The sequence below is a fragment of the Lathyrus oleraceus genome, chromosome 3, assembly GCF_024323335.1.
Source record: "Lathyrus oleraceus cultivar Zhongwan6 chromosome 3, CAAS_Psat_ZW6_1.0, whole genome shotgun sequence".
Lineage (NCBI taxonomy): Eukaryota > Viridiplantae > Streptophyta > Magnoliopsida > Fabales > Fabaceae > Lathyrus > Lathyrus oleraceus.
This window is the reverse complement of record NC_066581.1, coordinates 208225073-208297161: the sequence shown is the minus strand read 5'-3', so window position 1 is coordinate 208297161 and position 72089 is coordinate 208225073. Positions and strand designations below refer to the sequence as shown.

The window sequence follows — 72089 nt, the reverse complement described above, 5'->3', positions numbered from 1 at the left end:
ACAATGGTTATGATGTCATCTTTAATCAAAAGTCATGTAAGGTTGTTAGTCAGAAAGATGGTACAATCCTTTTTAATGGAAAGAGAAAGAACAACATTTATAAAATTAGACTTTCTGATCTTGAGGATCAAAATGTAAAATGCTTAATGTATGTTAATGAGGACCAATGGGTATGACATAGACGTTTGGGCCATGTTAGCATGAGAAGGATTTCTCAGCTAAATAAGCTTGGATTAGTTAGAGGCTTACCCAACCTGAAGTTTTCTTCAGATGCTCTTTGTGAAGCATGTCAGAAAGACAAGTTTTCTAAAATATATTTCAAAGATAAAACTGTTGTTTCTACCTCTAGACCGTTAGAACTTCTGCACATTGATTTGTTTGGGCCAGTGAAAACTTCCTCTATCAGTGGTAAGAAGTATGAATTGATCATCGTTGATAACTATAGTCGTTGGACATGGGTAAAGTTCTTGAAACACAAGGATGGGTCACATTCTGTGTTCTCTACCTTCTGCTTACAAGTGTAAACATAAATGAATTGCAAAATAGTCAGAGTCAGAAGTGATCATAGTGGCGAATTTGAAAATGAACATTTTGAAAATCTTTTTGATGCAAATGGAATTTCCCATGATTTCTTCTGTCCTAGAACTCCACAACAAAGTGGGATTGTAGAAAGGAAGAATATGACTTTGCAAGAAATGTCCCGCACCATGATCCAAGAAACTTATATGCCTAGGCATTTTTGGGCAGAATCAGTTAACACAGCTTGTTATATTCAGAACAAGATTTCTATTAGACCTATTATGGGTAAAACTCCCTATGAATTATGGAAAAATAGAAAGCCCAACATTTCTTATTTTCATCCATTTGGCTGTGATTGTTTTGTGTTGAACACTAAAGAGAATCTTGACAAGTTTGATTCTAAGGCACAATAATGCTTATTGTTAGGATATTTTGGATGCTCAAAAGGCTACAGAGTCTTTAACATTGAAACACAAATTGTCGAAGAATTAATTCATGTTAGACTAAACGATAAGCTTGACCCTGAAAAGTCAAAGCTAGTTGAGAAATTTGCAGATATGAAGATTAATTTCTCAGAATCTGAAGATAAAGACTTAGAAGGCAAAGCTAAAGAATCTGAAGCAAAAGACTAAAAAACGACTCAACCAGAAGTTGTTGCTGGTCTAACTCATCAGAAGAAGAGTAGACCAAGAAATTCTCATTCTAATGAAATGATTCTGGGAGATAAAGACGCATCAGTCAGAACTTGATCTTCATTCAAACCTTCTGAAGAAACTCTTATGGGTTTGGTATCTCTGATAGAGCCCACATCTATTGATGAATCTCTTCTGGATAATGAATGGATTCTGGCTATGTAAGAGGAACTAAATTAATTCACGAAAAATAATGTTCGAGATCATGTTCAAAAACCAAAGGGTTTCCATGTCATTGGAACCACATGGGTATTCAGAAATAAGCTCAATGAGAAGGGCGAAGTAGTCAGAAGCAAGGCTAGATTGGTAGCACAAGTTTATAGTTAGCAAGAAGGTATAGACTATATAAAAATCTTTGCTCCTGTTGTCAGGTTAGAGTCTATTCGTCTTTTAATTTTGTTTGCAGTAAATCATAACATCGTTCTTTATCAGATGGATGTTAAGAGTGCATTATTAAATGGATATATTTCTGAAGAAGTGTATGTACACCAACCCCCTGGTTTTGAAAGTTCTCAAAACCCTGATTTTGTTTTCAAACTGAAAAAGTTGTTATATGGTCCGAAACAATCTCCTAGAGCTTGGTATGACAGACTAAGTAACTTCCTTTTGGAAAATGATTTTACCAGAGGTAAAGTGGACACAACTCTCTTTTGCAAAACCTTTAAGAATGATATTCTGGTTGTGCAAATTTATGTTGATGATATTATTTTTAGTTCTGCTAATGCTTCGTTGTGCAATGATTTTGCCAAGTCAATGCATGTAAAATTTGAAATGAGTCTGATGGGAGAACTCACGTTATTTCTGGGGATTCAGATTGATCAACGTTCAGAAGGAACGTACATTCACTAGAGCAAGTATTACAAGGGAACTTCTGAAAAAGTTTAACTTGTCAGAATGCAAGCTAGAAAAAACTCCAATGAATCCTACATGCATTCTAGAGAAGGAAGAGGTAAGTATTAAGGTAAGCCAAAAGCTTTTCAGAGGTATGGTAGACTCTCTCATTTATCTAACCGCTCCTAGACCTGATATCTTATTCACTTTCTATTTGTGTGCCCGCTTCCAATCAGATCCTATAGAGACTCACTTAACTACTATGAAGAGAATCTTTAGGTATCTGAAAAATACTACTAACCTTGACTTGTTTTATAGAAAATCAAGTGACTTCAAGTTAGTAGGTTATTGTGACACTGACTATGCTGGAGACAGAATAGAAAGGAAAAGTACTTATGGAAGTTATCAATTTCTATGTCACAATCTGATCTCGTGGTCTAGCAAAAGGAAGTCAATAATTGCGCTTTCAACAGCCGAAGTTAAGTATATCGCAGCTTTTGGATGCAGCCCTCAGATACTCTGGATGAAGGGTCAACTGAAAGATTATCAGATATTTGAGAGTAACATTCTTATTCTCTGTGATAATACTTCTACTATTTGTTTATCCAAGAATCCTATCTTGCATTCTAAGGCTACACATATTGAAATTAAACATCACTTTTTACGTGACTATATTCAGAAGGGTATTTTTCATTTAAAATTTGATGAAGATAGATTCGTTTCCATTCTGAAAACTTGTTTATGGACTCTTGTCCAGAATGAAAAGATGAATTTCAGAATGTTAAGCTTCTAGGACTCTTGATTAGGTTCTGAGAATTTATTTGTTGATTCTGAGACATGAGCTTTCTGAAGTGAGTAAGTTTCAGGAATCAGAAAGGTTCTGATCATAAGCAATCTTATCGATTTTTCTTCTTGATTTTGAACAGTTGTTGCATTAAATGATTGTCATTTCGGGTGATATCATGTGGCTCTTAGTGGTGACATTTGTCCCACTTTCTGAGCATGCGTGATGTTGGCGTGACATATTAGGTTTCACATTTCTTGGAATCATGTTAAAATCTCTTACGCTTCCCCCTATGACGGCATATTCCTTTTGTTGTCATCATTACTAATTTTTTTCTTTATATAAACCCACTTCACTCACTTTTTCACATTACACTCACAATTACTCCCACACTTTTCTCTCTTTCAAACCTTTAAACACCCTCTCGGCAATTGTTCTTCTTCATCTTCAACATTCTTAAATGGCCGATCAACAACAACAACAACAACCTCAATCTCTTCCTTATTCAGTCATCGATAAGAACACTCATATCTCCAAGGAAGAAATCTGTGGTAGTAGAATCCCATCATAAAAATATTCTATCTTCACCAAGATTGATCCTCCGAAAGTCTTGGCGTACTACATGGAAAGATGCCTCAAGGATAACATTGGCCCTTTGGTGGATCCCTTCAATCTACCTGATGACTACACAGATCTTCCACCTCCTCCTCCGTCACAAAACCCTTATCTTTTTCAAAATAGTCTTAGCACTTTTGGGTTTTTATTTTGTTTATGTTGTTTTGTGTTTCTGTCTTTTTAACATGATTATACTATTTTCTATGTTCTGGCATATTTCAATGAAATCATGTTTGTCTCTTTACATTACTTTTGTCTATTTATTTTTTATCGATGACAGAGGGGGAGAAACAAATTTAGAGGGAGAAACATAATTGATTTTTATATATCTATATTCGTGAATCAGAATCCAAACATTTTTTAAAGTTTATAATAATAACTACTTCGAAGAATAGTTTGTTAATTATATTTCAGGGAAAAGTCAAAAACATCAGAAGCTCTTGAAATTTTTTAGATCAGAACTTAAGTTACCAGTTTCTGAAGAAATGGTCTACTCTCTGAGTCTGAAGCTTTAGCTTTGCTGTTTGAGAAAGATTTCAACCAGAAATCATAACCAGGCATCAAGTTCTAAGGAATTATTAATTCCATGTTAATCAAAATTGATTCAACCAGGTCCTAAGGTTTATAACAAGGCTCTAGAGCTCTTTAAGAAGAATTTGTAACCAGACTCTGAAACTCTTTCAAAGAGAACCATTCTATGAAGCTTCTTCAAAAGAGTTCAACCAAGCTTCTAAAGTGAAGTTCATCAGAATGTTGATTTTGACAACCAGTGTTCTGGATAAGTTCAAGCAACTTCTGAAGACAAACCAGATTCCGATGGAAGATCATTCTGGTACTTCAAAACGGTTAATCATGAAAGTGATCTTTCATTCTTATTTTATCTTTTTAGGATTATACATCTCAAGGGGAGTTTTGTGCTTCTGTAAGATGTATCTTTCTATGATTATCCTGTACAAAAATGTTCATCAAAATACATGTTTTTCTCATCATCAAAAAGGGGGAGATTGTTATAACAAGATTTGGTTATGCATTTATACCTAGAGTTTTGATGATAATAATGTTGTATTTGTGTGAGAACAATTTTGGTACCCTAATGGTTTGTTATTGTGTAGCTTTAACAACCAGTTCTGATTCTGATTATATGACATACAACATCATCATTTTCTGAATATTTGTTTTGAATTCCGCTTTTGCACTAATCACTCATGAGAAGTTCTTAAAGATGTAAAGTTGATGTTGCAATGTTCTTTCTACTTCTGTTCTGATTCACTCCTAAGAAGTTCTGGAAAGACGATATATTGTTGTTACAATATTCTCTCTGCTTCTGCTTCTTGACGTGACTCTAATCATCTGATAAGGTTGTACCATACCAGTACAATGCTATAATGATAAAGAATGGTCAACAGGTCCCGTTACCTACGACTAGTTCAGTGGTGAGCATTGTTGATGTTACGAAGGTGACCCGCAGTGGTCGAGTGTTTGGGTCGGTCGTCCCAGAAGGTAAAGAGGAAATGATTGTTGGTAAGAAAGTGGAGATACCTAATGTAGAACCAGTTGGCTTTTCAAAGGATAAGTCTAGTGAATCCAGCAACTTGAAAGCCAAGGATGATGATGAGGTACTCCGATTGATCAAAAGGAGTGAATTTAATGTGGTTGAGCAACTGCTTCAGACTCCCTCAAAAATCTTAGTGTTGTCTCTGATTTTGAATTCTGAAGCGCACAGAGAAGCACTACAGAGAGTTCTTGAACAAGCATATGTAGAGCAAGATGTTATTGTTGATCAATTTGATCACATTGTGGCTAACATCACTTCATGTAATAATTTGAGCTTCTGTGACGAAGAACTCCCTGAGGAGGGAAGAAATCATAACTTGGCTTTGCATATTTCAATGAACTGTAAGGAAGATGCTTTGTCAAATTTTCTTATTGACATCGGTTCGTCACTCAATGTGCTTACAAAGTCAACTTTGTCAAAGCTATCTTACCAAGGAGCGCCCATGAGGTATAGTGGGGTAATTGTCAAAGCCTTTGATGGCTCGCGCAAAACGGTTATTGGTGAAGTGGACCTTCCAGTCAAGATAGGTCCGAGTGATTTCCAGATTACTTTTCAAGTAATGGATATTCGTCTGGCTTACAATTGTTTATTGGGAAGGCCATGGATTCATGAGGCGGGGGTTGTTACCTCCACCCTGCACCAGAAATTGAAATTTGTCAAGAATGGCAAGCTTGTAATAGTTAGAGGAGAGAAGGCGCTGTTGGTTAGCCATCTGTCATCTTTCTCGTATGTTGAAGCTGAGGATGAGGTTGGAACTCCATTCCAAGCCTTATCTATTACTGCTAAGAAGAGAGTTAGGGCACCTATGTCCTCGTTGAAAGATGCCAAGAAGATTGTGGAAGAAGGTGTTGTTGATCAGTGGGGGCGCATGGTAGAGGTCTCTGACAACAAAGGCAGAACCGGTTTGGGGTTCCAGAAAGGCTCATCAACTGTTAGATCTGAAGAAATGCAACTTAGCTTCCATAGCGGAGGGTTCATTCATGGCAATGAACAACACTTAGTTGTTGTGCTAGAGGATAGCGAAGAGGAAGACTGCATCAACTTTGTAACGCATGGAAGGACATGCAACAATTGGACTGCCATTGATATTCCTGTTATTTTGCACCGATCTAAGTAATTGCTTTTATATTTTAAAATCCTTCTCCTATGCATAAGGGAGAAGTGAGCATTGTTTGGGCATTTTAAGTTGATCATCAATAAAATTAATTCTATTCATCCACGTCTTTGATGTTTGTTTTTACTTTTTGCTTTATTCTGAAAATGGTAATCACAAAAAACATAAATAAACAATATAATTGTCCATCTGCATAATATTTGGTCACAAATCCACTTCTCTAAAATCAAAATATCAAATCATTATGCAGGTTGATTCCTAACCCCATTGAATACAATGATCCTTCTCCTTCTCCAAATTTTGAATTCCCTGTGTTTGAGACCGAGGAGGAAAGTGATGTAGAAGTGAGTGATGAATTGTCTCGTCTTCTTGAGCAAGATGAAAAGATTATTCAACCGTTTGAAGAGCAGATTGAGCTAGTCAACTTGGGTTCCGAAGATGATGTGAAGGAAGTCAAGATTGGGTCTCGACTGTATCCAGATGCTAAGAAGGGGTTGATTGATCTTCTTCGAGAGTATTCAGATGTGTTTGCTTTGTCCTATCAAGACATGCCTGGTCTGGATTCTGAGATTGTAGAGCATAGATTGTCGTTGAAGCCCGAATGCCCGCCAGTCAAGCAAAAGTTGAGAAGAAAGCATCCTGATATGGCTGTAAAAATTAAAGAGGAAGTTCAAAAGCAGATTGATGTTGGTTTCCTTGTAACTGCTGAGTATCCGCAATGGGTGGCCAATATTGTGCCTCTGCCGAAGAAAGATGGAAAAGTCTGCATGTGTGTCGACTATCGAGATTTGAATAAAGCCAGTCCGAAAGATGATTTCCCTCTACCACACATTGATATGTTGGTAGACAATACTGATAAATTCAAAGTCTTTTCGTTTATGGATGGATTTTCTGGATATAATCAGATCAAGATGGCACCCGAAGATATGGAGAAGACCATATTTATTACACCCTAGGGAACATTATGTTATAGAGTGCTGCCTTTCGGTCTAAAGAATGCTGGTGCAACTTACCAGAGAGCAATGACTACTCTTTTTCATGATATGATGCATAAAGAGATTGAAGTTTATGTCGATGACATAATTGTTAAATCAATTGATGAAGAGGAACATGTTGAGCATTTGTTGAAGCTATTCCAGCGTTTGAGGAAGTATAAACTCCGCTTGAATCCCAATAAGTGTACTTTTGGTGTTCGTTCTGGTAAGTTGTTGGGCTTTATTGTCAGCGAGAAGGGTATTGAAGTTGATCCTGCCAAGGTCAAAGCAATACAAGAGATGCTTGCGCCCAAAACTGAGAAACAAGTTAGAGGTTTTCTCGGCTGCTTGAATTATATCTCTAGATTCATTTCCCACATGACTGACACATGTGCGTCTATATTCAAGCTTCTTCGGAAAGATCAGTCTTGTGATTGGATCGAAGATTGCCAGAAAGCATTTGATAGTATCAAGGAATATCTGCTTGAGCCTCCGATTTTGTCTCCACCTGTTGAAGGAAGACCGTTGATCATGTATTTGACTGTGCTAGAAGATAGTATGGGTTGTGTTCTTGGTCAGAAAGATGAGACTGGGAAGAAAGAATTTTCAATTTACTACCTCGGTAAGAAGTTCACCGACTGTGAGACTCGGTATTCAATGCTTAAGAAGACTTGTTGCGCACTGGCTTGGGCTGCTAAGCGTTTGCGTCAGTATATGTTGAATCATACCACTTGGTTGATATCCAAAATGGATCCAATCAAGTATATATTTGAGAAGCCTGCTTTAACTAGGAGGATTTCGTTGGCAGATGTTGTTATTAGAGTATGATGTCGAATACCGATCTCAGAAAGCGATCAAAGGTAGTATCTCGGCTGACCATTTGGCTCACCAACCAATTGAAGATTACCAGTCAGTGCAGTATGACTTCCCTGATGAAGAGATTTTGTACTTGAAAATGAATGATTGTGATGAACCATTGCTTGAAGAAGGGCCAGAACCTGGTTCCCGTTGGGGCATGGTATTTGATGGAGCTGTTAATCAATATGGAAATGGCATTAGGGCAGTGATTATTACTCCTCAAGGCACGCATCTACCATTTACACCTAGATTGACTTTCAAGTGTACAAACAACATGGCAGAATATGAAGCTTGCATTGTGGGGCTTGAAGAGGCCATGAATCTCAGAATCAAGTATTTGGATGTCTTCGGTGATTCGACTTTGGTTGTGAATCAAATCAAAGGTGAATGGGAGACAAATCAACCCGGTTTGATACCATATAGAGATTATGTGAGGAGGATTTCAACTTTCTTTACAAAGGTTGAGTTTCATCATATCCCTCGAGATGAGAACCGGATGGCAGATGCTCTTGCAATGTTGGCATCAATGATTGTAGTGAAATATTGGAATGAAGTTCCCAATTCATCTGTGATGTGTCTTGATAGGCTAGCTCATGTGTTTGCTATTGAAGAGATCAAAGACGAGAAGCCATGGTATTACGACATCAAATGTTTCCTCCAAAGTCAGATTTATCCGCCTGGGGCATCTTTGAAAGATAAGAAGACTTTGAGAAGATTAGCCGGTAATTTCTACTTGAATGGTGATATATTGTACAAGAGAAACTTCGACATGGTTTTGCTCAGATGTGTGGATAGACACGAAGCAGACTTGTTGATGACTGAGGTGCATGAAGGTTCCTTTGGTGCTCATTCCAATGGACATGCAATGGCAAAGAAAATGTTGCGAGCAGGTTACTGTTGGCTGACAATGGAATCTGACTGTTGCAAATTTGTGAAGAAATGCCACAAGTGTCAAATTTATGTTGATAAGATCCATGTTCCTCTGACACTTTTGAATGTTATCTCTTCCCCATGACCCTTCTTCATGTGGGGAATTGATATGATTGGGATGATTGAGCCCAAAGCTTTGAATGGACATTGTTTCATTTTAGTGGCAATTGACTACTTCACAAAATGGGTTGAAGCGACATCTTATGCAAATGTAACCAAACAAGTCGTTGTAAGATTTATCAAGAATCAGATCATATGTCGTTATGGTGTGCCAAGTAAGATCATTACTGACAATGGATCGAACTTGAATAACAATATGGTGGAAGCTTTTTGCAAAGACTTCAAGATTTCACATCATAATTCTTCTCCCTACAAACCCAAGATGAATGGGGTTGTTGAAGCTGCGAATAAGAACATCAAGAAGATTATCCAGAAGATGGTTGTCACATATAAGGATTGGCATGAGATGCTCTCATTTGCTTTGCATGGGTATCGTACATCCGTCTGCACTTCAACAGGGGCAACCCCTTTCTCTCTTGTATATGGTATGGAAGAAGTTCTCCCCGTAGAGGTTGAGATTCCTTCATTACGTGTGCTCATGGAAGCCAAGTTGGCTGAAGTTGAATGGTGGCAGACCAGGTTTGATCGTCTGAATTTAATTGAAAAGAAGAGATTGACTGCCATGTGTCATGGTCAGTTATATCAGCAAAGGATGAAGAAAGCTTTTGATAAGAAGTCCAAACCTCGTGTATTCAGAGAAGGTGACCTTGTGCTCAAGAAGATTTTGACATTCAAGCCGGATTCCAGAGGAAAATGGACTCCTAATTATGAAGGCCCATAAGTTATCAAGAGAGCCTTTTCAAGCGGTGCATTGATTCTTACAACTATGGATGGTGAAGAGTTCACCCGTCCTGTGAACATAGATGCAATCAAGAAATACTTCTCCTAAAAAAGAAAACAACAACTCGTTAAGTTAAAAAACCGAAAGGGCGGCTTAGGCAAAAATGTGCGTCTCGGTGGATTGAAAACCCGAAAGGGTGATCCAGGCAAAAATTAGAGACATAAAACAGAAAGAATTTCCTGATAAGTTGAGTACCCCACCTTGGGGAAACTTATGCAAAAATTAGGGATTATGGCAAGTAACTGCATTCTGCTGATCTTCAGTGTTTTGAAGACTTGGTTGAGCACAAGGGTTGACATTAGTTCATCTCCAGGAGCGGTCAAGAGCACAGTGGATATCAAGATTTGGTAGAGGGATTAAGGATCATTTGTATTCAATGTAACCTTTTTCCATGTACATTACCATTTTCAACTTTGTAAAATCTATGGAGTCTTGTCATTTACAGACTACCATTCTATTAAATAAAGTTGAGCTTTTATCCAATTGATTCTACTCTTATTTATTTCAGCCAATAGCATTAAATTTTATTATGATCATTTTAAAATTTAATTTTAAATCAAAATCAAGTTTTCTTTAATATATAAAAGCAAGAATTTTTCCAAAGCAAGTAAAAAGAATATCAACAACATTTCAGTAAATAACAAGTCCTTAAGTGTGAAGCATCAGAGGTTCCCCAAGCAGTTAACCCTTTTGGTATCCCTAGACGTTGGTGTTGATTCAGTTCCTTGGTAGTGATTGACCCTCGGTGAAATTTTGTTTTCCCCAACAAAATTTTTGTCGTCCCCAGCGGAGTTTCTGCCTTCTCCATCTAAGCTTGTATCTCCTTTGCAAGGTTGATCTTCAGAGATGTTTGATCTTCCCCAGTATATCGCTTTGGTGTCCCCACCAATCGCCATTTATCTTTGCTCCCAGTCAGAGTTTCCTCCTGGTTTCTGAGTAGCTTTTGTTGATTTATTTCTCTGTAGGGTTGTCTCCCATTGTTTTATGGTGTTGACCTAAAATTCCCCACAGATTGGATGTCCTATCCTCGGCAGATCCCCTCCGTCCTCAACTAGGGTTGAGCCTTTGGGAGGTTGATCTCTCTGTTCTCTGGCAGTTGTCTCTATATTTTGTGGATTGATCGAGGATTGTACCGGTGGTTCAATTTCTTTGCGACACCTCTGTATCCTTTATGATCATTTTGTCAGCATAATCATCATATACACATATACATATACATTCATAAAATTTCATAATTTGCATATCTCGTATCTTCATATTTGATTTGTTTGAGATTCTCATTCTCTATTATGGCGGTACTTTATCCCCATACCAAATCTGGTGTCTATCCTCCTTCAATTGTAGAGTGTCAGCCCCTTAAGCAGAAAGACTTTAACCTTTCTTTGTTTCCCCACTGAGTTTGTTTCCTCGTGGATGGTTGTTATTTCAGTTTCCTCTTTAGTGAATTTTCTGGATGGAATTACTCCCCTTGAGTTATGTCCTCAATAGGTTGAGTTTTGATTGATTGTTTCTTTCTAGCTCTTACCTAGATATATATTTTGGTCCCCTAAGAGTTTATTACCCAGTAACTGGTAATATTCTTCTTAGTTTGCAGTTTGTTACTTCTTTCCCAATACCCGACAAAAGTACCCTTTTTTCTCTTCAGTGGAGTCCCCAGGAAATATATCCTTGATATGTTCATCCTAACCGGTGACAGATATCTTTCTTTCCCCCGCAGGAGTCTCTCCTTGATATGTCCACTTTAACCAGTGACGGATATTCTCGTCTTTGGTATTCTACCCAATAAAAAGGTAGTTGTAATCCCTATTTTGTTCCTCAGAGAGTTAATCCTTGATATGTTCATCTTAGCCGATGACGGGTTTCCTTCTCTTGGTGGTCTTCTATCCAGTAACCGGTAGTTGTAAATCCTACTTTTTCCCCTGTGCGGAGACTATCCTTGAGTGACAGATTTTCTCTTCTTTGGTATTCTATCCAGTAACTGATAGATGTAATCCCTATTTTTGCTCCCCTTTTCAGAGTCTATCCTTGATATGTTCATCTTAACCGGTGACGGATTTTCTCTTTGATTAGTTTTCTACCCAGTAACCGGTAGTTATAAATCCTATTGTGTCCCCTCGCAGAGTTAATCCTCGATATGTTCATCTTAACCGGTGACGGATTTTCTCTCCGACGATTTTCTATCCAGCTTTCGATAGATGTAATTCCTACCCTTTTTGTTCAGTTGTGTCATACGGTGAACTGACTTGGGGTATTTTGCTTTTTATCGCAATGTCGCGGATAGCAAGAGTCGCCACCGACTTTTCTTTTATCCAATAAGGAAAGGTGGAAAAGAACAGGAAAGACCTCAATAGATCTTGGGTTCGGGAGGTACATTATACAAAGGGAAGGTATTAGCACCCTTTGTATCCATGGTTATCCATGGGCTCTTAATTGTTGGATCACTTATATTTTTGTCTGAAAAGTGTTGGTGAATTGTTTAAAAATGTTTCGAAAAGAGAGTTTAACTTTGTAATGATTCTCGTATGAATGTATACAAAGTATTTATCTCGTTTGATTTTGAAAAACAGTTTAGAAAAATATAACTTGGTAATGATTCTAGTATGAATGTATACCAAGTGGTGATTTTCTAGGACTTGCAAAGTGTGAGGGGTGGAAAATGTTTTAGGTTATGATCCAGTAATTGAGAGTTATACCTTCCTAAGGTCGTTATGGGCATTTCCTATCCTTATGAGGGTAAAATTGTCCTTACTATTGAGAAGTAAGTAGTTTTATCCTTTGGATGTAAAAGGGTCATTGTAGGGTCATCGATGGGTCATTGAAGGCAACAGTTGTAAGGATACCTTAGCATTCGAAGGGACGATCATCATTTAACCGTAGGCTACACCGAAGGGTCATCGAGGGACAAAATCGTATTTTCGAAGGCAGCATCCGAGGGACCATGATTTATTTTATGATGATTTAACCGAAGGGTCTTTGCTAAGTGTATCCCTACATTCGCGGGACACGACCGTTATACCGTAATACCGTAGGGCAGCAAAGAGAGGTCCAAGATCACATATTTAAAGGCCGTATTTTACAATCAATTAGGCAATTAGGATGAATCTCCACATTAAAATCAATACATTAAAATCAGCTAAGTAATTGAGGGTGGATCTCCACATTAAAATTAATACATTAAAATTAATTAGGTAATTTAGGGTGAAACTCCACAAAGGGCATCCCACAAATAAAGTGGAATACCTATCTAGCTAGCTTTCCCGGCGATGTGTGAACCTTTGCAAAACTCAGCAAACATGTCAGAATACCAAATCAGGGTGCAATCGAGAATTACACCACAAAAGAAACCAGAACAGCAGTAGGGTCAGATAAACAATGCATGGCTATGATAAAAACATGACAGGTGGGCAAAAGTCAGAACAGAAAAGTCGGCTGCTGTCGCGTTCGCTCCTGCTTCGCCTAGCGAAGTCTTAGCGAACACTCGTTGCATGCTCGCTTAGCGATGTGCTAGCGAGCGGCTGCGGATTCCGGTTTTAATAACGATATAATGGCAGCAAGCTTCACACCTTATAGCATTCATTACAGAGATTATGTGGTTAGACATTCAGATGTTCATGCATACTTAAATTCATATGTAAAACTTAAGATAGTTTCATAAATTCAATCATGATACCATGTGCAAATTAAGAACATAAGGTAGTAATAGCAATGCCAACCTGTTTGTAATCGAATTGTAACCTTGAATTGGCCTATCGGATCGAATTGAGCGGAAGTGACCTTGCTGCCGCCGGCTTTTCCTTCAGGGTTTCCTTTAGGGTTACTCAGAATTCTCAGGGTTAGCCTCCAGGGTTTTCCGTCTGTGAGCGCTAGGGTTTGCTTGCTAGGGTCCTCCTTTCGTCCTTTCTCGTCCTCCCTTTTTCTGACTGGAGTTGTGGTATTTATAATGCCTTTTTCATGACCTAATGGGCTCAGAGTGAAGCCCAGAATTTTCTGTTATCTGCCAGCTTCGCTAGGCGAGCGTGTAGCGAACGTTCGCTAGGCGAGCGTGCAGCGAACGTTCGCTAGGCGAAGGATTTGCTCGCCTAGCGAGCAGGCCAGTTTGGGCCATTTTCTGGATTGGGCCACTCGTGAGCTGGGCCTTTGTTCCTTTAAGATCAGTGTCATAAAAATGAGTCGGAGTGCCCTGAAAAATGTCTTGAAATATTAATGGGCAAATTTTGGGGTATGACAGCTGCCCCTGTTCAATATTCTTGAACGGAGAGAGTCAGAATGGTATGTACGCCATTCGTGGTCTAGAGGTGGAAGATTATTGAACACTTAGGATGCCCCAAAAATTTGCACTTGTCAATTAGTTAGTCTTGATGGAGATGGGTTTAAAGATGTCATCTAGGAAGTTTGATGATGAGAGCTTCAGACTACGTCGTATGTTAGAAGATATCTGAAGTCATGGGTGTCACTGGGTCATACGCTAGACCGTATAGTGAGTCATTCATTAGGCCGTCGACTTCACTGGGGAGTTAGAATGGGTCATACGCCGCTGGGGATAACAGATCAGAATGGATCATACGCTAGATCGTATCTGAGTTGCAGAATGGGCCGTCTGTTAGGCTGTATCTGACGAAAAGTAGTCGTACGCTAGACTACACCTCGGGATGTACCGTACACTAGGTAGTATCTGAGGAGTGAAGATCCGAATGGGTCGTACGCTAGACCGTATTGTTGGAGGAGTAATATGTTGTGCCGAATCAAAATGAGATAAGAATCCGAATGAGTCATACACTGCTGGGGATAAAGGATCAGAATGGATCGTACGCTAGATCGTATCTGAGTTGCGGAACGAGCCGTCCGTTAGGCTGTATCGTTACTGGGGGTGAAGGATCAGAATGGATCGTATGCTAGATCGTATCTGAGTTGTAGACTGAGCCGTCCGTTAGGCTGTACCTGATGATGAAGGGGGTAGTCATACGCCAGACTACACTTCAGAATGTACCGTATGCTAGGTAGCATTTGAGGCCTTGAAGGTCCAAATGGGTCGTATGCTAGACCGTATTGGAGTTGTTGAAGGTCAGAATGGATCGTACGTTAGATCGCATCTGAGTTGAAAGAGTCATATGTTGAGCTGAATCAGAATGAACCGTACGCTAGGCTATATCTGATAGTATTTGTATATGTTGTATTTGCAATAAATGTCTGGGATGGGCTTATAGATGCCATCGTTAGGAGGATGTCAGAATGAATGTTGACATGGAGTATATCTGAAAGATGTAGTTGAATCCTGAACGTAATTGATGAGGATGTCCGTCTGAATGGACCTTTGTTTTGACTGTATCAGGGGAATAATTAACCTGAAAAATAAAGTTATCTTCATGCCATGTCATGATGCATGAGATGTTTTATGCTTTCGAAAATAACTGCGAACGATGTATGCATGCGTATGCTGTGAAATGATGTAATGAATGAATTATGCATCTGAAAAGTTCTTCCAGAGGACTCTACTGGGGAAAACAAATCTCAATCTTCTGGTTGGGAGATACTGGTATTGATGACCCTTTCTTAGCCGGGGATGCTTGATTTTTGTCTGATGGTAGAAATGTTCAACAGAAGCCTGGCTGGGGGTGGAAGAGATGACCCATTTGTCTAGTAATGCCACTCTCTTCTGGGAATGACTGGCTCTGTTGGGGGATAGGATTAGCAACAGATTCATTGGAAAGCATGATTAGACCTTCTCCTCGATCCTGAAGTCTAGTAGTAATCGCTATTTCTATTTTATGCACGCATTTTTCGTAAACATCGATCATATCCAAATGCATATATTAATTCGAATTAAATCAATGGACGCTTATGCAAACAAAACAGAGACAGTAAAACAAAAGCATTTTTTTTTAAACTAAAATTATATTGATTTCGAAAGAGGGCCTATAAACAGGCAATTTGTGTACAAGGAGACAGAAATCCTAGTAAGAGGAAATTGTCAAGAAAACAAAGAGAAAGCTATGCCGAAAACGTCCTATTGACTTTAATTCCCCTACTGTTATTATGTCTTCAAGCCTCTCATCTCCTGCTGTCGGATAGAAGTGATTAGCTTGTTCAGTCCTTTGAACTTGGATGAAGTTGTCTGAGAACGGGACATAGTCATACGCTTTGATCCCTAATTTTTGCCTGGACCGCCTTTTCAGGTTTTCAATCCACCAGGATACCCCTTTTTGCCCAAGCCGCCTTTTCAGGTTTTCGACTTGCCGGGTGCACATTTTTTTATGTTTATCCCTAATTTTTGCCCGAACCTTTTTGGTTTGTCGGGATGCCCTTACTTTTGCCTAGGTACGTCGACCTAGCAGGTCTCTTTTATGCGTAGTATTTTTTGACTATGTCTGCGTTCACGGGATGCGGGAAGTCTTCGCCGTCCATTGTAGCTAGTATCATGGCTCCACCAGAGAATACCTTCTTAACTACAAACGGCCCTTCGTACGTGGGAATCCATTTGCCTCTGGGATCACCCTGTGGTAGAATGATACGCTTTATTACCAAATCGCCAATTCGATATACCTGTCTCTTGACTCTTTTGTTAAATGCCTGGGTCATGCGCTTCTGATATATCTGTCCATGACACACAGCCGCAAGTCTCTTCTCATCGATCAAGTTTATCTGGTCGAGTCGAGTCTGAATCCATTCATCTTCATCTAAGCACGCCTCTTTTATGATTCTTAGAGAGGGAATCTGGACTTCCACTGGTAAAACGGCTTCCATTCCGTAGACTAAAGAGAAAGGAGTTGCTCCTGTCGAAGTGCGTACTAAAGTGCGATAACCGTGAAGAGCAAATGGTAACATCTCATGCCAGTCTTTGTACGTCACCGTCATCTTTTGTATGATCTTCTTGATATTCTTATTAGCAGCCTCCACGACACCGTTCATCTTTGGCCGGTACGGAGAAGAGTTATGGTGTTTTATTTTGAACTGCGTGCAGAGTTCAGTAATCATCTTGTTGTTCAAATTAGTACCATTGTCAGTAATAATTCTTTCAGGGATGCCATATCGACAAATGAGATTATTCTTGATGAATCGTGCCACCACATTCTTGGTGACAGAAGCGAATGAGGCGGCCTCTACCCACTTTGTAAAGTAATCAATAGCAACAAGGATGAAACGATGCCCGTTAGAAGCAGTAGGTTTAATCTCTCCAATCATATCAATGCCCCACATTGCAAAGGGCCAAGGTGCTGTCAACACGTTCAATAGAGCAGGAGGCACATGTACTTTATCCGCATATATCTGGCACTTGTGACAGGTTCTGGAGTGATGATGGCAATCAGCTTCCATGGTAGACCAATAATACCCTGATCTCAGAATCTTCTTGGCCATCGTATGCCCACTAGAATGAGTCCCAAAAATACCATCATGCATGTCTTCCATAATCTTTTCTGCTTCCTTTTTATCCACACAGCGAAGCAAAGTCGAATCATGATTACGTTTGTATAATAATCCATTACTCAAAAAGAATTTAGCGGAGAACTTCCTCAGAAATTTTCTGTCATTGATAGATGCCTCTTCAGGGTATTCCTGAGTTTCCAAATATCTTTTTACTTCGTGGAACCAAGGTTTCTCCTCTACTCCATCAGCGTTAAGTTCATAACAATACGCTGGTTCATCTAACCGTTCAATGGTGATCATGGGAGCTTCGTTGCCCCATCTGACTCTGAACATAGATGACATGGTAGCCAATGCGTCTGCCAACTGATTCTCTTCTCGTGGAATGTGTTCGAATGTAATCTCTTCGAAGTATGGGATTAATGTTAACACCCGCTCTCGATAAGGGATGAGATTCAGATGTTTAGTGTCCCATTCTCCTTTGATCTGACTGACTACTAGGGCCGAGTCTCCATACACCCTCAAAAACTTGATTCTCAGGTCTATAGCAGCCTTAAGTCCCAAAATACATGCTTCATACTCAGCCATATTGTTGGTGCAATCAAAGCATAGTCTGGCAGTGAAGGGCGTATGGCAACCCCGGGGAGATATAATTACAACACCAACACCGTTGCCCAATGCATTAGAAGATCCATCGAAAACCATAGTCCATCGGGATCCAAGTTCGGGTCTTTCATCCGGTCCATGTTCTTCCTGATCAGTAACAAGCATGACATCTTCATCCGGGAACTCAAAATTCATAGATTGGTAATCATTCACCGCTTGATGAGCCAAATGATCGGCTAGCACGCTTCCTTTGATTGCTTTCTGGGTAGTATACTGGATATCATACTCTGTTAAAATCATCTGCCATCTCGCTATTCTTCCAGAGAGGGCAGGTTTCTCAAATATGTATTTGATGGGATCCATCTTAGAAATCAACAAAGTGGTATGATTCAACATATACTGTCTTAGTCGGCGAGCAGCCCAAGCCAAAGCACAGCAAGTTCTCTCGAGCAGTGAGTATCTTGTTTCACAGTCGGTAAACTTTTTGCTAAGGTAGTATATGGCATGCTCTTTTCGACCAGACTCGTCATGTTGCCCCAACACACACCCCATTGAATTTTCTAATACGGTCAAATACATGATTAGAGGTCTTCCTTCAACTGGTGGTATCAGGATCGGAGGTTCCTGGAGATACTTCTTGATTTTGTCAAAAGCTTCTTGACATTCGTCATTCCATATCATCTCTTGATTCTTCCTTAGTAGTTTGAAGATGGGTTTGCAGGTAGCAGTTAAATGGGAGATAAACCGGGCAATGTAATTCAAACGTCCCAAGAAACCTCTGACTTCCTTATCTGTACGGGGCACTGGCATTTCTTGGATAGCTCTCACCTTAGCCGGGTCAACCTCAATTCCTTTACCACTGACAATAAATCCCAAGAGTTTACCGGATCTTACTCCAAAGGTGCATTTGTTCGGGTTCAACCTCAACTTGTATTTCTTCAACCTCTCGAACAGTTTGTATAAATGATCGAGATGCTCTCCCTCAGTATGAGATCTGGCTATCATGTCATCCACATACACTTCTATTTCATGATGGATCATATCATGGAACAAAACCACCATAGCACGCTGGTACGTTGCCCCTGCATTCTTTAAACCAAATGGCATTACTTTATAACAGAACGTGCCCCATTGCGTCACAAACGTAGTTTTCTCCCTGTCTTCAGGTGCCATCTTAATCTGGTTGTAACCCGAGAACCCATCCATGAAGGAGAATACTTTGTGTTGAGCGGTATTGTCTACCAGAACATCAATGTGCGGGAGTGGAAAGTCATCTTTGGGACTCGCTTTATTCAGATCTCTGTAATCGACGCACATTCGTACCTTACCATCCTTCTTCGGTACCGGTACCACATTAGCAACCCATTGAGGATAAGAAGTAACAGCCAGAAAACCTGCATCAAATTGTTTCATAACCTCGGATTTGATTTTCTCAGACATTTCAGGGCGCATGCGACGAACCTTTTGCTTAACAGGACGACACTCTTCCTTCGTTGGCAAACGATGCACTACTATATCAGTATCCAATCCTGGCATGTCTTCATAAGACCAAGCAAAAATCTCTACATAGTCATGTAACATCTGAATCAATCTTTCTTTAATACTGTTTTCCAAGCTTGCTCCTACTTTGACTTCTCTCCTGTCCACTTCAGTACCCAGGTTTACAATTTCGATTGACTCTTCATGCGGCTGTATAGCCCTTTCTTCTTGCAGTAACAGTCTGGCAAGTTCTCCAGGTACTTCACAATCTTCCTCACTTCCATCCTCGGCTTGGTAGATCGTATTTTCAAAGTCATAATGAACAGTAGTAGAACTATTATCAACAGGATCCAGAGTGGGTATGGGTCTGCAATTCGTTACGTGAGTGTGTGTAAGAAAACATAGCTTGTTTGGAAGATGGCAGAAAAGACAAAGAGCGCAATATTTGGATGCAAAAAGTCCATTGATTTATTGAATATGAATATGCTTATGAAAATGACAAAACCCTTAACAAATTAGCTATTGTGCCCCGGGCATAGACACAACGCTTGGAGAAGTTCAATTGTAAAAAAACAAAAATTTGCAACACCAAAATAGACAATAACAATTACTCCTGACTAAAGGAAATCGGGATAGTGTCTTCAGCCTTCCAATTATTGAGTCCGTCGCCAATTGTTGGGAAAATCCAGCTATCCAGGTCGCAATCGCTGTCAGCGTCTTCTACAGCATTAATTTGACTCTTGGCTACCTTCTCAGAGCTAAACCCCAGGCCAAATTTGTCAGACTTGTACGGTACGTCGATCAGTTGACCCCAGCCAGTACAGCCACCATCTTCAACCACAGCTTGAGCGTCCTTCAGGGAAATCATAGCAGGAGGAGTCCGAATAACCTTGGGCACACCGGAAGTTGGCTTAAGGACAGGATTGGTCGGAGGAACTACTTCAAATGACTGACAAGGAGTCTCAATGAATTCACCATCCATCTCGACGTATCTGAAGGCATGCACACTACTGACAATGTACTCTTCTTCTCCACACACGGTGACAATTTTGCCCTCTGTGGGATACCTCAGCTTTTGATGGAGAGACGAAGCTACAGCACCTGACCCATGAATCCAAGGGCGTCCCAGTAAGCAGGAATAGGCAGGACGAATGTTCATTACATGGAAGGTAGTATTGAAGACTTGAGGTCCTATCTTGATAGGGAGGACTACTTCGTCATGGACAACACTCTTCGCACCATCGTAAGCACGTACCACAATGTCACTAGGTCTTAGTTCGATGCTTTTACAGTCCAGCTTATCCAGCACAGCTGTTGGCAGCACATTCAAGGAAGAGCCATTATCGATCAACACATGAGACAAAGTGATTCCCCTACACTCAATGGAGATATGCAGGGCTTTATTGTGATTCTTTCCCGCTGGTGTCAGGTCAGCATCGGAAAAGCCTAGGCCATTGTCAACAGCCAAGTGAGCAACATAATTTTCGAACTGATCGACAGATGTTTCCTGAGGCACATGAGCAGTCTTCAAGAATTTTATCAATGCATTGGCATGAGATTCAGAAGATAACAGCAAGGATAACATCGAGATCTTAGACGGGGTATGCCCCAACTGTTCTACCACATCGAAATCACTCTTGCGGATGATTTTCAGCACTTCTTCCATTTCCTGTTTGGCAACATCTTCGGGAGTAACTTCGACCGGTGTCTCTGACTGAGAAGGATTGACTGGTTCCTTTCCTCGAGTTTCAAGGACAGGAGGTGAGATTTCTGGAGAGAAGATCCTTCCACTTCGAGTAATTTTACTAGTCCCAACGATGCCATTAGGATTAGTAGAATTGTCAATTTGCTTTACGCCATGGACGTAAACATCACCGCCATAATTCCACGGAATAGCTTTGCTTGAGGAATACGGGATCGGGCCAGGTGCAGTAATGATTAGGGGAGCTACCCTGGGCTCAACAGTAATCTTCACAGGCGCCCCTAGTAGCGGTAATCTTCACTGGAAATTTGGACCTAGCAATCACAGATATTTCTTCAATAGGGTTTTCCGCCTTAGGAATCCTTTCGAAGAGAACTGTACGATCATCCATCAGCCGTTGAATACCATTCTTCAATCCCAACAATCATCTGGTTGGAATATACAGAGATTGCAATCTTCAGCACAACCTGGAAATAAACCAGCTTGCAATAAATTCCTCTTTATGATCGGGAGAGGAGATGTTAAGTCCGCCACATTGGAAACGTGATCGTCGTCATCCACGGCATTAACCGTCTTGTCATGATTAGGCATAGGAGCAGTGATGACATTAGGGGTCTCCGGAGGCTCAAACTCAATTTCTCCAGCTTCGATCATATCCTGAATCTTATTCTTCAATGACCAGCAATCGTTTGTATCATGCCCGGGGCTATCGGAGTAATATGCACACCTGGCATTAGGGTTATAACGAGAAGAAGTAGTGTTGGGATTCGTAGGAGGATCTCTGAGGGTGATCAAATTTGCCTTTAGCATTCCCTGCAGTGCCTGTGCCAAGGTCATATTGATCCTGGTAAACTGCCTTCTTGGCCTGTCTTGTTTGGGCTGGAAGTTTTGAGATGGTGGTGCTGCAATCGTAACTGCTCCGATGTCATGGTCACGGTTTTTCTTGTTACGACCCTTTTGACCGTACACAGCATTTGATTCATTCCTCCCCTGATAGGACCTTTTGGTGCTTGCAGAGGCAGCCGCCTGTATCTTTCCACTTCGGATGCCGCTTTCAACACGTTCACCTGTCAATATAAGTTCAGTGAAACCTGATGAAGAACTTCCCAGTAGATGGCTGTAGAATGGGCCGGTCAGTGTGCCCATGAACATATCCACCAATTCTCTGTCAGTCATAGGGGGTTTGACTCTGCCAGCCAAATCTCTCCACTTTTGAGCATATTCTTTAAAGCTTTCTTTAGATCCCATAGTCATATTTGCAGCTGTAGCCGGGTAGGCGCTAGTTCAGAGTTATACTGGTACTGTTTATAGAAAGTTGTTGCTAAATCAGTCCAGGTGCGGATGTCAGAGCTCTCGAGCTGATAATACCATTCCAACTGTGTGCCAGACAGGCTCTCTTGGAAGAAATGGATCCATAGCTTCCTGTCAGTGGTATGCGGCTGAATCTTTCTCACATAAGCTCTCAGATGCATCTGAGGACAGGACGCACCATCGTACTTAGTGAAAGTGGGGATTTTGAATTTGCGAGGAATGGTCACATCGGAGACCAGACCCAAACTTTCGAAATCCAGACCGGGCGCCTTCTGACCCTCCATAGCTAGCATACGTTCTTCCAGCAACTTGTACTTATCATCTCTTGGAGAGTACTGTTCATTTTCATAATCTTCATCGTCGTCCTCAGGGTTGAAAAGATCGACATTCTCCTCTTCTGAATCATTCTCTGTCTCCTCTTCTGGACCATTCGGGATCCCAAACTTGACTCCTGCGCCTGTCCTTTACGCCTTCTTCCCGGGTTAATGAAACTCACAGCTTTCTTGTCTTTCTTCTTTTCGAGCAAAAGAGCCTTCAGTTCCTCCTGCCCCTTGGATAAGCTTAGCATCATCTCCTTGAATTGAGCATTCTGAGTCTGGAGATCTTTGACAGTTTGTTCGAGATCCATTTTTCTGTTTAGAAGGAAGACCGTGAGAACATTGAACTTGTAGAATACCTGTTATGCAGTGTTATGTTATGCTATGCAATGTATGAAATGTTTTCAAGGACTTTTGGAATTTAACTTTGCGTAAATCACCAACAAGAGAGAAATGTTTATTGCTAATTTCTTTGACCAATGTTCATTACAAAAGGAATAATAATAAAAATACAATGAAAGCTCAAGTCTCCCAGGGGCGGCTTCTTTTTGGGCGAAGATACGCATTGAGTCTTCGTTCCTCATTAAGCTGACTGGTAAGTTCTAACACTTTCTTCCTTTCTGCGACGAACTGAGTCTCGAAAGTATCCCTTTCTTCTCTCAACTGGATCCAGGATCTCTTTAGTTCCTCAACATTGGTAGGCATATCTGGATAAGGAATGATCTGAGGAGCACCTCCTTCAGCTTCAGGTTCGACAATCTGAGGTCCGATTGCAAGATATGGCATGACAAGTTCACGAGCTCTGGCGCGTACCCATCTGAGATAAGGTTCCATAGGAATAGAATTTTTTTGTCCTAACGTACCTCTCTTCACCATGCCCCAAGCTCGTACAAATCTTTGACGGAGGCCTTGGGAATCGTTGTCATAGTCGAACACAATGCCTTCGGTGATCATTTCATGTGGACCATCCCTTCGAGCACAACCAAACTGTCGCGGAGCTAAAGCAGGATTATAAGTAATACCTCCTCTTATTCCTAGGAGTGGTACATTAGGGAACTCGCCACAACGGTCAATGATGGTAACATTTTCCTTGAACTGAGGACACCAACAGATGTCTGGGTGGGAGAGCGACATTATCCTTTGAGACCACTTCAAATTCTGCTCGTTCTTCAAGACCGATTGAGGAAGATGCGAAATAAACCACCTAGACAACAAAGGTATGCAGCATATGAGAGTCCCTTGCTTCTTCATGGTACGAGTGTGGAGGGAATGCAAAATGTCTCCCAGCAAGGTAGGTACAGGGTTATGAGTGAGAAATATCTTAATAGCATTCATGTCTATGAATTGGTCTGGATTAGGGAATAACACCAAGCCATAGATTAGCAATGCCAGGATGTCTTCGAAAGCACGGACATTCATAACTTTTAAGAATTCTCGGGCCTTATTTGTCAGGAATTTGGCAAGTAAACCCTTAACTCCACTCCTTGTTATCCAATTAGCTTCAATGTCGGACTTCGTCATGTGTAAAGCTGCGGCAACTTCTTCAGACTTCGGAACCTTTTCTAAACCACTGAACGGTAGTTGATCAAGGATAGGTATCCCAAGCAGTCTGGAGAATTCTTCCAATGTGGGTACCAACTGATAATCTGGGAATGTGAAGCAATGATGTTTAGGGTCGAAGAACTGGAATAAAACTCTCATCATATCTTCTTTGAACCCAGTGGTAACTAAATTGAGAAGAGAACCATGTCTCTTGATGAACTGCGCATGATCGGAAAGTTCTGACACTAAGTTCTTGAGTTGAGGAGAGATTGCTACAAGATTAATCCGGATGGTCTTCCTGGGAGCCATAGCTTTACAAAACAGAGCAAAGTTAAATCCCTAAGTCCTTGAAATGGTTATAATGTCATGATATTATGATGTTATGATGTTATTATGTTATGATGTTATGTAAACAAACACAAGCAAGTCACACAACAATCACTCCTAAGTTTTAAGGCTTGCATGAGTTCCATAGGTAAGTACCCTCCCTACTGAAGTTTGGTTGGTTCAACCTGTCCTAGAATAGTAACCGGGTTCTAAAAGGATCTCCAATCATTGACCTTCCTTCAAGTCCACTTCAGTGCAACACCAAGTGGTTGACCGAAGCTTCCCTAAAGTCCAATCTCAAGGAGTGTAGTATCGAGTCTCAACCAACCCCAGTCGGAACCGAAGTCAGTTATCTCACTACTTTCTAATGGCCAGGATGAGTCAATTAGGGTTCTAAAGGTCTGGTTAATGCTTTAATGACACCACGCAAATGCCAAATTTTTCCTCAAGTAAACATGAGGAACATCAGGACATCCAAAGTGTCACATTAACCGTAGCCATCATTTTAACCATTCCAGTATACGCCGGATAGTCGCGATGATCTATTGCTACTTACCTAAGGTACACTAGATCCGGGTGTAGGATCTTTCACTCAAGAATACCCAAGCAATCCCTTAAAAGTAAATCAGACAATTTTAAATAAGTGATCTTGTTTTTTAAGGTAACCTCTCTTGTAATCGTCCCCAGCAGAGTCGACAGTTGTGTCATACGGTGAACTGACTTGGGGTATTTTGCTTTTTATCGCAATGTCGCGGATAACAAGAGTCGCCACCGACTTTTCTTTTATCCAATAAGGAAAGGTGGAAAAGAACAGGAAAGACCTCAATAGATTTTGGGTTCGGGAGGTACATTATACAAAGGGAAGGTATTAGCACCCTTTGTATCCATGGTTATCCATGGGCTCTTAATTGCTGGATCACTTATATTTTTGTCTAAAAAGTGTTGGTGAATTGTTTAAAAATGTTTCGAAAAGAGAGTTTAACTTTGTAATGATTCTCGTATGAATGTATACAAAGTATTTATCTCGTTTGATTTTGAAAAACAGTTTAGAAAATATAACTTGGTAATGATTCTAGTATGAATGTATACCAAGTGGTGATTTTCTAGGACTTGCAAAGTGTGAGGGGTGGAAAATGTTTTAGGTTATGATCCAGTAATTGAGAGTTATACCTTCCTAAGGTCGTTATGGGCATTTCCTATCCTTATGAGGGTAAAACTGTCCTTACTATTGAGAAGTAAGTAGTTTTATCCTTTGGATGTAAAAGGGTCATTGTAGGGTCATCGATGGGTCATTGAAGGCAACAGTTGTAAGGATACCTTAGCATTCGAAAGGACGATCATCATTTAACCGTAGGCTACACCGAAGGGTCATCGAGGGACAAAATCGTATTTTCGAAGGCAGCATCCGAGGGACCATGATTTATTTTATGATGATTTAACCGAAGGGTCTTTGCTAAGTGTATCCCTACATTCGTGGGACACGACCGTTATACCGTAATACCGTAGGGCAGCAAAGAGAGGTCCAAGATCACATATTTAAAGGCCGTATTTTACAATCAATTAGGCAATTAGGATGAATCTCCACATTAAAATCAATACATTAAAATCAGCTAAGTAATTGAGGGTGGATCTCCACATTAAAATTAATACATTAAAATTAATTAGGTAATTTAGGGTGAAACTCCACAAAGGGCATCCCACAAATAAAGTGGAATACCTATCTAGCTAGCTTTCCCGCGATGTGTGAACCTTTGCAAAACTCAGCAAACATGTCAGAATACCAAATCAGGGTGCAATCGAGAATTACACCACAAAAGAAACCAGAACAGCAGTAGGGTCAGATAAACAATGCATGGCTATGATAAAAACATGACAGGTGGGCAAAAGTCAGAACAGAAAAGTCGGTTGCTGTCGCGTTCGCTCCTGCTTCGCCTAGCGAAGTCTTAGCGAACACTCGTTGCATGCTCGCTTAGCGATGTGCTAGCGAGCGGCTGCGGATTCCGGTTTTAATAACGATATAATGGCAGCAAGCTTCACACCTTATAGCATTCATTACAGAGATTATGTGGTTAGACATTCAGATGTTCATGCATACTTAAATTCATATGTAAAACTTAAGATAGTTTCATAAATTCAATCATGATACCATGTGCAAATTAAGAACATAAGGTAGTAATAGCAATGCCAACCTGTTTGTAATCGAATTGTAACCTTGAATTGGCCGATCGGATCGAATTGAGCGGAAGTGACCTTGCTGCCGCCGGCTTTTCCTTCAGGGTTTCCTTTAGGGTTACTCGGAATTCTCAGGGTTGGCCTCCAGGGTTTTCCGTCTGTGAGCGCTAGGGTTTGCTTGCTAGGGTCCTCCTTTCGTCCTTTTTCGTCCTTTTTTGTCCTCCCTTTTTCTGAATGGAGTTGTGGTATTTATAATGCCTTTTTCATGACCTAATGGGCTCAGAGTGAAGCCCAGAATTTTCTGTTATCTGCCAGCTTCGCTAGGCGAGCGTGTAGCGAACGTTCGCTAGGCGAGCGTGCAGCGAACGTTCGCTAGGCGAAGGATTTGCTCGCCTAGCGAGCAGGCCAGTTTGGGCCATTTTCTGGGTTGGGCCACTCGTGAGCTGGGCCTTTGTTCCTTTAAGATCAGTGTCATAAAATGAGTCGGAGTGCCCTGAAAAATGTCTTGAAATATTAATGGGCAAATTTTGGGGTATGACAAGTTGGTTTATCCTTGATATGTTCATCCTAACCGATGACAGGTATCCTCCTTGGCATTTCCAGGCAAGTTTATCCTTGATATGTTCATCTTAACCGATGATGGATCTTCTTCCCTGTTGAGTTTATCCTTGATATGTTTACTTTAACTGGTGACGGATATTCTCATTTTTGGTCTTCTGCCCAGTAACTGGTAGTTGTAAATCCTATTTCTGCAGTTTCTCCCTAGCAAAGTTATTCTTACCCGGTAACCGGTAATGAATACTCCCTCCTGGTGGTCCACAACGAGTCATCCTTGATATGTTCATCCTAACCGATGACAGATGTTCTCTCTGTCAGATCTTTATTATCTAATTACCCAGTAACAGGTAGTAGATAATAGATTTCTGCTCCTCCTGTGTTGAAGTTCATTTCTGCCCAGTTGAGTTGAGTGCGTATTTCCTTAGTGAAATCGCTTTCCCCTGCATGATTCGAGTACCTCAGTTTTATCCTGACTTATTCGTATCCCCTGCAGATGTTTTTGTTTCCCCGGCTGAGTCTTTCCATTTTGTGTGGAATCCCTCTAGTCCCCCAGTAGTTTTAAGTCGTAGCCTGGCCTATGCATAACTCCTCCCCCCCCCCCCCCCAGAGTCTCTGTCTCCCCAGCATGTATTCCTCAAGGAATGCATTATACTCCTACGGACTTTCGGTCTCTCTGATTTCTTTTTCCTTTGTGGCAATATCTCCCCACAGAGCATTAACTTTTGCATTCATGTCATATGCATCATAAGGTCTCTTAGGGACCAAAATTTATTTCTATATGTTGTTATTTAATCCCATTCTACTGAGTCGAGTCGAAGATTTTAACCTTCACCTCCTCAATTAGAATATCCTTAAATAGGGGCAGCTGTAAGACCCCAATTTTGACCCTAAGATCCCTCATGCAATTTCATCATAAGCATCAACATTGGGATCATGTCTTGGCATCCTCCTTACCCCTCTTTCATTGGGTTTGTTTTGGGAGAATACCAAAAATATGTCTTTGCATTTGCCTAACTCTTTTGTAGGTAGGGCATGATCTCCATTGATTCATGAAGTTCACATCTAGGGTTTGAGACACTCATGAACAAAGGGCACAACCAAGAATTGATTAAAGAATGGTTATGAACATCATATATGAGTCCCAATGATCTCTACATTTTATATTGATCAAGTTTTCTTCAAGAGTTTGAGGGTGATTTGCCTTGGAAACCCTAGTTTGACTGGGTATCTTGAGTAACTTCTCCAACAAGCTATCTCACCAATTGATCAAATTTATCAAGGGACACTTAAAATTTCATCATCTTATGAATATATGATCTACCATGAGCCAAGAAAGTCAGGAGAATTGGAAATTAGCAAGTTGGTTGATGGTGGTTGGCCAGATGAATTCATCTGATCAAAACTGGATCTCCCTAGACCCTATCTCCTACAATTTTCACCATATGAAAATAATTCTAAGATAAAACTTACTCTAAATTACATTCTAAACAACTTTCATGTTGAGACCTAGAGCTAGTTTTTCTTGGAAAAACATTTTCTATGTTGGAACATTATAGGTCATTTTGTCTAAACCCTAATGTGAAAGTCAACTTCCCAAGGCCATAACTTGCTCAATTTTTATGAGATGAAAGATTTCCAAGTTGAAAAATCAAATTCAATGTGTCTACTTCAACTTTGGTTTTTGGAGTTGGAGCTAATTCAACTTTTTTGAGCATGTGTTATGAGGTTACATTATAGGTCACTTTTGACCTATACCATTGATCAAGTGATTTTTCCAAACTTCAAAAATGCATAACTCTATCATTTCAAATCCAAATGACATGAAATTGGTGACCATTTTTAAGGTATTTGAGTAAGCTACAACTTTTATGAATACACATTTCTCATTTGAAGCTCATATAAAAAGTTAAGCAAGGTGGAAGATTGAGACATATGGCTTGACACTTAGAAAAATTTTGATATGTCAAAAATTTCCAAAATTCCACCTCAAATTTCTCCAAGTTCCAAGCTCCAAATGAAAAAGTGTTGAACATGAAAGATGTTCCTCTTGATCTCACCTTTCCAAAGAGCTCAAATTCATTCATTTTTTACAAAAAATGCATATGTTGCGCATGGCATAAACAGGGTGACATCACTTGGCAAGGATCAAACTTCAAACATCAATGCACACTTGCCTTGCAATCCAAGCTTAGTTCAGAGCATCTGATATTCATTTGTGGACCTCAAGCAATCATTTCATGGGCCTATATGCGCCCATGCACACTTGCATCACCATTTGTCAAAATTGGAAAGTAATTTGAAGTGTGCAATTATTAACTGTTTCAACTATAAATAGAGCTTCAATTGCTCAGAAATTCAGACACATTCGCGCCAGCTTTGATCCCCCATCTCAAACCCTCACTTTGCAAAGGATAAGCCTGAAAAATTCTCCTGAATTTGAGCTTGAATTTCCACTGTTTTGAAATTCAATTCTCCAGGAATCCATAGCTTCTTAACCATTCAATCCTTCTTCTGCAAGCAAGTGGAGTGAGATCAAGCACAAGCAAGATGAAGATCAATTGAATCTAGACCTCCATTGAAGGTATTTTCCAGAAATTTTAAACTCTTCGATTCTCTCAAATTCTTGCTCAATTCTATTGATTCTTTAGTTGTTTGAAGTCCTACCAATGTAGGCAAGAAGATTGAGCTGCTTTTAGGCTAAATCGAAGCAACTCGGTTCATGTACCTCAAATTTCAACTCCATGTATCTCTCAATATACTTGGAGTTGGAGTGAATTGAGGTCAGATTCGAGCTCAGTGCCATTTTTTCTTTAAGATCATGTCCTTTTTTTTCATTTTGGTGATGCTTCATGGTGGACCAGTCCGGTGAGGTCCACCGGAGAAGATGACCGGAGCTCTGACTCCGGCGATGAGTTGGCAAGACTCTGAACCACATGATCCGTTCTTTTTGTTTTAATCTTGGACGTTGGTTGTAATTACCACATGTGTAGCAATGTTGACTCAAGACCATGTGGAACGCGCGCTAGGGACCATCTGATCTGCCACCTCAATTAATGAGGGAGATCAGATGGTCCACGTATTTTTGATTTTCTGAATTTTTATTTTAATTGCATTATTTTGAATAATTCATATTAAATTCAATATTGATCCAAAAAATATGGGACTTTCACCAAAAAAATTCAAATATTTTTCTCTTTCATATTCTGAATTAAAATTATTTTTTGGATCATTATTAATATTTTTCATGAATTAATTGATTTTGAATTTGTTTTTAATTGTTTAAAAATATTTTTAAATGTCCAAAAATTAAGAAATTTTTTCTCCAAGGTCCTTTGACCTTGTTTGACCTATGATAAATCTCATGGCCATTTCTTTGGTGTTTTGATGAGATTTTAGGAATTGGACAAACCATATTTGATTTAAATGCACTATTTTATTATTTTTAATTAAATAAATACCAATTATTTTTGTTGACCCCTTGTATTGACTTGTTTGAGTTTGCTTGTTGTTGTTGGGCATTGGTCAAGGTTGATTTGACTTTGTCAAATTAATATCATTGGATTTAGGAGATTGATGGAATGTACATTCCATCTCCCAAAATGAATTAATGATATTAATTTGGTAAAAGTCCTCCTTTGACCAATTTGTGATTTCATTCATCCCCTTCCCACTTCATCTCATTCCTCTTCTTAATTCATTCATTCCATTTAGCCTATGACATCTCAAAGTTCTAATGCTAGTTGATTGAAAAATTGACATGAGTATGGATGAGATTAAGCCACACCTTTTGCATATTCTTTTTTGTGTGTGGTATGTTTCATGAGCATAGTCCATTATACTATGTCTTTAACATGCATTAACACCAAAATTCTATTGCTTGACCTCAAATAGTTGTGACTTCTACATAAGTCCAATTACGATTGCTTAACATGGCGCTAAATTTGTGACATAAAAGGCATAAGCATTCTAGTTAGTGAGATTGTAAGTCTCCCCTCTTTCATGGTATTGTGTGGAAACTTGGCCTTCTTTCCTTCCTTCGGAAGATGTTTTGGTTCAAGGATTCATGTTTGTGATAAGTGGGTTGAGTGTTCTCCAAAGAATGTCTTAAAAAGCAAAAGCAAAACAAAACTAACTTCTAACCTACTAACTACTAACTTTTAATTTCAAGTTTTTACTTTAATGCAATTTACTTTTAGCACTATATTTCATTTGCCATTGTTCATATCATTCTAATTGTTTATGTTAATGTAATTTTCACTTTGTCCATTTGGACCATATTGTGTGATATATTTTGTTTGTGTATACTTTGCTTGTTTGTGTGGTCTTTGACCATTAATGTACATAATAATAACAAAAACCCTAAAAAACTTTTAAGTGGACTGTTGGCTTGATCTTGAGCAATTGGACTTAGAGTCTAGACAACATCTCTATGCAAAAGGACTTGGCCAATGCCAACTATCATGTAACCAAGTACTTGTAATTTGAAAATTCATCTGATACATCTTTGAAGATCTCTCTAAGATTCATCTGCAACATGATCATTGTGAAGTTGTTATTTTAAACTTGTGACTTGTGGAATTCATTTGTTGCATGGGCTATTTTGAAGAAGATCATGGAATGGATAAGCTTGGATGAGGCCATCTTTATTTGATGCCTTGCTCTTCAAGATAGTATAATTGTGCATTTGTGTGTTGCTTGATTCTAAAAGTCCAAGGGAATTCTGGGTTTCTATTGACATTTTTTTCTATTGGATTTCTACTCACTTGGTCAGATCTTTTCAACTCTAAACTTTTAATTTTGTGCATATGATAGTCTCTTCATCTTCTCCCCACTTCTTTAATTTCAAAATCTCTCCCTCCATTTTTCAAAATCTTCTTTGTGTGAACTACTCTTATTCTAAACTTTGACCATTTTTTTTGCAAAAAGATAGAAACTTTGGCCTTATGCCATTGCATTTTCAAACTTATTTTCTTAAATCAAACTTGTAAATAAACTTAACTATACTTGACTTAAACTTTCAAAAAGGCAAAAAGAACTAACTCATTCAAATCATTTTAGGCATTTGTGCCTTTCAAACTTAAATTTTGTAAAAATCAATGCACCCACTTTGAAATTTGTATCATGAACTACGAGGTTTTGATCCCTCATTTTTATGTTGGTACGTAGGCACAAGTCCGAAGGTCTTGTCAAACACAAAAATATAATTAATGAATTCTTTTCTCATCCCTCCATTCTATTTGTTTGTAAACATCACTTTGTACAAAATACATATGCACACAAAAAGGGCTCCCTAGGAGTACCTAGGACACTTTGGGTGCTAACACCTTCCCTCTGTGTAATCAACCCCCTTACTTGTGATCTCTGACTTTTAGTAGTTTTTATTTGAAAACTTCTTACTTTTTGGGTTTTGTTCGTACTTTTTTTCCTTTTTCCTTGGAAACAATAAAAGCGCGGTGACGACTCTTGTTAATTGATCTCTAGCTTGTCAATAGTTTGATGATCATGAATTTCCCGCTACACCTTGGATTGATTGTTAATAATGGTTAGGATTGAATAAAAAAATTGAAAATGGAAGTTGAAATTTGTGTTTGTTTGGTAGGATTTGTGTTAGTTTGTTAATTATGGTAGTTAAGTGTTAATTGTGTAATTGAATGATTGTGGATGCATAGGTAGTTAGAGACAAATGATGTATGGTTTTTGCAAAAGTACCAAGTTGGAATGTATGGCAAAATGTCATTAGTAATTATGCATGAAATTTGGAATATTTGAATGCTTTTGCCTTTGATTTTTCACCATTTTTGCCTTGAATTTTTGGTAAATTATCTCATGATTTTAAGTGCTTTTGAGAAGTGACTTTGTATTGAACATAAACACTTTTGAATGGTGTAAAGTTATGGATTAAATTTTGACTTTTGGGGCATGAATCAATGTTGGGAAGTGTTGAAAAAATAAGTACTTAATTTAATGAATAATGCAGAATTTTCCTTTTGTTTCTTGAGTTTTTCATGACTTTTCCCATGACTTTTTGATGATTTAACTTCATGATATGAATGTCTAACTTGATGTACCTTCTTCGTTGTAGCAAAGTGAGCATTATTGTGGAAGAATGAACTTGAAGCAACATTGAAAAGTGGAGAACAAATCATGAAAGATATAATTTGTTGGAAATTAGCATTATCATAATCATGACATAAGTCATTTTTGATGAATAATAATGAATCATTTGATCAAATGCTTGTAGACTATGTTTAAGAAAATTCAGGAATCAAAATTAAGTCAATGATCAACAGTTGATCAAAGTCAATAGTTGACCAAAAAGTCAACCGGACCCAAAATATGTATTTTTTATCCTCTTTCCTTGTAATGAATTTCCAATAAATGATTGAAATCTCTTTTTCATTCCAACTTTATCATTTTTTTTTTAATTCAAGCAATCTTCTGAATTAAGTAACAATCATTTCAACCCCTGATAACCATGAATCTCAAATAAAAAAATGATATGCACCACAAATGATATGAAAAATAAATCCGAATAACCACCAAATAATATCCGCATCGAAAATCCACTTTAAACTGATTAAATATGTTATTATCGAATATTTGATCCATTGACAGATTATACGAAATGCGATGAATGAAACACTAAAACGAATAATCTAATTGGATAACTCGATAATCATACATACAAATAATTTAAACATTTGTCAGAAAAAAAGAAAAAAAAGGTACAAAATTAGAATATAACATATATCAACTATAATAAATAAGTAAGAAAAGTAAGAAATCTAATGACAATTTCCAAATACTATGTCCACAAATAAAATTTCATATTACTGATATGTTATCCGAATTAAAATTGTTTACATTAACATAAAATCATAAGTACGTTGAATTCTAACATATTATATTAATAATAACATACTCATAAAATATGATAAGTATGTTCAATTCTAACATATTATATTAATAATAAATATTCATAAAATATGATTATTATTAGTTAGTATTTATTATAATTAAAATAAACTAATTTTTTTTACTAACAATTTATAGAATTATATTTTGATATGTGAAATCACAATTGTAACTTAAAAATGGTTACTCATATTTAATTTTTTTCAAATAATAAGATTGTAAATACTCTCACAAAAATGGAGTATATAACAATAAATCAATTAATAATATTAAAAAGTGTTTTTAAATTAAGAATATTATAGAAAATAACAGTATTGTTTTGTATATAATTACACATTCATAATTTCAAAAGGATAGTTAGTTTATATATAAAAAAATTATATGCAATGATCAAGAGGTTGAAAATAAATTATGACTAATTTAAGAGAAATCTGATATTCAATGTTAACTCAATCGAATGAAAAATAAATTAATAAAATAATAAATAAATTGCTAAATTTTATAAATAATCTATTCATAATCATAGCTAGTAAAATAAAAATTTATAAATTCATAACAGAAGAAATCTTTTGGAAGCGAGAAGGAATCCCACGCGCATTCAAGCGCTCAGCCCCAATTACAAAAGGGAATTTATTAATATATTATATAATGTTATTTATGTATTACACAAAAATACTAAAATATTTTTTAGATTTCGAAAATATATCTTCAGATATATTTAATACACACTCAACGTAGACCATTTTAAATGACGCTCTGTTAGTTGAATTTTCTAAATATTTGAGATGTATCTTTGGTATATTTCTGTAAATATATTTTTGTAATGTATACACAGCAGTAACGGAGACAATAACTAAAAACTTGTAATTTAATAAAAATAAAATTAATATTTATAAAAGAAAATAAGCATTACATAGATGATTTCAACATAAAATGCAACATTACGCTTCAATATTCAGGTGGACGCTTCAACACCTTCACAATATTTTTGACCGATCTTGAAATCGTCGCTTCCAACTCAAGCGGAACTTTTGTTTCGAAACATAAATATGTATTCCACATATCCCTTACATCTGCTTTCGTCTTGAGCTCAAAGTTGTTAAACTCAATCTTTCATCCGTTGTCAATCGATGGTGAACGGTACTTGAGCTTCACAATTCTTCGATTGTCTCCATAAGGAGGAGATTATGAATTTCGTATTTAATATCTGCAAGAGATGTGTACTCGTTGAGCTTAAACTTTCTCCTGGGTGTCGCGCCGGAGAAGAAGACATTTGTGACATACCAGATGATGTTTATTTGTGACATTTGAGACATTTTCAATTTGTGTGAAATAAAAAACAAGAGCACATTAATTTATAGAAGTTGTAGACAAATGTGGACCATTCAAAATCTGGCATGCTGATTCCAGATATATATCTTCGGGTCTGCACTCCATTATCTTGTTCCGGAGATGCATATTTGGAACCTCTCATGAACAGGTAGAAAATAAAACCTTTAAAAATAGAATTTAATTGAAGATTTTTTTGACAAATGAACAAATGTTATGGGAAAGATAAAAAATGTATTAAAATATTAAGAAATTGATTATATTACACTTCATTAATATTGAGACACAATTACATACACTTATTTTTCTGGATAAATAGGAAATTAAAATGAATCGAAACATTTGTCGCCCGCTAAATCTATGGGGTACCCCCTTTGACTTTTGTGCATTTAATTCTTTTTCAATGTTGCTCAATTTCTCGAACTCTTGCATCATTTCCATAAAATGGTTCGTCCAAGTCTCGACTTTTGTTGTTGAATAAGTCGTTCACTCCGGTGATGTAAGTGGTATATGACATCCCGGTTTCAAGTAAATTTGAACAGAATACCGTGATTTTGAAAGCCAACCAAACAGATAATACAATCATTTGGATTTTGAGGTGGGGTGGTACATAGTGGGATTTTTTCTTCTGAAAACCTGTATCCTGTAAGATCAACACACACCCTATCATACGTACATGCTATCAGGTGACCATTTTAGAGAAGCGCATCAATTTTGCCTCTGGTGCCGGTTCACCAAGGCAAGGAACAAGAGACTCATAAACTTCATTGAAGTTGTCTTTCTTTATGTACATCTGTGCGTATGATTCTTTATGAGTCATCTCCTCTTGGATAAGTTGATGGCGGACAAGTGTATAATTATCTTCTCCTTTTACGAGTAAATCCAAGACAACTCGATAACCACAATTACAGTCCCCCTCAACATTGATAATCCGCTCGATCTATTTGTGCATAAAAAAGGATATCTCGTTAATGAATAGAAACTTTGGTGGAGGCGGCGTAGGAGGTGGTTTGCTAATGCGAGCTTCTTTGAAAACACATTTTTGAAATTTCGGAGTTGGTGAGTTTGAAAAAACTTTGTCAACATGTTCAAAATACGAAGAAGACCGCACCGTTGAATTGTCACTCGGTGTAGGCTTGAGCTTCTTCGGAGCACCTTTTGTTTTTACCGGTTGAGAGGGTGGTTTCAAGTCGGTGGTTTCCGGATAAGAAATCTTCCTCAATTATTCTTTGATTTGGAGTTTCATGTTGTCACCGGCTTTCAAAAATACATCTTATATCACTTCTCATTCGGTCAAAGAGATATTCGATTTACCGTCTTTCATCACACAATTATCATCAAACCTAAGTCTCTTCAAGTGAGTGAAAACCTCATCCATTCTTATTGGACTACAAAGTTTCTTCTTTTTTGCAATAACACAAGCACATTGAAGACCATATATTTTCACAATTGTGCATCCACACTTTGCGCTATCTAAGCCTACATTAGCAACTAGTTTAGCCTCGTGAAAAATATAATTCAAACTCGCTCGAGATATGTTGCCGACCAACTGAGAATAAAGATTGTTGTCTTTAAATCTCTGTTCAAAAATTGTGATGCTCCGACCAAATAATATTTGTATCTCATTATGCTGGTTTTGAATCATTTGGTTCACGGAGTCACAATCTCTACACAAATCGTGCTTACTATTTTCCAATTGATTCTTCAATTTAGCATGAGCATACTCAAATCGATTAGTTGTTGTATTTCTAAGGTGTCTAATCTGATCAGTCCAAGTACAAACAATTTTCTCCTTCATCTGGCCAAGAATTATGCTTTCAACATATTTCAACAAATCAAAATAATTTTCACAACCTTTTCCTGAAATGAATAATGAAATCAACATATAGTTATTTTGTGGAAGAATTTACTATATGATTCCATGCATCCATTATTTTTTCCACAACCACACTCGTTTTCACCATTTTTCATCTTCGGACTCTATCTGTTTCGTCCTTACCGCAGGTTTAACTCGACTTTTCACATTATTTGTTATGTGATACCTACAAAGTAATGCATAAAAAGTAGGAAATATCTTTGCAACCGAATTTATCAAGGCGGTATCGCGGTTGATAACAATCACTTTATGCATCTTTTCTTGTTCCTTTAACATTGCCCGACACACCTCTAAGGCCCAAGTAACACTCTCCTTTTTTTCGCTCTCTAGCAATGTAAGCCCGACATAATAGGCCTTCTCAATAGATATGACATCAACCATTTCCAATAATGAAAGTCTATACTTATTGGTCTTGTACGTTGAATCAAGTATGAGCACAGTAGGAAACATGATGAAAAGCTTGATGGAATCAAGATGAGTCCAAAATATATATCTAATGGTAACTCCATCCTTACACGTTTGGTACCTAGACACATAATTGTTATCATCCAACAGTTTCAAGAGTTGTTGCATTTCAGTTCTATTCTCCTGCAGCGCCTTGTTAGTTTGATACTGAATATTGTACACTTGTTTGATATTTGAGATATTTTTTGGTCTTTTACGTTTCAAAGTTACAAGTATATTTTTCTATTGAACCAAATTCAATGTCATGTCAGCAACACATTCCTTCTCTTCTAGCATGAGGCAACACGCAATTGGATGATCGACTAACTTTTCACATAAATCATGGTTATGCAAACCACATATGACATTAAAAATCTCCAGTTATTATTTGCCAACATATAACCACACACCTTAAAGGAACACTCACATTTTCTTGAACCAGTGTCATCTCATTTCGGAGATGAGATCTATATTTCCCGTTTCTTTTGCACGTCATTGTCACAAAAACACATTTTTTATCCAAACCATCGGACCTTCTGATAACCACACCAAATCTCAGTTTGGAGGTCTCTATATGAATTCATTGGAGCATGTGATCACGAGATTCAAACTCTTGCTCACTTTTAAATTGGTTGCCAACATCTACCGCCTTCACAACAACACCTTTAGATGTGAGAGACACAAATTATTTGGGAGAAACATCGGGGTACACCATATCTAATGAAAAAAATTACAACAGAACAATAATTAAGCGCTAATGTTGTAAACAGAGCTGAAAAAATAAACTCAGACAGATACCGAAAATGCATTTTCGAGTAAGTTCATACTCCTACCGAAAATGTATCTTCGGACAAAATGTTGGGTTTTCAGACAGAAAAGAAGATTAATGTGAGCAATGAGGCTTGAAATTGTAACACCTCAAAATTTGCCCTCCTCTCTTGGGACTAGCATTAACATGTTACATACATTTTTAGGTCATTAGGCATTGCATATTGCATATCATGTGGTTACATTGTGCAAGTCATTCTCCCAAGTCTTGTTCAGAAGATGAGGAAGTCAAAGAGCAAAGTTAGGGTTTTATTGACTGATCATTGGCCATCTGAGGATGTGGAGGTCCAAATTAGGGTTTCATGGTTCTCAAAGGATATTGGTCTTCATCTTGTTTGGAATGATACATCATCATCATCATGTCTTGGTATCATCAAGTGATTGAAGCATATTCCTTGAGATTATGGTTTTGACCACTGGTCAACCCTAATCAGTTGCATTGGGCCAGTCATGGCATGATCAGGAGATGGGGTCTATGATGTATATGGGGATCATCTTATGGTTTTATTGAGCTTATTGAGGCTAGGGTTTCATCCTTGAGCCATTTCATCAGAGGATTGGAGCTCAGATTGATCTATGCAGTGCCAAATTCATCTATCAGTTGAAAAAGTCAACTGTGGTCAACTGTGCTTGATTTAATGGATTTGGAGGTGGAAATGAGTTGGATACACTTCATTCATGTTGGAACAAGTGTTATTTGACTTTTCAAAGCTTAAGAATGGAGAAAATCAAGTCAGGACAAGAATTGCCAAAAATAGAAAGTGACTTGTAATGGAAGTTTCCAAAAATGGAAAGTTTTTGATCTCAAAATTACATGTCCAAGGAAGCTTCAAATGAAAATTTGTTCAACATGAAAGTTGTAGATCTTGGTCTCACCTTTCCAAAAAGTCCAAGAACTTGAAAATCCCATGTATGGTTGTCAAGATATGGTCCAGTGAATTTCAAAAATGACCCATAATTAGAGGGGCATAACTTCCTCATGGAGTGTCCAAATTGGATGTTCTTTTTATGCACAAACTCCATTTGACATGTACTTTCATGGTGTATAATTGGATTTTCTCAAAAATGGTCAATGCAAAAAGTCAAATTTCAACTGTACAGTTAAAAGTTCAGGGGCAAAATTGTCCAACTTGAGAAATAATGAGAATTTTTGAATGGGGATTTTTGCAACACTTCACAAATGACATTTGAAAATTGTTGGAATGCTCATAACATGCCGAGGCTTCATGGTTTGAAAATTGGCTTTTGAAATGAGCTTGGAAAAAGTGAACACATAGCCATCACATGTGGAAAATGCAAAATACTCATCCAATGAACATGAAACAGGTGGCAACAGCTCATGACAGGTGTTTAGGGTTTGTGTGAGCTGGCATTGAGCTGTCAATGAGCTGGCATATGAAAGTACATTTTTGCCTCTAGCTTGAAAATGACATTTTCACTAATCATATTCCAATTGGTTAATTAGAGTGATTAAGTGTGGATTAATCAAGAGTATATATTCTTAATCACAACCAATTCATAACAGAAAATCACAATTCCCAAAATCAAGATCCAAATTCTCCAAATTCTCCAAATTCTTCAAGAACACATCAAAGCAAAAGTCACAAAATCTCTCTCAATTCTTGATCAAATTCGAAGATTCTTTTTGTGTTGATCTTCATTCCTCTCATACTCCATCTGTTTTGGTAATTCAACAACAAATGCACACCAAATCGCAACTGTTCATACAAGGTGCTTCCATGGTGAATCCGGATTTCGTGCACTAGGAGCAAAATCAATCGAACCTGAGCATTGCATTCGACTTCTTGGAGCTTCTACTACATCTGTTTTGACATTACACGCGCAAAGATCATCAATATCACTACTGCCATATCCAGGTGCTCATATTTCGAATCTCACTATTGCTCCAATGCTTATGTGCGTTTGATAGAACTTTTCATGTAGAATCCATTGATGTGATTAGTTTTAGAAATAGTGAATTGTGGCTCGAGTTAGGTCGATTAGAAGTCTTGAGAGCAAAACCTAAAACGCTCGATCCAGAGAATTTAGGAAGAATTAGGAGAAATCATTGTGATATTTGAGATCCTGAGAGTGAGACCTTTCCAACGGATGTGAGTTTGTCCATTTTCATTGAGGTTTGAGCGAAATCACAATTTGGAAAAAAGGTTGAAGAAGACGATGATTTCTGGATTTTTGCACTGTTTGATTCGTGTGTTCTCCTTGCCAATTTTCAAATCATGTTTCCCGCGGAACCTTAGCCAATAGCGTGCTTCCACTTCAATTAATGAAAACGACTGTGTTTTGGGACCGGAAGAGATAATTACAAAAACGCCATTATTTCTAATTAATTAATAGAACTCTTAAATAATTATTTAAAAATCACATAGATCTTAGAAAAATCAGAAAAAATAATTGGCTTATCCAAAAAATGTGAGGTTTTTTTCTATAGTTCCCATTTTTCCTCTAGTTTTTTATGAGTATGATTTTGCAAATTGTGTTTGGTGAAAAATTGGTTTGACCTAGAGGTGTTTGACTTGTGGTATATTTTGACACCTTTTGCCATTTCTATTGTGAAATACTCATGCTTAAAAAGAAATTCTTGAAAATTTTTGTGGTGATTGTAGACATGCCAATGGTGATTTACATGTAAATTTTGTGAATTTTGGATACCTGGTGATTGAGATATGAATTTTTGTATCTAGGTGTGACAATTTGTGTCACACCTAGCTAGGTCAACTTTCTGGATTTATTTTCATGACCTAGGCTTGTTTAAATGACTTGAAATTTTATATGTGTGATCATTAACATGTTAAGATGTTATGTGAATATTTCTGGATTTTTATGTGGCATTTTCAATTTGATTGGTATTTTTCATCTCTGTTGGTCAAATGTGCAAGTTCATGTGGTACATGTTTGGAATATCTTTGTGAAATGCTCATATGGTATTGGATGATGATGAAATTTGGTATGCTGGTTATAGACACATTGTAGGACATCCCTGTTTTGGTCCCATTCATTTCTTTATTGTTTTCATTGACTTATGAATTTTTGAAGTGAATGCATGTGTTGATGTTGTGATTTGGCTCATATATTTGTGTCTGTTTTTCTTGATTTTCATTGACATAGTTCCTTTTGTCCAATTGAGCTGAAAATTGACATGCTATACCCTGAATATGTCCTGTTTAGGTGTAAATTATTTGAGGATTTTTGGAATTGTTTTGATATGCTTTTGATTGAAGTTATTCTGGTTGGATGTTTGGTGTTATGTTTGACCTAGTTTGGCTTGTTTTGGTCATGAAATGAATATGGTAAATGATATAAGCATGGGACCAATTGCATTTGCTTTTGTTTGGCATTAATTTGATTTTGGTTAAAGATTGCTTGCTGTTTAGATTTTTTTCTCACTTTTTGGACCCTAGGCTTGGCCTAGTGGTCTTGTCTCTCACATTTGCTTGATTTTTCAGGATGAAAAGCACCATGCTTAGGGAGATTGAACCAAGTGGATTAATTGACATTGTTTGATGTTGAGAACTAACATGAATTTGTTTTGTAGGTTGTGAAGCTTGAGCTTGAGCTTATAGCTTGATTGTGTGTTATCTGTATAGTCTGACTGGTTAACATTTGCTGTTTATGATTGTCTGTCTGAGCACTGATAATACTTGATTGTTTTCAGGTACCTTTAGTTGCTTACAGTTCTTTAAGAACTTGCTTGCTGCTGCTTGGTTTTTAAACCACTTGAGGTAGGACTTCTATTCTTCATGTAGTCTGGAGACCCGGTCTGTTATTTGGCCGGGCAAACTGTCTGAAGTCCTCCTTAAGAGGCGATGATTGTGATTGTTTAATATTGTGCCTAAGCAGGTAAAGTCCTTAATCAAGGCAATTGGTGGAAGCCAAGGGATATGCAATCTATCCCCCACTATTCTGTGAGTCGTCCCTCTGCTCACACGGCTGTGTGTTGATGCATTGGGACACGAACCCAAGATCTTGTGCTGTTGCACAATCGAGTCAGAGTCTTTGAGCGTAGAAGGGTCCCTCCATTCTGGACCCACGCTCCTTTGTCAGAAGCTCTCCCTGGTCAGGGATAAGAGCTGTGAGGTCCCATCCTCACTTCACCTTTTCATCTGCTTCACCTTAGCCTCGTAATGGCAAGGTTAAGAGCGAATAATACCCATGTACAGACGACTTGCTTCGGCAGTCAAACCCATTGTTTGAGCCCACTTGATTGGTTATAGTGTGTGCTTTGTGAATATTTGTTTGACATGGTTGTTTGAAATGCTTGATGATTGTATGCTTGTATGCTTGCTTTCTTCCTGGATAGGAGTAGCTTGCAGTTGTGCAAGTAGGTAGAAACCTGAACGTAGGGTAACGATGCATGACAACACTAGGCTCGAGTACAGCTCCCTGGTAGTGTGTCTTCCCTCGGTTTCTGGCTAGATTTTCTTTCCCTTGAGGGGGAACTACATCGCCCTGATCCTTGTTCCAGACGAGGTATGTAGGCAGGTGGTCGTGCGAGACCACTCCGGGCAACCTTTTTTCTTTTTGCGTGTGTTTGCTTGTTATCTGATCGTGTGTTTTGGTTCGGATGCCGACGTAAGCCCAGTGATTGGCAGTCGGGCTCCACGTTTGCCTTTTGTGTGTGTTTTGGTTCGGATGCTGACGTAATTCCATCGAGTGGTTGTCGGGCTCCATGTTTGCCATCTGTTTGTGCGTTTTGTGTTGTTTGGCGTGCGTAAGCCGAATTACAGTGGCTCTGATTCTCGTTCCAGACGAGATATGTAGGCATAGGATGCGATGTCCTATCGAGCTCCCTTCTCTTAACCCCGCCTGCGTTCCCCTGTGTGTGTGTGTGTGATGTTTTAGCAACCTATTCTTTATTTTAGAACGTGGATCCCGTCGAGTACGACGGACGTGAGGGGTGCTAATACCTTCCCCTTGCGTAACCGACTCCCTTACCCTTTCTCTTTGGTCGCGAGACCATTTCCTTTCCAGGTTTCTCTGAGCGTTTCTCCACGTTTGCCTTTTGTGTGTGTTTTGGTTCGGATGCTGACGTAATTCCATCGAGTGGTTGTCGGGCTCCATGTTTGCCATCTGTTTGTGCGTTTTGTGTTGTTTGGCGTGCGTAAGCCGAACTACAGTGGCTCTGATTCTCGTTCCAGACGAGATATGTAGGCATAGGATGCGATGTCCTATCGAGCTCCCTTCTCTTAACCCCGCCTGCGTTCCCCTGTGTATGTGTGTGATGTTTTAGCAACCTATTCTTTATTTTAGAACGTGGATCCCGTCGAGTACGACGGACGTGAGGGGTGCTAATACCTTCCCCTCGCGTAACCGACTCCCTTACCCTTTCTCTTTGGTCACAAGACCATTTCCTTTCCAGGTTTCTCTGAGCGTTTCCTTTCCCTATCTTGGGATAAATAACGCGCAGTGGCGGCTCTGTGTTGTGTTTTTATTTGAGCTTCGCCGGTTGTTTTTTCGCGGATGCGACAGCTGGCGACTCTGCTGGGGATAAGGCAACTAGATGTCGACCTGTGCTGGTCCATCTTTCCCGAGCGAGTCCTTCCTAGCGTTTTAGGATAGTTTAGGTTGCTTGTTTTGTTTTATTTATTGCATTGATTATTCTAACAGTGTATATATTTGCATAAATATTTGCATGCATCATACTATCATGTTGTTGCTGTCCTCTGTGCAGGTGGTTCCTCTGTTTTGGGGTGGGTGTTCTGAGTGGGGCTAAAACCCAGGCCCGAGTATACACCTAGGACTAGTGTGGTCTCATGTCGCCTCTTTCATGTTAAGTCAACATGTGCCTGGCAGCATGATGTACCACAAGCCGGACGAGGTTCATTTGATAGTGCTTGCCTCTGTGGATATTCCGCTTTGGTTGAGTTACTTCATCTAAACTGTTGACTCTGGTGACCGATCATTTCCCGGATCTTTGGTTTAGACGATCTCAGGAGAGCTACAATGGCACACCCGAAAGGGCAAACCCATTGAGTATCTTTGCCCGATTGTCGAGACTATTATCCGCCTTAGGATGACCTGATTAGAATTTACCTGTGAGGGGAGGGTGATTCTTTCAGATGCATGTTCAGATGGTGACTCAGATGGTGACTTTTTGTTCCGTGGATCAGAGTCATATTTATAAGTAGGATTTATGGTCATTTATGTCAGAGACGCCGGAGTGCTGTCCGAGATTTATCAGTGGGGATCCGTTTATTTCAGGATTCCCTGGGCCGAGTTTATCAGTGGGGATCCGTTTATTTCGGGATTCCCCGGGCCGATTCAGATGGTTGTGAGTGTCTGCTCAGAGACTGATGATGATGATGATGTATCTGTCTTCCGTTTATTTCGGAACCCGTGGGTCGGATTTGTGATTGTACATTCTTCAGATGGTTATGATCAGTTCAGAGATCCGAGCCGTGATTCAGAGCAACAGATGATCAGATGGCTTAGAGGATGGCAACGCATTGCATGCATTCATCAGCATCATTACATCTTGCATTAATTACATCTAACACATGTTTATCCATATGCAGGGACATTTTTGATCAAGATCCTGGTTGAGAGACTTCCTGTTCAGATATGAGGACCGGCCGGAAAGACAACATTGCTTACAGTTTCTTCGATCCTGAGATTGGTGTGCTGAAGGATATGATAGCATTGATCACACCCGACCATGTGGGGATGTTCAGAGAGTCATACGGTAGTATCCTGAAGATAGTTTTCAGACTCACTGACAGTGACAGAAGTGCCATCCATACTCTTCTCCAGTTCTATGATCCGGGACTGAGATGTTTTGTGTTTCCAGATTATTTGTTGGGACCTCTGATGGAGGACTATGCTGGCATCCTGGGTATGCAGATTCGTGATCAGATTCCTTTCCATGTCACTAGGACGGAGCCTGATGTCCTTGGGATTTCCCGTGCTCTTTATTTGAGTCCGGGGATGATCAAAGAGGGTTTGAAGGAAAAGGGGAAGTTACCTGGATTTCATTTGAGTTTCTTGGAGGCTAATACCAAGGAACATGCTGCTATGGGTAACTGGAAGACGGTTTGTGCTCTGATTGCTGTGAGCATTTATGGGATTATTCTGTTTCCTAATCAGAAGAATTTTGTGGACCATAATGCTATCAGGTTGTTCCTGCAGAGAAACCCTATTCCTACTCTGATCGGAGATGTCTATTACTCGGTTCATAACAGGAACGAGAAGCGGCGTGGTGGTCTGATCCGGTGTTGTTCTCAGTTGCTCTTCAGGTGGTTTATGGGGTATTTGCCTTCTCGAGGTGCTTTTGCTCATCTTGATCCTTCTGTCAAGTGGTCCTTCAGATTGATGGGTTTGCGGGCTGATGATATAGCATGGACTCACAATGGTTTGGCAGGCCGAGATTTTATATACAGTTGCGGGAGTCTACCTAATGTGCCTCTTGTGGGAGTTCAGGGTTGCATCAATTACAACCCGACGCTTCTCAGGAGACAGATGGGGTTTGCTGTAGAGGGCCTCCTCTCGGGCGAGAGATCCAGGAGTCCTTTTACTTCCCGATTGATGGCAATCAGGCCAAGTTGAGGCAAGTATTGGAGGAGTGGCGAGATATCCAGAGGAAGGGTAAGGTTCCTTATGGTAAGGTCAACTGTCGGTATTTTCCATTATTTGAAGATTGGTTGCGGAAAAGAATTGAGATTACATTTCTACCATTTCCTGGGGGTGATCTTGGGTGTCCTAGGATTGAGGGTCCAAGTTCTTCTGTCAGTATGGAAGAATTCCTCGAGATGAAGAGAGCCAGAGATCAGTTACTTGCAGAGAAAGCTGAATTGGAGAGGAGTGTTGCTCGGTTTCAGACAGCTAACCAGGAGATCAAAGTGAAGATGGAAGATCAAGACAAGCGGCACGCCCTGGAAGCAAAGCGCTTTGAGATGGATACTGCCTATTATGGGAAGATTAGTGAGGCCTTAGCATCGTCCAACAGGGAGCACGACATCACCAAAGAGAGATTGGCTAGAGCTTCAAAAGTCATTGAAGATGAGAAGAGAAGGCAAGTCTTGGTGAAAGAACAGAGGGATAACAGAGTCCGAGTCCTTATTACTGAGTGGGAGGCAAAGCTGAAGGTTAAGGAGTCAGAGAGTCTGAAGATCGTCGCCGAGAGAGATCACTACATGGCAGAGAGAGACCACTACTTCAGACAGATGAAGATTCATCAGAAAGAAGTGGGGAGATTGCAGCAGGAGAACACCGAGCTCAGGTTCGCCGCGGAGTTCGCGAAGATGGAAGACGAGATAGGGCCATCTGTGGGACCCTCATCCAGCTAGTTCTTTCATTTGTTGTGGATTACCGTCAGGCTTGTTGACGGAATTTACTTGCTTGTATTTCTTTCTTGATTCTGGAGGATTGAATTTGAATTTTATCTGATTTGATGTATGACTATGGCACTTATTGTGCACTTTGCTATGTGATGGTATTTTTCATTCAGTGGTTGATCTTCAAGCTTTATTTGCTTTACCGTATGCACTCACACAAGCACACACATGGTCGGGGTATTCCTGCTAAATCATATATCTCTGATATGAACGGGGAAGTCAAATGCTGAATGTCAGAATATTGCTGCCGGATTATTATTTGTCTCAATGAAGCCAGGATCAAGAGACAAAGTGTTCCTCATGTGGATGGACATTGCATTCATGCATAATAACTTGTTTTCTATTTTGCAGGTGTCAGTTTCTAACCTGTTTGATTGACATAGACTGATGAATCCATCCAACACCGACATTCTCGAGCTGAAAGAGAAGATGGGAGAGCTGATCAGTGTCATGCAAGAGTTCGCCTTAGGGCAGAAAGTGATTGCCGAGAAGGTGGGGAGGATTGAAGACTGGTTGAAGGAAGGGAAAATACCAGGAAATGCTTCGTCGTCTGGACCGAAGAAATCCTTTGGTAATGACTAGCGCAAGGATGGGGGTGAACCAAGTGCTGTGTATGCCCAGAGAGGACACGGTAGGGGTCGTTACTACCAGCACACTGCTGCAGTAACCATCCCTGCTGGCAATCAGTCAATCCGACAGCAACATCAGCCAACCTCACAGAGAGCACAGGGAGCTGGGAGCCAAGTGAGAGGAAAGGGGGTCGATCGCCATTTTGACAAGCCGCCCGTGACATATGCTGTTCTGTTTAAAAAGTTGATGGATTTTGGGTTGGTTCAGCCGAGGGCGATGGTTCCGATGAGAACAGATCAGAAGCCTCCTAACTATGATGAGAATGCCCAGTGTGAATTTCATTCTGGAACACCGGGGCATAACATTGAGGGCTGTAGAGCATTCAAGAATGTTGTCCAGGATCTGGTAGACTCCAAGGCTATCAGTTTTGCGCCATCGTCGAATGTTAATGCTAATCCCATGCCGGCGCATGGTCAGGCAATGGTGAGTGAAATTGTTGAAGATTCGGGTCACGCCTGTACAGTGGGTAAAGAAACTGACAGTGACTGGGAGATTGATCAATGGATAAAATCGTGCGTACCAGGAAGCTGGAAGGCCTAACAGATCAGCACTGTCACTCATCCGGAAGAGTAATGATTTTCTATTTTCAGTTGTTATTTGCATGAAAGCCGTACGTGTTGCCCGACACGTAATGGTTCATTGTAAGGGCCTCATGTTTAAATTTGCATTTTCTGCATCATTAATAAATGGATGTTTTTCAGTCAAAAAGCGGTGTTCCCTGATTTTCATTTATTTTTGCAGTTTTAAAACAAATAAAAATGGCAATGTTTATTTTCATTTTTCTTTTTTGATTTGTCTCGTCCCAAAGTCGAAAAATAATTCTCCGGATCTCGTTGATAACAATTTGGTTACACCTCATATGACTTCGACAATCCGAGCAATCAGGCTGAAGAAGAAGACGAAGAAGATTGTGATCTGCTGGGAGATTAGCCAGGTTGTTGAAACAAGAGGAGAAGGTGATTCAGCCGCTCGAAGAGCGAATTGAGATTGTTAACCTGTGTACTGCCGAGGTCAGGAAGGAAAGGAAAATTGGAGCCGCTGCAGAGGCGAGTCGAGAGCAGAATGGTAGCCCTGCGGAAAGAGCATGTGGATACCTTCGCTTGGTCATGTCAGGATATGCCAGGGTCGGATACCGATGTCGTTGTGCACAAGCTACCATGGAGAGAAGATTGTCCTCTAGAGAAGCGGAACGCCGGTGCTACTTATCAGAGAGCTATGGTGACTTTGTTTCATGATATGATTCGCCATGAAATCAAATGCTATGACATGATAGCAAAGTCCCAAACAGAAGAGGGGCATCTGGCAGACCGGGGCAGGTCGTTTGACCAGTTGAGACAATTCAAACTGAGGTTGAATTCAGATAAGTGCACTATCAGAGTGCGGTCCCGTAAGCTGTTGGGGTTCATTGTAAGGGAGGAATCGAGGTTCATCCTGTAACAAAAAAAAAAAAAAAAAAAGCAATAAGAGAAATACCTGAACCGAGAAAGATAAAGAAAGAGGTTCGTGGTTTCTTAGAAAGATTGAACTACCTGTCATGGTTCACATCTTATCTAACAGCCACGTGTGAACCCATATTCAAGATGTTGAAAAAAAATCAAACGGTCAGGTGAAATAATGATTGCCAAGGGGCATATCGAAAAAATAAAAGAATAAGTTGCAGGAGCCTCCGATTCTGTTACCTTCCGTGGAAGAAAAAACCGTTAATCTGGTACTTAACAGCCCTCGAGGGGTCTACGAGGTGAAGTGGGTCAGCATGACGAGTCTCGTCGAAAAGAGCATGTAATTTACCTTAGCAAAAAGTTTACCGACTGTGAAACAATACATTCACTGTTCGAGAAAACCTGATGTACTTTGGCATAGGCTGCTCGCCGACTGAGACAGTATATGCTGGTTCATACCACTTTGTGGATTTCCGAGATGGGTCCGATCGAGTATGTGTTTGAGAAGCCAGCATCGACCGGATGGGTTGTGAGAGTGCAAAATAATGTTGACGGATTTGGGATACTCTCAGAAAGCGATCAAGGGGTATTGTCTGATTACCTCACCCAACGACCCGTTAGGGGTCATCAACCGATGAAGTTTGAGTTCCCTGATAAGGACATCTCGAGGTGCTCAAATCGAAAGATTGTGAGGAACCGATCCCGGAGGAGGGGCATGACCTCGAATCCGAACGGATTCTGATGTCTGATGGGGAGGTTAAGGTTAAGGTGAGTAAGCTTTTGTTGCCCGGATAACATTTGAATGCACCAACGGTGGTGGCTGAGTACGAAGCTTGTATCCTGGGTGTCGAACGTCAGTGCGCACATTTACTGGGGAAACTCCTTTCTCATTGGTATATGGAATGGAGGCTGTATTACCGGTTGAGGTTCAGATTCCCTCTTTGAGAGTCCTGATGGACGTCAAATTGCAAGAGGCTGAATGGGTAAGCACCCGATATGAGGAGTTGAGCCTAATTGAAGAAAAGAGGCTAGCAGCCATCTGCCATGGGCAGTTGTATCAGCAAAGGATGAAGCGTGCTTTTGACAAGAAGGTACGACCTCGGGTATATCACGTAGGTGATATGGTGCTGAAAAGGATATTTCCTCCTCAAAACGATCGAAGGGGCAAATGGACACCCAATTATGAAGGTCCATTCGTGGTCAAGAAGGTTTTCTCGGGTGGAGCCTTGTTGCTAACGACCATGGATGGCGAGGATTTTCCATCCCCTGTGAATGCGGACGCAGTTAAAAAATACTTCGTATAATTGACCCGCTGGACGAAAAGAACAAAATAGTCCAGGCAAAAATGGGCATCCCGGCGAACCAAAAGCAGAAAGAAAGGTTCGGGCAAAAGTTAGGGATAAAATGAAAAACTGTACACCCGGCAAGTCGAAAACCTGAAAAGGCGACTTGGGCAAAAAAGGGTATCCCGGTGGGCTGAAAACCCGGCAGGGCGGTCCAGGCAAAAGAGGGATTGAAACGAACAACTGCGTCTGGCATGATCGTTTGCGCTTTGGTTAAAGCATCATGGAGAATACCCGGTAGGGATCAGTTGGAATCATCTTTTTCAGAAGGCAGAAAGCACGGAGAGTCTGAGGACATATGGGGTGTAACCGAGTTGGAACTCGATGAGATCACGGGTTTCACATTGCCATTAGGATAGATTTTTCCTTTTGTGCGCAATTACCTCTTTTCAGGAATTGCTTCCTTTGTATTGCTCAATTTGAGCCACACTTTTTTTCAATCAATAAAATGCATATTCAGCCAAATAATTTTGTTTTTGTTTTTCATTACCGCTTTGATTGCAAAAACATCTCGATTATTTTGATAAAGAATCTTGCATTTTAAGACATACAAGTTCCTTCCAGTGCATGTTTATAAGATTGAAAGCTTGAAATCTTATTCGGAAGATTGAGTGACCCAAGTGTTGAAATCTTGACACGCCTGGGGTACGGTTTTATCTAACGATCTGTTTTGCAGGTGCTGTTAGTTATTTTCACTCACTTGCAGGTTGTGATGTGGAAGCTTGTCGACAAAAAACAATTCCCCGCAGGGTCCAAACAGGGACGAATGAATGTGAAGGGATGACGAAGAGACGTTGAGACGTACGATGACCCTTGAATGATAATCAAGAAGACTCTTCAAAGTCGGAAGATTGGAAAGTCTGTAGAGGTTCCCGCAGAGTCCAATCAGGGATGAGTGAATGGGTACAGAGGCGACGAAGAGACGTCGAGGTGTACGACGACCCTTGGAATTAATCAAGAAGACTCTTCAAAGTCGGATAATTGAAATTTCTGTATAATCCAGGAGTACGTCTCGTCGAGCGTGGAGCGATTGGGAATACAAGATGATGGAGCAGAAAAGGTCCAGACGAGTCTGTGAGTTCTCAAAAGTGGAGAGCTGATACGAGATTGGGAGGTGGATACCAGGGTTCGACGAGTCGACGGGTGTTCTGTACCGACTTTTCTCATTTCCCAACTAGGTCCCCAAGCAGAATTAGAGGACTAACTCCCCAGCAGACCAAAGGTCTGTGGATTCCCCAGCCGAGTCAGGATGGTTATCCCCGACAGGTAAACGATGTTTCCTCAGCAGCCAGGCCCGAAGGTTGCTATCCCCGAGTGGAGCGGGTTTCAATGAAATATATCTCCAGCAGTGTTCCTCCTACCAGGGGATTGGACGAGTTTCCGTAGCGGACGGATTTTGGCATCCCCAGCTGAGTTGATTCTACCTATGGATTGCATGGGTAATCCCCAGCGGAATGGCATTCGTTTTCCTAGCAGGGTCAGGATGGTTATCCCCAGCAGGTGTCGGATCGATGATTCCCAGTCGCCAGGTCTGGAGGTGGCTGTTTCCCCAGCGGAGTATCTGTAAGCATTTCCCCAGTAAAGTCGACAGGTATCTGTGAGGGTTTCCCGAAGCAAAGTCGGGATTGATATCCCCAGCAAGTCAAAGATTGTTATATCCCCATAGAGTGTTGGTGGTTCTTATCCCCAACAGTTTCTCGAGTGGATCGGGTGCAAAGGAGGTTCTTCCCCAGCAAGGGTTGCCTTATTCCCAGCAGTAGTGCTATTCCCCAGCAGGGTGGAGATTGGAGTATTGACGAGTTCCTCAGCAGAGAGTCTCGAGCTCCTCAGCAGAGTCCCTTGAGGGGGATACTTTTTATGCATTCATCATGTAGAATAGCATAGCATGTTGCATAGAAAAATAAATAATCGCGTAGCATTTCCATAAGTATGGAGCATTACGCAGAAAAAATCAATCATGCATCATATTGCATGCATAAGCTAGTCTCAAGCCGTGGTTACCGTTTGAGAGGTGGTTTTACCAGAAGTAGAGGTGTTACTCCGAGGAGTTTGGCCTCATGATTTGATCAAAGGTATTTCCCCAGTAGTGCGATACGGGAGGAGTTTTTCCGTCGGGCAGAGATGGAAAGGTTACGCGATCAGCGCGATTCAAGCCGTGGTTACCGCTTGAAGGTTTGGTTTCATCATATGGTGAAGATGGTACTCCGAGGAGTTCAGTATCACGACGTCAGATCAGCAATGTTCCCCAGTAGTGCGATATTGGAGGAAATGTTTCCGTCGGACAGAGATGGAAATAATATCAGAAGACGTTACGCGATCAGCGCGATTCCGGGGTTCAAATGGAGAAAAGGAGATGTTGCAACATTTTCTGGAGATCGGGGTTCAATCAGAGAAGAGTATATGCTGAGGCATGTTCGGGGTTCAAATGGAGAAAAGAAATGCTGAGGCATGTTCTGGGGTTCAAATGGAGAAAAAGGAGATACTGAGGTATTTTCTGGGGTTCAAATGAAGATTGAAGTTGAAGATTGTATCCGGGATGAGGTCCTTAGGATTATCTTCTGTTCATGTGTTACCTTAGACTCTGGCTGAGGCCAATGGAGGTCGTTATAGGTGTCTTCTGAGGAAGAGATACACATGCTACCTTCTTTTGTGAAGGTATACCCTCTGACATGTCGCCCTCAGAGTGGTTTGGTGTTATTTCCGACGTTGCCAGCGGGATTATCACGAGAGATTGGAGAACGGGGTTCAAATGGAGAAAAGGAAATGTTGAGGCATTTTCTGGAGATGGGGTTCAAACGGAGAAAAGGACATGTTGCGGCATTTTCTGGAGAACGGGGTTCATATTGGCGATCGCGAGTTATCGTCAGGCGACTGGGGTTCAAATCGGAGAATGGGGTTCATTATTTTGGCAAACAGGAGAGCGGGGTTCAAATGCGGTGATCCGAGGATCATTTGCGCAAGAGAAAATTTCGGGGTTCAAGAAAATGAAAAAAAAGCAAAGAAGAAAATTTCGGGGTTCAAGAAACTGAAAAAAAAAAGAGAGAAAAGAAGAAAGAAATAATAATCCCGAGCGGATGCGGTGATGAGGCCGATTTTTTCCGTACCAGACGGATTGGTCAGAGATTGTGTTCTTCGCCGATTCTGACAGGCGTTGCTGATTATATCCCATCAGAGTGCAAATTGTTCGTCTGTTCTTGGTATTCAATCACTCTTCATCCTGATCATCTGAAAGCCGAGGCTATTCATATCGACAGGTTCACAGTGGATTGAATAGGGGCAGCTGTAACACCTCAAAATTTGCCCTCCTCTCTTGGGACTAGCATTAACATATTACATACATTTTTAGGTCATTAGGCATTGCATATTGCATATCATGTGGTTACATTGTGCAAGTCATTCTCCCAAGTCTTGTTCAGAAGATGAGGAAGTCAAAGAGCAAAGTTAGGGTTTTATTGACTGATCATTGGCCATCTGAGGATGTGGAGGTCCAAATTAGGGTTTCATGGTTCTCAAAGGATATTGGTCTTCATCTTGTTTGGAATGATACATCATCATCATCATGTCTTGGTATCATCAAGTGATTGAAGCATATTCCTTGAGATTAGGGTTTTGACCACTGGTCAACCCTAATCAGTTGCATTGGGCCAGTCATGGCATGATCAGGAGATGGGGTCTATGATGTATATGGGGATCATCTTATGGTTTTATTGAGCTTATTGAGGCTAGGGTTTCATCCTTGAGCCATTTCATCAGAGGATTGGAGCTCAGATTGATCTATGCAGTGCCAAATTCATCTATCAGTTGAAAAAGTCAACTGTGGTCAACTGTGCTTGATTTAATGGATTTGGAGGTGGAAATGAGTTGGATACACTTCATTCATGTTGGAACAAGTGTTATTTGACTTTTCAAAGCTTAAGAATGGAGAAAATCAAGTCAGGACAAGAATTGCCAAAAATAGAAAGTGACTTGTAATGGAAGTTTCCAAAAATGGAAAGTTTTTGATCTCAAAATTACATGTCCAAGGAAGCTTCAAATGAAAATTTGTTCAACATGAAAGTTGTAGATCTTGGTCTCACCTTTCCAAAAAGTCCAAGAACTTGAAAATCCCATGTATGGTTGTCAAGATATGGTCCAGTGAATTTCAAAAATGACCCATAATTAGAGGGGCATAACTTCCTCATGGAGTGTCCAAATTGGATGTTCTTTTTATGCACAAACTCCATTTGACATGTACTTTCATGGTGTATAATTGGATTTTCTCAAAAATGGTCAATGCAAAAAGTCAAATTTCAACTGTACAGTTAAAAGTCCAGGGGCAAAATTGTCCAACTTGAGAAATAATGAGAATTTTTGAATGGGGATTTTTGCAACACTTCACAAATGACATTTGAAAATTGTTGGAATGCTCATAACATGCCGAGGCTTCATGGTTTGAAAATTGGCTTTTGAAATGAGCTTGGAAAAAGTGAACACATAGCCATCACATGTGGAAAATGCAAAATACTCATCCAATGAACATGAAACAGGTGGCAACAGCTCATGACAGGTGTTTAGGGTTTGTGTGAGCTGGCATTGAGCTGTCAATGAGCTGGCATATGAAAGTACATTTTTGCCTCTAGCTTGAAAATGACATTTTCACTAATCATATTCCAATTGGTTAATTAGAGTGATTAAGTGTGGATTAATCAAGAGTATATATTCTTAATCACAACCAATTCATAACAGAAAATCACAATTCCCAAAATCAAGATCCAAATTCTCCAAATTCTCCAAATTCTTCAAGAACACATCAAAGCAAAAGTCACAAAATCTCTCTCAATTCTTGATCAAATTCGAAGATTCTTTTTGTGTTGATCTTCATTCCTCTCATACTCCATCTGTTTTGGTAATTCAACAACAAATGCACACCAAATCGCAACTGTTCATACAAGGTGCTTCCATGGTGAATCCGGATTTCGTGCACTAGGAGCAAAATCAATCGAACCTGAGCATTGCATTCGACTTCTTGGAGCTTCTACTACATCTGTTTTGACATTACACGCGCAAAGATCATCAATATCACTACTGCCATATCCAGGTGCTCATATTTCGAATCTCACTATTGCTCCAATGCTTATGTGCGTTTGATAGAACTTTTCATGTAGAATCCATTGATGTGATTAGTTTTAGAAATAGTGAATTGTGGCTCGAGTTAGGTCGATTAGAAGTCTTGAGAGCAAAACCTAAAACGCTCGATCCAGAGAATTTAGGAAGAATTAGGAGAAATCATTGTGATATTTGAGATCCTGAGAGTGAGACCTTTCCAACGGATGTGAGTTTGTCCATTTTCATTGAGGTTTGAGCGAAATCACAATTTGGAAAAAAGGTTGAAGAAGACGATGATTTCTGGATTTTTGCACTGTTTGATTCGTGTGTTCTCCTTGCCAATTTTCAAATCATGTTTCCCGCGGAACCTTAGCCAATAGCGTGCTTCCACTTCAATTAATGAAAACGACTGTGTTTTGGGACCGGAAGAGATAATTACAAAAACGCCATTATTTCTAATTAATTAATAGAACTCTTAAATAATTATTTAAAAATCACATAGATCTTAGAAAAATCAGAAAAAATAATTGGCTTATCCAAAAAATGTGAGGTTTTTTTCTATAGTTCCCATTTTTCCTCTAGTTTTTTATGAGTATGATTTTGCAAATTGTGTTTGGTGAAAAATTGGTTTGACCTAGAGGTGTTTGACTTGTGGTATATTTTGACACCTTTTGCCATTTCTATTGTGAAATACTCATGCTTAAAAAGAAATTCTTGAAAATTTTTGTGGTGATTGTAGACATGCCAATGGTGATTTACATGTAAATTTTGTGAATTTTGGATACCTGGTGATTGAGATATGAATTTTTGTATCTAGGTGTGACAATTTGTGTCACACCTAGCTAGGTCAACTTTCTGGATTTATTTTCATGACCTAGACTTGTTTAAATGACTTGAAATTTTATATGTGTGATCATTAACATGTTAAGATGTTATGTGAATATTTCTGGATTTTTATGTGGCATTTTCAATTTGATTGGTATTTTTCATCTCTGTTGGTCAAATGTGCAAGTTCATGTGGTACATGTTTGGAATATCTTTGTGAAATGCTCATATGGTATTGGATGATGATGAAATTTGGTATGCTGGTTATAGACACATTGTAGGACATCCCTGTTTTGGTCCCATTCATTTCTTTATTGTTTTCATTGACTTATGAATTTTTGAAGTGAATGCATGTGTTGATGTTGTGATTTGGCTCATATATTTGTGTCTGTTTTTCTTGATTTTCATTGACATAGTTCCTTTTGTCCAATTGAGCTGAAAATTGACATGCTATACCCTGAATATGTCCTGTTTAGGTGTAAATTATTTGAGGATTTTTGGAATTGTTTTGATATGCTTTTGATTGAAGTTATTCTGGTTGGATGTTTGGTGTTATGTTTGACCTAGTTTGGCTTGTTTTGGTCATGAAATGAATATGGTAAATGATATAAGCATGGGACCAATTGCATTTGCTTTTGTTTGGCATTAATTTGATTTTGGTTAAAGATTGCTTGCTGTTTAGATTTTTTCTCACTTTTTGGACCCTAGGCTTGGCCTAGTGGTCTTGTCTCTCACATTTGCTTGATTTTTCAGGATGAAAAGCACCATGCTTAGGGAGATTGAACCAAGTGGATTAATTGACATTGTTTGATGTTGAGAACTAACATGAATTTGTTTTGTAGGTTGTGAAGCTTGAGCTTGAGCTTATAGCTTGATTGTGTGTTATCTGTATAGTCTGACTGGTTAACATTTGCTGTTTATGATTGTCTGTCTGAGCACTGATAATACTTGATTGTTTTCAGGTACCTTTAGTTGCTTACAGTTCTTTAAGAACTTGCTTGCTGCTGCTTGGTTTTTAAACCACTTGAGGTAGGACTTCTATTCTTCATGTAGTCTGGAGACCCGGTCTGTTATTTGGTCGGGCAAACTGTCTGAAGTCCTCCTTAAGAGGCGATGATTGTGATTGTTTAATATTGTGCCTAAGCAGGTAAAGTCCTTAATCAAGGCAATTGGTGGAAGCCAAGGGATATGCAATCTATCCCCCACTATTCTGTGAGTCGTCCCTCTGCTCACACGGCTGTGTGTTGATGCATTGGGACACGAACCCAAGATCTTGTGCTGTTGCACAATCGAGTCAGAGTCTTTGAGCGTAGAAGGGTCCCTCCATTCTGGACCCACGCTCCTTTGTCAGAAGCTCTCCCTGGTCAGGGATAAGAGCTGTGAGGTCCCATCCTCACTTCACCTTTTCATCTGCTTCACCTTAGCCTCGTAATGGCAAGGTTAAGAGCGAATAATACCCATGTACAGACGACTTGCTTCGGCAGTCAAACCCATTGTTTGAGCCCACTTGATTGGTTATAGTGTGTGCTTTGTGAATATTTGTTTGACATGGTTGTTTGAAATGCTTGATGATTGTATGCTTGTATGCTTGCTTTCTTCCTGGATAGGAGTAGCTTGCAGTTGTGCAAGTAGGTAGAAACCTGAACGTAGGGTAACGATGCATGACAACACTAGGCTCGAGTACAGCTCCCTGGTAGTGTGTCTTCCCTCGGTTTCTGGCTAGATTTTCTTTCCCTTGAGGGGGAACTACATCGCCCTGATCCTTGTTCCAGACGAGGTATGTAGGCAGGTGGTCGTGCGAGACCACTCCGGGCAACCTTTTTTCTTTTTGCGTGTGTTTGCTTGTTATCTGATCGTGTGTTTTGGTTCGGATGCCGACGTAAGCCCAGTGATTGGCAGTCGGGCTCCACGTTTGCCTTTTGTGTGTGTTTTGGTTCGGATGCTGACGTAATTCCATCGAGTGGTTGTCGGGCTCCATGTTTGCCATCTGTTTGTGCGTTTTGTGTTGTTTGGCGTGCGTAAGCCGAACTACAGTGGCTCTGATTCTCGTTCCAGACGAGATATGTAGGCATAGGATGCGATGTCCTATCGAGCTCCCTTCTCTTAACCCCGCCTGCGTTCCCCTGTGTGTGTGTGTGTGATGTTTTAGCAACCTATTCTTTATTTTAGAACGTGGATCCCGTCGAGTACGACGGACGTGAGGGGTGCTAATACCTTCCCCTTGCGTAACCGACTCCCTTACCCTTTCTCTTTGGTCGCGAGACCATTTCCTTTCCAGGTTTCTCTGAGCGTTTCTCCACGTTTGCCTTTTGTGTGTGTTTTGGTTCAGATGCTGACGTAATTCCATCGAGTGGTTGTCGGGCTCCATGTTTGCCATCTGTTTGTGCGTTTTGTGTTGTTTGGCGTGCGTAAGCCGAACTACAGTGGCTCTGATTCTCGTTCCAGACGAGATATGTAGGCATAGGATGCGATGTCCTATCGATCTCCCTTCTCTTAACCCCGCCTGCGTTCCCCTGTGTGTGTGTGTGATGTTTTAGCAACCTATTCTTTATTTTAGAACGTGGATCCCGTCGAGTACGACGGACGTGAGGGGTGCTAATACCTTCCCCTCGCGTAACCGACTCCCTTACCCTTTCTCTTTGGTCGCAAGACCATTTCCTTTCCAGGTTTCTCTGAGCGTTTCCTTTCCCTATCTTGGGATAAATAACGCGCAGTGGCGGCTCTGTGTTGTGTTTTTATTTGAGCTTCGCCGGTTGTTTTTTCACGGATGCGACAGAAATAAATGATTTTTACCTAAAATTATAATTTCTTTTACTCCCTTTGATGTGATGAAACACAAGATTGAAGATTTGTAGTGAAAATGTGGATTGAGAATGAAATGATTTTTGGTGAGGGTTTAAAGTGAAAAACAAGTATGACTGTGTGATCAAATTTCAAAGATGTATCTCCGGAAATATCTGACATGTAAAGGTGACATCAAATTTCAAAATCCCGCCCTAAATTTTTGAAGATGTATCTCCAGAATATCCACTAAACTGATCAACTATCAACATATTTGTTAAAAATTCCGAAGATATATCTCTGAAATTTTGTTTAATATTCATCTAGGATGACACTCATTTTATGCGCCATAACGTTGGTGCATAATGTGTCCGGAGATGAAGCCCAAGATAATCACTAAGTAACTTCAATATCCAATGCCATGATGTAATCAACATAACCACAAACATATATTAAATATTAGATTTCCACATATTTGATTCACAAGAAATGAACCAACCATCATTATCGTGTCAACATCACTTCAAAATCATAATTAGCAACCCTTGAATCAATGATGTTTGTTATTACTATGCAATTGTGAATGAATACAAATGGTATGTATGTGTAGATGAATCACAAATCAAAAGTCATATAAAAATGAAAAAAGAAGGGTAAATTTTGGGGTATGACAGACATTTGCAAAGTGAACATGATACACATGGAAATCGTAGGAATCAGAAGTCAATTCTTACAGAAGGCACCGTTGATCTATTTCAGAACCATAAATCAGTGGAACGAAGCTTCGTAAGCAATTCAATTATACGACTTCTTGGACAAAAGGTTGCGATTGTAATGCATCTTAAATCGGAGACGTTGATCTTGAACTGGTTTTGCTAATATCTGGTATGGTGGGTCCAAGGGGGTGTCTGCACGGTTGACACTCCAACGCGCAAGTTAGTTTAGGGTTTAAGATAATCATAATGGTAATGAAGATTAGAGATTGTATACCTAATACACTCTTATAATTGTATTTATACCTTAGACTCAATGAAGTAGACGAGATGAGTGGGTCTTGTCTTATTGAGCTTTTTGCCGATGCTGAACAAGATGTTAATGTATATATTAAAACTAGAGGAGATGTCAGTGTCATTTTAACAAAATTCAGAAAAGATGAATGTAATTTCCCCTTTAATTTAAAATTTGACTCCTTTTATTAAGATTTATGTTTGATATTCAAACACATCTTTTTCATAGAGAATTTATGAGAGAATAAGTTTTTCATACAATCATTTATAATATAGAATCATTTATTAGAAATTAAAAATTTATAACAATTCTTATAAGCAAAGTCACATTCTAGATATGAGTGAGATGAAATTCGTTTTAATTTAAATATAATAGATAATTTGCTTAAAACTTAGATGGTACAAATACAATCACATGTATTTAAGAAAAATATTAAGTTACACACAATGGAATATATGAGACTTTATTTTAATTATTATTGAGTATATAACACAAATAGTTGCTTTACTAATAATATAAGATTATAATATTTTTAATATAAATTTTCATACCATAAAAGAATATTATAATTAAATAAAAAGTATTTTTTACTTGTTCTACATCAATGACATGTAAAATTTGTGCACTTCATAGAAAATAATAGTTGATTTATTAATCTAAAACTTTAAAAATAATTTAAATAGATACTCCACTATCTTGTTTTATCGCATCATAACTGTGTCAAGTAAACATATTTCAATCACAAGAGAATTGCCATTTATTTTTATGAAGAAAAAAAAAAAGGAAAATTACTATTTGTGTTTAAAGATAATTCTTACTTATTAAAATCTTAACTAAGGGTATTATCGCTACGCGAGAAATATTCGAGCGCATCACACGCTTGAAAAACAATAAAGTCACAATTGAATTTTATTTATTTTAAGAGAAAGGAAAAATATCAATAAAATTCAAGAAGAAGAAAAAAAATAGTAAGGAAGTTGGTTATGCAAGGGGAATGTATTAGCACCCCTCACATTCATTGTACTCAATGAGAATCATTTTTTTTTTTGCACGGATGAGTGTTATAATCTAAAACTTTGTCAACATGTTCAAAATACGAAGAAGACCGCACCGTTGAATTGCTACTCGATGTAGGTTTGAGCTTCTTCGGAGCACCTTTTGTTTTTACCGGTTGAGAGGGTGGTTTCAAGTCAGTGGTTTCCGGATAAGAAATCTTTCTCAATTATTCTTTGATGTGGAGTTTCATGTTGTCACCGGCTTTCAAAAATCTCTCTTATATCACTTCTCATTCGATCAAAGAGATATTCGATTTACCGTCTTTCATCACACAATTATCATCAAACCTAAGTCTCTTCAAGTGAGTGAAAACCTCATCTATTCTTATACCAAGTTTCACCTTTTTTGGAATAACACAAGCACGTGGAAGACCATATATTTTCACAATTGTGCATCAACACTTTGCGTTATCTGAGCCTACATTAGAAACTAGTTTAGCCTCGTGAAAAATATAATTCAAACCCGCTCGAGATATGTTGCTGACCAACTGAGAATAAAGATTGTTGTCTTTAAATCTCTGTTCAAAAACTGTGATGCTCCGACCAAATAATGTTTGTATCTCATTATGCAGGTTCGGAATCATTTGGTTCACAGAGTCACAATCTCTACACAAATCGTGCTTACTATTTTCCAACTGATTCTTCAATTTAGCATGAGCATACTCAAATCGGTTAGTTGTTGTATTTCTAAGGTGTCTAATCTGATCAGTCCAAGCACAAACAATTTTCTCCATCATCTAGCCAAGAATTATGCTTTCAACATATTTCAATAAATTAGAATAATTTTCACAACCTTTTCCTGAAATGAATAACGGAATCAACATATAGTTATTTTGTGGAAGAATTTACTATACGATTCCATTCATCCATTATTTTTTCCACAACCACACCCGTTTTCACCATTTTTCATCTTCGGACTCTATCTGTTTCGTCCCTACCGCGGGTTTAACTTGACTTCTCACATTATTTGTTATGTGATACCTACAAAGTAATGCATAAAAAGTAGGAAATATTTTTGCAACCGAATTCATCAAGGCGGTATTGCGGTTGATAACAATCACTTTATGCATCTTTTCTTGTTCCTTTAACATTGCCCGACACACCTCTAAGGCCCAAGTAACACTCTCCTTTTTTTCGCTCTCTAGCAATGTAAGCCCGACATAATAGGTATTCTCAATAGATATGACATCAACCATCTCCAATAATGAAAGTCTATACTTGTTGGTCTTGTATGTTGAATCAAGTATGAGCACAGTAGGAAACATGATGAAAAGCTTGATGGAATCAAGATGAGTCCAAAATATATATCTATAATGATAACTCCATCCTTGCACGTTTGGTACCTAGACACATAACTGTTATCATCCAACAGTTTCAAGAGTTTTGCATTTCAGTTCTATTCTCCTGCAACGCCTTGTTAGTTTGATACCGAATATTGTACACTTGTTTGATATTTGAGATATTTTTTGGTCTTTTACGTTTCAAAGTTGCAAGTATATTTTTCTATTGAACCAAATTCAATGTCATGTCAGCAACACATTCCTTCTCTTCTAGCATGAGACGACACGCAATTGGATGATCGACTAACTTTTCACACAAATCATGGTTATGCAAACCACATATGACATTAAATCTCCAGTTATTATTTGCCAACATATACACACCTTAAAGGAACACTCACATTTTCTTGAACCATTGTCATCTCATTTCGGATATAAGATCTATATTTCCCGCTTCTTTCGCACGTCATTGTCACAAAAACACATCTTTTATCCGAACCATCGGACCTTCTGATAACCACACCAAATCTCAATTTGGAGGTCTCTGTACGAATTCATTGGAGCATGTGATCACGAGATTCAAACTCTTGCTCACTTTTAAATTGGTTGCCAACATCTACCGCCTTCACAACAACACCTTTAGCTGTGAGAGACACAAATTATTTGGGAGAAACATCGGGGTGCACCATATCTAATGAAAAAAATTATAACAGAACAATAATTAAGCGCTAATGTTGTAAACAGGGCTGAAAAAATAAACTCAGACAGATACTGAAAATGTATTTCCGGACAAAATGTTGGTTTTTCAGACAGAAAAGAAGATTAATGTGAGCAATGAGGCTTGAAATAAATGATTTTTACCTAAAATTCTAATTTCTTTTACTCCCTTTGATGTGATGAAACACAAGATTGAAGATTTGTAGTGAAAATGTGGATTGAGAATGAAATGATTTTTCATGAGGGTTTAAAGTGAAAAACAGGTATGACTGTGTGATCAAATTTCAAAGATGTATCTCCGGAAATATCTGACATGTAAAGGTGACATCAAATTTTAAAATCCCGCCCCAAATTTTTGAAGATGTATCTCCAGAATATCCACTAAACTGATCAAATATCAACATATTTGTTGAAAATTCCAAAGATATATCTCCGAAATTTTGTTTAATATTCATCTAGGGTGACACTCATTTTATACGCCATAACATTGGTGCATAATGTGTCCGGAGATGAATCTCCAAAATTTAAAAGACAATTTTATATTTTTGTGTGGTGCATGAGTAACATGTAGGTTTCATTAAAAAATTTACAAAACACCGTCATTTTCTTCCCCCGGTTAGTGTAAAACAGGCCACACTCTTACCCGAATATGACCCAATTCAATTCGTAGAATAGAAGACAAAAATCTACAATTTAAGATAGTTTTCGTTTGTGATGATTTAATATAGGAAAACCTTGTATGTCACTATTATTACAAGGTAAGACACCAAGTTATTAATCTCAGTGATCAAATTGAAATCTTCAACTTTTTGTGTTTGTATGTCACTATTATTACAAGGTGAGACAAGCCCCTTTGGATTTCTTTTTTAAATCCTGAAACTACACAGGAGAGAGGAGAACACTGAGTGACTTTGCTTGTATGGTGACTTTGTAACTTTAATATTTGAGAGAGGAAAGAATAATTAAAATAAGTTATTTGTTGAGATTGATTGATTTAGAGGGAGATAGAGAAAGTTACAAAGTCACCAAAGTCCAAAATCACTAAACCCCTATCTACACCGACTATCTTGTCATCTTGGTAATATTGTAAAAACAAAGGCATCTTTGTTGATGTAAAAACAGAAAAACTCCAACCAAATTGGAGCTTGTTGGTGTGCTTCAAGTCAAAGCACTTAATATCTATTGCCACCTTTTTGCAGTCTTGCTTTCTGAACGAACAGGAGGAGGCGTTCTGGCATTTCTCTCCTTCTCATCTACACACGTGAAACCAAATACAATTAAGAGTAATAAAAGGATACAAAATTATTCTTGACAATATAAATGACTTTTTGCAAATAAGTACTTTTTATTTCTCAAGAAATCAAATAAGTCTATATGATTTTGCAATCTTCATTTGTATTACTGAGAAATAAAAAATTGCAATTCTGTCGTTTTAACTTACATGCTACAGGGTCTGGCTTCCCTCCAAGAGAGGATCTTCGGCTATTGCTGGGCCCAGATGAAATTCCTGTTAAAGATTGCCTCCTTTTTGTCCTCTCATTAGATGCTACCGGAGACTTCATCTGACTTGCATGAATGCTTCCCTTGATAGGTGATTTCACTTCAACCGTAGTTTGTTGGCTTCTGCATATTTTTCAAAGTAGAAGATTCAGCAAGAGTTGAAAACATATTTCAAAGTGAAAAAGGTTAAAAACACAAAAAAATACCTTTTATCAGGGCCACTAATCAGTTTGCCAATTGTTCTCAGGGATCTTCTTAACTGGGACCCTTTTCCCTTTGTTGTTGTGGAATCAGCAAGGTCACCTGTCACAATTCTGTTTGAATCATTTTTATCTAACAATGTTGATTCAGGTGTTTGAGGTAGTTTATGAGGGTGGGTTTGGACCGCATAATCAACTTCTATCAAACTCTTCGGGTAGATGCTTGTAGCACTTGGAGGAACTTTAGCATGCAGCGCTGATGTGGAACTCTCATTGCTCAATTGGCCATTTAGCTTTGATACGGCTTCTGGATCTTGCTGTGGATGATATTTCTGTTGGGGCATTGGTTCAAACTGTAAAGTTTTGTTTACATCAGCGGATGTTTTTTTTATGGTTCTTGGACCTTCCAAGCTTAGTCTTCTTGAACGGGGAATGTAAGAAGAGGACGACTTTGCTCCACTTTTATCCTCAGCATGCAACTCGGATATGGACTTCTCATTGCTCAATTGGCCACTTAGACTTGACACTGCTGCTTCTAGATCTTGCCGTGGATGATATTTCTGTTGAGACATTGGCTCAAACTGTAAAGTTTTGTTTACATCAGCAGCTTTTTTTATAGTTCTTGGACCTTCCAAGCTTAGTCTTCTTGAACGGGGAATGTAAGATGGTGACTTGGCTCCACTTTTATCCTCAGCTTTCACAGGTTTGTCAGTCTTTGACATGCTAGAATTTTCAATACTAAGTCTTCGAGGTCGTAATGGAGTTTTTTCTAATGGAGTCCGAGGTTCCTTAGTTCTATTGAACATCGGTTTTGAATTTTCCTTGTTGGCCAACTGAGTCTTAAGGTTCTCAACCTAGCATTCATACCAAAAAAAAAAAACAGGAAATGTTTACTTTAACTTTTACATCACAGTGAAGCAACCAAAAGCTGTATTGTGACTTAAAGTAGACATTCTTACCTGTGCTTTGAGTTGCATAACCTCACTGCTTTCTTTATTTATCCGGGCTGCCCCAAGTTCTACAGTGGAAACCCTCTGAGCAAACTTAAGAGTACTCACCGTTTCACCAAAGGAATCTGCTTCGGGACTCACATGCGCAAACATCAAAGTTTTAGCATGTCCGCCTATAATGCAGAAATTTTCGGAGAAAACGTTAACATATTGTCATATCATATGGTGAAAAAATCAAAGTAGAGTATCGAAAGTTTTTCTCTGACATAATGTACACTTGTCTGTGGTACCTAAGGAATCCTGCAAAAGAAGTGTGAGTTTGCTGTTCCTGTAAGGAATGTGAGAATTCTTTTGAGCCAGTGATGTGATCACATCACCCAAACAAGAAAGAGACTTGTTAATATATTGTGCTTCCTTTAGTCTATCTCCTGTGACTTCAGACTTGTCCACTCTTTCACTTCCGGCAAGATCTACTAAATGAAGGCAACTGCGAATGGCGTTGCCAGACGTATCTTTGCCATTAATATGGACAGTAAGTACACTGAAACACGAAAAGCTTTATCAATAAGTGCCTAAATTAAATAAAAGCATTATAGAAAAAAATGAAATCACTAGCATTCCTGAAAAATGAAAACTTGCCTGTGGGAGCGACTACTCCTATTGTTGATTGCAGTACAACTGACAGCACGATTAACCTCGCCAAGTTTCATAAGGGTCATAACATCGGTTGTAGACTTCACTGACCGCAATCTAGCATCAGGGAGGCTTAAACCATCTTCGTTGCAGCTCCGGATCTCTAATTTGAGGTTAGTTAAGAAAACAAACTACTAGCACATAGAAGATCAAAATACCAATAAAGCAGATTTCTCTACCTTGTCTTTAGAACAACAGAATGAAAAACTATTTCTCACCCTATTGAATAATAATTGATATGAGAAAGGATATTTGTTTTCGGTTTTGTCTTCTGCAAGTAGGTCTCTTACTTGTTCATTGTAAATCTCAACCATTTGGACATAAATGTCATACTTTATGGTAGCCTCCCTTTCATTAGACATATGAAACAAATCATTAAGAGCCAGATAATTAATCCCCATATCCTTGGATGTTCCACCTGAAGGACCACTCTGCCACATGGGAAAAATGTTAGATAAGGCACATTTTGGCTATAAGTGTGCAAATATAGTAAAACAGTCATTGTTGGTTCTTGCATGGGTTAATGGCTAAGATAAATAATAGAAAGAGACATAAAATAACATTTATCTTATTTTTAATTCAATTTAGACCGATCTATAGTTTAACTGAAGCAAGTTTATGACAAGTATCTTACCATAGTGTGAGTCTTCCCAGAACCAGTTTGACCATAAGCGAAAATACAAACGTTGTAACCGTCCATCACAGATCTAATTAATGGTTGAGTGTCTCTATAAACCTCATCTGAATTCAAAATTGTAAACTTCAACAAAGAGAGGGAAAATAGAGAGGGGAAGTAACGTTGGTTAGATAAGCGCACAAGTTATAACTATTTAGCTTTTAGAACTCTACCTTGGCTAGCTGTTGGACCAAAAATCCGATTAAACTGAAAAGATTTTCTTCCATATGTTTTTGATGGATCTAAAATGAATAGAGAACCGTCTTCACCGATGAAATCAACCACATTCTTGGATTCGACCCTGAATGCAGGTTTGATTCTGCAGTATACTCGGATATTACCTGCAATTTGAAAAGTAGGCAAAATCAACTTAAAGCCAAGCATGGTAAAATAGAAAGTGACCATTTATATTTGAAGCACAAATAAATATAAAAGTAAACCAACCTTTCAAATCTTGGACCATGTTGTATAGTTTTCTGTTCTCTTCCACTACTTTGTGATATCCAACAGCTTTGGCTGACATCTCATTTACTTGACTTCCTGGATTCATGAAGCAAAGCAAAATCATTAAAAACTATCTCTTATTTTCTTAACGATGATATCAAAGTTAAGAAAGAAGAAGCTGGCAAAGTTAATAGATATGCATACCTATATCATTGAAAAAATTCAGAAACTGTGATTGCATCTCTTCAAACTCACTCTTAATTCTCAACTTCAAAGCCTTAAGATCCTGAATAAACATGTGATTTACAATTATATTCTCAAAACTGCAGGCTGTTCCATGCTTAACCTAAAGTTATGTACTATATATTGTCTCATAAATGCAGTAGAAGGCTTTTGCAAACTGCACAAATGCCTACCCGAAGTTCTTTTTTCTGTATGTCTATGAGAAGCTTGTGATTGCATGTGCACTTCCCAAGGCAAGCTCTGTAGCACTGTATGAAATGCACAATGTGCAAATTAGTATTCAAATTTTGACATAAATGTGGTGAAGAAAATACTAGGGAAAAGAATTTAACTAAAAGTTCTTTTAGGGAAAGCACACAACATGTAATGTTCTCGCAATCTGCGGTCAATGCCGGTTGAACTTTGAGAGAGACCTTAACATGATCAATCTAAATTCTTATTTGAACAAAAAAGAAAAGTTACAGAAAAGAGATGGTACCTTGGAACTTTTAGGTGTAGAGAAAACATCTGATTTTGTGCTTTTGGTAGTGAGATTAGTTGGTAAGCTACTCCCTTCTTTTATAAAATTCTTTAGTAGCAATGGCAACTGTTTTTTAACCAACAACTCTTCTGTTATGTATCATAAGAAAAACTTTGGAATATAAAGAACATATTTACATTCACAGCATTTCATGAAATAATCCTTTTCAAAATATTTAAATTGTTTTTTCGTTATAGAATGAGCATGCAATCTATTCTATGGACTATGGAATAAGACAATAACCTTATGTATATCCTTTCACATACTTGATAATGTTCAAAACAGATTGGTTTTATAACATGATTTATATAGATTAAGGAATTATTTCCCCTCATGATTAATGAGGGGAGGGAGTCTAGTAAACAATAAATTAATTCTGACCGCAACATTGGCTCTTGAGCATAAGAAGACCACAAACAACATACATCAAGAATTATAATTATTAACATGGGCATATTTCAGCCAGAAATAAAATCCAAGGATGATTGTTTTCAATTATTTAACCTAACCTCAGCATATGACTCATTAAGAATTAGCACCAAAAAGGATTACTTTGGATAATCTTCAACTAACCTCAGGGAACTTCTTAGATGGCTGTTCCCCACAACAATTAGTCAAAACCTGATTAAATAGGTTTATTGGATCCTGCAGTAAAGACTAAGTAATGATTAGGTGGGAGACAAAATACTCATTTGCTGGCGAATGTATTTCAATATGTTAATGCTAATTTTTTACATTATAATTTACAAATGTAACTTATGATTACCAGGTCTCCATTGCAAATAGAAGCAACAATCTTTCCATCGACATTTTCTTTGGCATCAAGCATTCGGTCAACTAGTATCTTGACAAGTGACTCCATATTTCCTGTCGCATACGATGAAAGTAGTAGCATAGATACAATTATTCAAGTGAAATTAGGAATATAGGGACAGTTTATCAAGGTTTGTATAGATAAACATCAAAACAAAATATACACATACACACACATGCTTTTTTGGTCAACTTTCGTGGAGCAAAATATCTTACTACTTTTCCAATGGTAAGAAATGGGTGAATCATGAAAAAGGTGAAGTATTAATTAAAGTAGAAAATTAGCCCATGATGTACCCAACAAGTCAAAAATATTTTCAGCTATTTGTTTTTGGAGTTTAGGTTTTGAAAATTTATGACAAGGCAAATGAAGAAAATAAGATCCAAAGCAGGGATTTTTTAAATGGAACGTACAGCTTTTACTCCTTAATGCATTGAATGTTGTGATTTCAAATAAAAACTTTCCATTTGATAACTAGTGAAAGTTATAGTAAATCTCTACATATTTAATTATACAGACAAGAATCATATCAATTAAGGTCTCCAGTGTTCTGAACTAATTCTCCTTAAAAGTGCAAAATGCCAACTGGCAAAGTCTGGTGATTAATATTATACTGTGCTGCTAGCCATCAGCTAAAGGCTTAAAATTAAATTCAAATTCAAATCACTGAAAAAGATACTAATATGAGTTCATAAGATTAAGAAATTGAACCTTCTCGTGTTTGAAAATTACTCTCGGCAGGAGGCTTTTTTTCAGATGCTGCAGACAAATCCAAGCGCCTGCAAGCCTCAGAGGGTAATGCAGTTGTGGCTCCTTGTTGCATTCTACTAATTGATTGCATAACTAAAGGAGACTTCAAGCGTTTGCTGGTTCCACTCTGATTGTTCATCTGCTTCAACTCATGAAAACATTTCAGAGATAGAATGCAATCAACAATTTTTCCTGCTGATCCATTCTCTACACTTTCCTGCAAACAAATGACCAACACACTTGTTCAACCATGCTAATTCAAAACCAAACCAAAAAAAGCTTAAAAAGCAACTAGATTTATTCAGGGTTTTCAAAACAATGTCCATGACCTAAGACGCGACAGTAATAATGTCTCTATGATCACAATGCAACCTCCATTGAGGCCGCATTACCACATTTGACTCAACAACTTCTGCTATAGGAAGAACAACAACGCAGCTGTCATTTCAATAAGCACTAGATTTATTTAAGTACACCGTTTGCACGCGCATAATTACACTGTTTGCACACACATATGAAAACAAGCACTGTGGCATTTGGACATGCATATAGAAAATGTGGATACCATATGAATAACATACCTTTTCAAGATCAGAAGCTTCAAAAGCTGGAAGCTTTAATTCTCCGGCAGCATTAAGAAAATTGCGAACGTTTTCAAAATACTGATAGGCAGGCAAAGGCTGTGAATCCCAGGCAAGTGATTGCATTGGTACTTGAGTATCCACTATCTAACAAAATTAACATCACATAAAGGTATATAAGTAAAAATTAAAAATAAAGTGTGATATTCAAACAGTCTAATTTCTCAATTAGAACATTCAATTTAATCAAAATATGCCATTAATCATTCTACACGGTATCAAAATATAATCATACACGAGATATTTGATTGCAATACCTTCGGTATTGCTCCGGGATGAATCTTGTTAATGGCCTTGCAAAGAATTAGACCATTTCTCAAGCAAGAAACAAGTTCTCGCTCCGAGGGTTGCTTAGATATTCCAAGAGAACCAACTTGACTTTCTAGCCATTGTGTTGCCTCATATCGTCTCAAAGCTGCACCATTCAAATCAACATTGTTACATGCAACACAATCAAAATCAAAATATATACGGTAACAATGAAAACATTAGAAATCAACCTGCTTCTCCAGCTTTTCTTGAAGCCATATTGAAATCATGAACTCCGCTTACTGAGGGATTCTCCATCATGATCATCAACTAGCAAAATCAACAACAATAGAAAAAAAAGGAAGAAACCTAAAATCTTTAATCTAAAAAAATATTTAATCTTCAATCAAAAAAGCGCAATTTGACATTTTCCTTCAAGAAACACAATCAAGCTGAAGAATCAGAAATTAAAAAAAAAGGGAATTTGTGAAAAAAGAGAGTGTGCTTTGTGAAGCTGGAAATGGGACAGTAGTGTAGTATTTTGGTTCGGGTTTAGCTTCGGGTTCCGAACCTTAGGTACGGAATCGTAACGTTATGTTGATTATTTGAATTCAAACTGGTAGGACACGTTCTTGGGCCCGCGGAGGCAATGATAATATGCCGTCGATTTTCATTACTTAGTCAATTCATCAACGGTGCCAGTTTTTTCTAGAGAAAAAAGTCATAAATATATAGTGTTATTTAAGAACAAACAAAAAAATAAGTCTTGTTAATTAATATTTTATATCACTCTTTAAATGTTTTTAATTAAAAAATTGTCCTTTAAATTTTTTAAATATTTTAATTATCAATACATTTTATATTAATCATAGATGTCGTATATATAAGTTTAATTGAAATATACTGACAGTGTATAAGGCTTTTACCCTATCAGTTAATCATAGATGTCGGATATTAAAAGAAGTTTGACTTTTATTTTAAAAATCTATAAAATAATACAAACGAATAATGGTGATGAATCAAAAATGTAAAAAATTTTATACGGATAATATAGAGTAATTAATCTCACTTTGAAAAGTTATTCTTTAAAAATAATATATTAAGTTGATTTATTTTTTTGTCTAACACTTCTTTAATTTTAGTGATAACAATCTTTTATTTCTATATATTTTCCTATGGGTGTGTTTAAGTAATTTAGATTTATAGCGCTATAGTCACACAAATATTACTATTTCCTATTATGGTGACAAATTTGTCCATTTGGATTCAAAATTCTGAGATTATTATAATGTAGCATTGTCCATTTTGAATCAAAATCAAAATTATGAGATTACTTTAATACTACAATATAAATATTCTC

General features: G+C 38.6%; 2 protein-coding genes across 3 annotated transcripts; both read right to left on the bottom strand.

The window, feature by feature from the left end:
• Positions 1 to 36675: 36675 nt before the first annotated feature.
• On the bottom strand, positions 36676 to 38206 carry LOC127130456 (uncharacterized). Its single transcript, XM_051059462.1, has 3 exons — positions 38138 to 38206; positions 37390 to 37953; positions 36676 to 37188 (listed from the first exon to the last, which is right to left on the bottom strand). Exons 1-3 carry the CDS (start codon positions 38204 to 38206, stop codon positions 36676 to 36678), a joined length of 1146 nt encoding a protein of 381 aa, XP_050915419.1.
• A 25515-nt stretch (positions 38207 to 63721) lies between these two features.
• On the bottom strand, positions 63722 to 71244 carry LOC127126349 (kinesin-like protein KIN-14L). 2 transcript variants are annotated; one of them, XM_051055262.1, is made up of 19 exons: positions 70981 to 71244; positions 70738 to 70895; positions 70421 to 70567; positions 69801 to 70056; positions 69042 to 69142; positions 68849 to 68932; positions 68234 to 68341; positions 67929 to 68003; positions 67717 to 67798; positions 67513 to 67608; positions 67242 to 67409; positions 67027 to 67133; positions 66648 to 66823; positions 66339 to 66503; positions 65990 to 66240; positions 65709 to 65872; positions 64756 to 65603; positions 64491 to 64672; positions 63722 to 64302 (listed from the first exon to the last, which is right to left on the bottom strand). In XM_051055262.1, exons 1-19 carry the CDS (start codon positions 71054 to 71056, stop codon positions 64229 to 64231), a joined length of 3318 nt encoding a protein of 1105 aa, XP_050911219.1. In that variant the 5' UTR covers positions 71057 to 71244; the 3' UTR covers positions 63722 to 64228. The 2 variants fall into 2 exon arrangements, with proteins under 2 accessions (XP_050911219.1, XP_050911220.1); XM_051055263.1 differs by having other exon boundaries at positions 68849 to 68920.
• Between the last annotated feature and the right edge of the window lie 845 nt (positions 71245 to 72089).

Bases quoted from the DNA above. Each gene is read 5' to 3' on its own strand.
- LOC127130456 (XM_051059462.1), bottom strand. From the start codon at position 38,206: ATGACGTGCAAAAGAAACGGGAAATATAGATCTCATCTCCGAAATGAG. The intron at 37,954-38,137 runs GTGAGTGTTCCT...TTGGTTCAATAG, and splicing joins TGACACTGGTTCAAGAAAAT to AAAAATATACTTGTAACTTT. The intron at 37,189-37,389 runs GTAAGGACGAAA...ATTCTTGGCCAG, and splicing joins AAAGTCGAGTTAAACCTGCG to ATGAAGGAGAAAATTGTTTG.
- LOC127126349 (XM_051055262.1), bottom strand. From the start codon at position 71,056: ATGATCATGATGGAGAATCCCTCAGTAAGCGGAGTTCATGATTTCAAT. The intron at 66,504-66,647 runs CAAATATCCTTT...CTTAACTAACCT, and splicing joins GCAGAAGACAAAACCGAAAA to CAAATTAGAGATCCGGAGCT. The intron at 65,873-65,989 runs GTACCACAGACA...TCTGCATTATAG, and splicing joins TCTTTTGCAGGATTCCTTAG to GCGGACATGCTAAAACTTTG.